At 35.4% G+C, this 72,089-nt stretch overlaps 2 protein-coding genes and 1 non-coding gene across 4 annotated transcripts; 2 read left to right on the forward strand and 1 right to left on the reverse strand.

Annotated features, from left to right (window-relative positions):
• Positions 1-19,241: 19,241 nt before the first annotated feature.
• LOC126972765 (calpain-7-like) lies at positions 19,242-40,367 on the reverse strand. Of its 2 annotated transcripts, XM_050819798.1 has the most exons (13): positions 40,044-40,367; positions 39,588-39,730; positions 38,142-38,268; positions 37,624-37,946; positions 35,777-35,953; positions 33,402-33,548; positions 31,186-31,413; positions 30,569-30,678; positions 28,653-28,787; positions 27,597-27,796; positions 24,834-25,051; positions 23,551-23,783; positions 19,242-21,809 (listed from the first exon to the last, which is right to left on the reverse strand). In XM_050819798.1, exons 1-13 carry the CDS (start codon positions 40,252-40,254, stop codon positions 21,668-21,670), a joined length of 2,394 nt encoding a protein of 797 aa, XP_050675755.1. In that variant the 5' UTR covers positions 40,255-40,367; the 3' UTR covers positions 19,242-21,667. The 2 variants fall into 2 exon arrangements, with proteins under 2 accessions (XP_050675755.1, XP_050675756.1); XM_050819799.1 differs by lacking the exons at positions 19,242-21,809; positions 23,551-23,783; positions 24,834-25,051; ... (3 more) ...; positions 31,186-31,413; positions 33,402-33,548 and having other exon boundaries at positions 35,825-35,953; positions 37,612-37,946.
• Trnas-gga (transfer RNA serine (anticodon GGA)) lies at positions 27,388-27,461 on the forward strand. Its single transcript has one exon. It is a non-coding gene; the product is annotated as a tRNA-Ser (tRNA).
• A 336-nt stretch (positions 40,368-40,703) lies between the features above and the next one.
• LOC126972859 (peroxisomal membrane protein PEX14) lies at positions 40,704-57,576 on the forward strand. Its single transcript, XM_050819964.1, has 5 exons — positions 40,704-41,018; positions 41,608-41,880; positions 52,086-52,300; positions 53,452-53,704; positions 54,964-57,576. Exons 1-4 carry the CDS (start codon positions 40,974-40,976, stop codon positions 53,663-53,665), a joined length of 747 nt encoding a protein of 248 aa, XP_050675921.1. The 5' UTR covers positions 40,704-40,973; the 3' UTR covers positions 53,666-53,704; positions 54,964-57,576.
• Positions 57,577-72,089: the final 14,513 nt, after the last annotated feature.

Here is a 72,089-nt window from a genome sequence, read left to right on the forward strand (position 1 = left end):
TTTATATAGCCGGCCATATTCTGTTATATAGTGTATGTAGTAGCTTACACTTTTATCTGATATAGATTATTGTGAAGTAAGTCTGAAGATAAAATGCTCCCGAACTGCTTTATCCGTATGCTCTGGCGTCTTCTTCTTCTTCGTCGTTACACTCTTGACAGAGCGGTCGTGGTCTTCACGAAGTGGAATCTTTTGGGGCAGATGTGATGCGCCCCACGAGACTTCGCCACTTTTCCCTGCTGGCCGACAGTCTTGTGCACTTATTCAATGGACCGCCCACAGCGGACTTAATTTGGTCGGTCCAACGCATGGGTGACCGTCCCCGCCCTCTTGTACCCTCCACTTTGCCCTGAACGACAAGGCGCTCAATACATTCACTCTCGCGCCGGGAGACATGTCCGAAGAACTTAAGAATGCGACTCTGTATTAACACCGAACGGCGTTGTTTTATGCCAAGTTCTTGGAGAATGGAGACGTTGGTGCGACACTCGGTCTATGAAACTCCTAGCATTCTCCTCCAGCACCACATCTCCAGAGCATCAATTTTCTTTTTCTCGGCTTGTCGCAACGTCCAAGTCTCTGCAGCATACAAAAATATGGAAAAAACAAGTGTTTGGACGCTCTGCGTAATGCATATAAAATACCTTTAAGCTTACTCGTATATCATAACCTTAAAGGCTGGCATCGCATCTTTTGACTACTAGAATCACCGATATCCATGAGCGGTTGCTATTTATTCTCTCATAAAATTGTTAATACAGCGTAGCGCTACATTTGCGCTAAATGAACACATAGAACGGCTGGATCACTTGGCGTTGCGTAGAGACGTCGCTTCATTGTGTGTCTTCTACCGCATTTATCACGGCGAGTGTTCCGAAGAGCTGTTTAACCTGATTCCTGCCGCCGGATTCCACCTTCGCACGACACGCCACAAGTTAGAATATCATCCCCACCATCTGCATGTGTGGCGGTCCTCCACAGTACGGTTTTCAAGAAGCTTTCTTCCTCGTACTACAAAGCTGTGGAATGAGCTTCCTTGTGCAGTGTTTCCCGGACGATACGATATGGGTACTTTCAAAAAAAGAGCGTACACCTTCCTTAAAGGCGGGCAACGCTCTTGTGATTCCTCTGGTGTTGCAAGAGAATGTGGGTGGCGGTGATCACTTAATACCAGGTGACCCTACGCTCGTTTGTCCTTTATTCCATAAAAAAAATTGTGAGCCGTCGCGGGATGTCTGGCAGATGTGAAACATCGAAATTATCATATACAAGTTATTTGCAAAAAATTATAATTTACAACACAGGATCCCTGATAGACAGAGTTTCTGACCAACTAGTTGGTGTCACAATATAGTGATAGAACAGTACTTTAACTTTATACTAGAGAGCTTGAATCGACGCACGCACGCATACACACGATCTACACAGCCCCTAAGCAATCTTGGGGAGACAATACTATTGAGTGCCACGCCGTACGCCGCCGAGACCCCTCGCTGTCCGAGTTAAATTATACCAACCCTAGCGCTCCATCCAGACGTAGGTATAAATATCAAGGGGACCCCTGATTTACGCTTCTGTTCTATTACTTATATTGTGATATAGTTTTTTTGTAAAAATTAGGGATGAGAAGAGCAGGACGTTCAGCTGATGGTTGTTGATAGGCCCTGCCCATCATAATGCAGTGCCGATCAGGATTCTTGAAAAATCCAAAAACTCTGAGCGGCACTACTACTGTCTAGTAATTTCACTTGCTACGGCGCCCTGCAGAATATGATAAAAAGAAATAGGCGCCGTTGTGGTACCCGTAATAAATCCGGCATCAAAGCAGCCTCCCACTGGTGCTGCATAAATGCTTCAAAACCTTATCTTTGATATTTGCCTATACTATATTATATACAGACGCTGCAATAGGTATTTAAATAGAAATCAATATAATATGAATAATAAAATTAAAATAAAATATATCATATACAGGTGAATCCACAGGACACAGCTGGTTAGATAATAAGCACAATACAGTAACTCATAACAAAGTGAAATTGAACTCGGAACATTATTAACTGGAAGCCGCTCATTTGAACAGGCGCGACGTGCAATTTCATTATAAATTGATTAAGTTAATGCGCGAATTGTACTGCTACGGATATTACTACGCTACAAGAATCACTCGCTTAGGTATATTAGCGATGTATTATAACTAAGAGGCTCTACTTCACACAATTAAAACGGCCTAAATCCTTATTGGCTGTGTACGTACAGATGTAGCTACATAAGATAGGTTTATGTAAATGTTTGTACATATTTGGATTGAGCAGGCGTCAGGAACTTTGCTTGATTAGTTTTCGGCTTATTTCAGTTGATTTAACTTTTATGATTTCTGTTTGGAATTAAGCAAATACAGTGCAAATGTAATAATGTTCTAGAGTTATGGTCATATTAATATGCCTTTATTAATTTTAGATTTTTTTATCATTTAAATCTATTTTATTGATAAGTATAAGAAATATTATAAATTCAAATTCAAATATATTTATTCCTCTCACAATTACACGACGATAGACAGTTTACTAATATCGATATTAGTAAACTTAAAGTTAACGTAAACTTAAAGGGCCTTGAAATAGGTAATATACCTATAATACCAGTGCTACAAGTTATGGGACTCCCAAAGCACATAAAATGATATAAAGCATATAGAAAAATTAAAAATATTGAAATGAAACAATGAAATAATTAAACCAAATAAATAAAAAAAACTTAATTAAATAAAGAAGGTATCTAATTGGCGTGTACGATAGCACCGATAGTGTGAGTGATGGCTATAATAATAATATTGACACACTTTACACAAATTATCTTGCCCCAAGTTAAGCATATACAACCTATGAAAACGCGAGTGGTGTGGATCGCAATAAAAGAAAAAGAGAGCCACGAGCGTTTTTCGACCTAGTTATGCAACGTGTCGCAATACTTTTTTCTACGACAAGGTAATTTCAAACGAAACAAAGTAAACTAACATATCAGTAAATCCTTTCAATTTTACTTATATGAAATACACAGCACTAATGTTGCACAATACGTCAGCTGTATAGCTACAGATGTACTGCTTAAAGCTTATCGGTGACGCTAACTCGAGATTTCACACATCGAAAGAGTTTTCAAAAGTGTTGTGTATTTTTTTATGAAAATAAGGGATGAGATGAACAGGACGCCCAGACACAAAAATTCTGAGCGGCACTAAAAAATGCGCTCTTCACCTTGATATATAAGATGCTAAGTATCATTTGCCCAGTAATATCACTAGCTACGGCGCTCTTCAGACCGAAACAGTAATACTTACACATTACATTCACGGCAAAGGTGTGTAAAGAAACTGTGCAAAGGAGCCACCCACTGGTAGATTTGACTTTAAAAAAATTTCGTTAAATTAAGAGTCAAGTTGTTTATAGTGAGTATATATTATTCATCAAATAATCATTGTATCATTGTCCGTATAAAAGTGTAGGTTTGTTTGTAACAAGTTTGCAAGGCGACTACAGGATTGGAGTAAAACGCTGGGGAACAATTTTACAATAGCAATAGTGGTTTACGAGGGCTTTAGCAGAAGGAGAAGTTTTAATAGAATTTGTTGCATTGCCAAATAATTTTTAAGGTAACAAGCTAAGTCCCTCGCTTATATAATACACTATAATAATAATAATAAAAGCCTTTATTAGCAATCTATAAATAAGTGCAGTTACATTACTAATCTTAAGTCTACTGTTTTAATTTGTTTATATAAAATTACCTACTTATGTAATAATTTACTATATAAAACACCGGTTTCTAGATTGTTTTGCTTTTCAGCATAGGCCTCCCCAAGTATTCTCCACAAAGATCTATCCCTTGATGTCCTCATTCAAGTCGCACCTGTCACCTTTTGAAGATCATCTTCCCATCTTCGTTGCTGTCTTCCTTTATTCTGGTATTAGGTATATCTTGGACACCATTCTGTCACTTCTTTGGTCCATTTCTCAGTCTTACTTCGTATCTTGTGTCGAGCCCATTTCAGTTGTTTGATATGATATTTTATATCTATGACATTGGTTCCTTTTCTTATTGTTGCTAGCCTAATTTTATCTTTAAAGTTTATGTTAAGTATACTGCGTTCCATTCTGGGCTGGCAGGTTTCCAGCGCTTTTATATAATACATTATATAAAAGTATATATATAATACATATGAAAATATTATGTATAAACACTAAAACATTCAAAATCAACAGAACAAGACCCGATTATAAAATCTAATCTTATCAAACTGTGTTAAGATTTAATAAAAAAAGACAATTAACAGTTTTTTTGTTATGATAATAAGGTACGAGACGAGCAGGACGTTCAGCTGATGGTAATTGATACGCGCTGCCAATAACAATGCAATGCCGCTCAGGATTCTTGAAAAACCCAAAAATTCTGAACGGAACCACAATTGCGCTCATCACCTTGAGACATAAGATGTTAAGTCTCATTTGCCCAGTAATTTTACTAGCTACGGCGCCCTTCAGACCGAAACATAGTAATGTTTACACATTACTGATTCACGCCAGAAACAGGCGCCGTTGTGGTACCCATAATCTAGTCGGCATCCTGTGCAAAGGAGCCTCCTACTGGTAAGATGAATGGAAATAGGAACGCAAGTTTTGTCGGAGTCTTCATCTTCTTCTTCTTCTCGGGTGATACACTATTGATAGAGAGGTCGTAATTGTCAAGAAGTTTCAATAGAGGCAGATGTAATGCGCCGCGCAATTTCTTGCCATCTCTCTCTGTAAGAGGTCATTCGAGTACACTCATGCAAGAGGTTGCTAAAAGCAGACTTGATCTGATCAATCCATCGCATAAGTGACCTTCCACGCGATCTAATGCCTTCTTGCTTGCGGCGGTCGTTCCTTTCCATCAAATATGAGCGAAGGGAATGATGGCTGGTCCATGCGTCAACTCGTGATGTGATGACAGGTCCACCTATTATAGTTAATGAATTGTATTTGTTGGATGCAATTACTAATTTGTGACAGTAATCACGATCATCATGTTCACGAAGCATCCTTACATAAACAATGAATTCAAGCTCTAAAGGTTGATGTATCCAAGATACGATAATTTATATTTATACATTTAATTCTTTATTACTTTTCATGAAATTATTTATGTTATTTAAACACAACTCATATATTGGATGCAGCACAAGCACAGTTGTCAAATACTCTATTTGATTGAAAACAGTGGCCGTTGAGTCTCTTATGTTCTTCTCAAGAGCTCAACTTCTTTTACGAACATATTGTAAATTCAGTAATTTAAAAGAAATATTTATAGTGACGATTCAGAAGCGTTTAGCTTAAGCCTATTTGAATAAAATTTGTTGACTTTGACTTCTACTTTACCCTGGACGATAAGGTGTTCTATAGACAGGCTGCTCCGTAAGATAAACGTAAGATAAACGCTGTTTAATTTTTAGTTCATGGAGTATTAAAATATTTGTACGAGATTCGGTCCACGATACACGCAGCATTCTTCTCCAGCACCACATTTCCAGAGCGTCTATCTTCTTCTTTTCAACCTCTCACAACGTCCACGTTTCAGCGGCTGTCATAGCTCAGTATAAATAAGAAGATAGATAGAGTAAGAGATGATTATAGATAATGTAATAGGGGTTAAAGTATGAAATTGCCGATTTGTACTTTTATTTAACATATTTATTTAATCAAAATAATTATGTACCATTATCTAATATATAAAATTCTCGTGTCATGGTGTTAAACATTGAACTCCTCCGAAACGGCTTGACCGATTCTCATGAAATTTTGAGTGCATATTGGGTAGGTCTGAGAATCAGACAACATCTATTTTTCATCCCTCTAAATGTTAAGGGTGGTCCACACGAAATTTTATTTTTTATTTTTTTGACATTTTTTTTTAATTTATTTGATTATGAGTCAGCATTAAAAAATACATACAACTTCAAATTTCCACCCATCTACGATCAACAATTACTTTTGTATCACGATTTTAATATCGGCAATACAACGTTTGCTGCGTCAGCTAGTTATCTATACATTGTTGCCGTCTAATGGGAAGGTCATTTATGCCTTAGCGATAGAACTGTGATAATCTAGATTTGACAAACTGCGTGCAAGCATTTTGTACTGCCTCCTGAGAACACAACTTTTTATTATGTAGAAAATTGTCCAAATCACGAAAAAAATGGTAGTCCGTTTGAGCAAGACCTGGCGAATATGGAGGGTGACGAATGGTTTCTCATTACAGTTCCTGTAGAGATAAAATGGTTTCTCGTGCTGTATGTAAAACAGCAATTTCATACTTTAACCCCTATTCCACCTTCGCACGACACGCCACAAATTAGGATATCATCCCCACCATCTGGATGTGTGGCGGTCCTCCACAGTGCGGTTTTCAAGGAGCTTTCTTCCTCGTACTACAAAGCTGTGGAATGAGCTTCCTTGTGCGGTGTTTCCGGAACGATACGACATTGGTACCTTCAAAAAAAGCACGTACACCTTCCTTAAAGGCCGGCAACGCTCTTGTGATTCCTCTGGTGTTGCAAGAGAATGTGGGCAGCGGTGATCACTTAACACCAGGTGACCCGTACGCTCGTTTGTCCTGCTATTCCATAAAAATAAAATATTTAGACACATTCTAGAATGCGGATTTAATTTATGTTGGCAAAAGCAATAGTCACAGACAACGATCTCATACACTGATTCATACACAGCGTGCTATCTATATAAATATAGTTCTCTTATATAGATAGCACGCTGTGTATCCTCTATGGTTTTCGACCTATACGTCGAAAACCAAAGAACAAACATAGATATTCAAAGTGAAAAAGGCATCGACTTGAATTCGCATCGTGTTTAAGTATTCCGTTTGTAGCAAACAGTTTCCTATTTAAATTTTCGGCCGTGTTTGTGTAGCAGGACAAAGGCGTTAAACGCACGAAAGAGGCTTTATATCTGTTAGAGCTTTCGCCGCTCGCCGCTCGCGGTTGTATTTACAAAACAAATGTAAAAGTTTTTAACTCTGCGGTTGCTATTTTATCAAGTTTCTTCTACTGAAATATTGTGCTAACTTAAATGTTTATTTTTAAACTTTACCAATATTTGATCAATAATTATTCAAATTAGGTATACAAAACAACCGTGTTATTAACTAACTAAATATATCATAAGCAGAGAAAAATTACTTATTTAATAGTTTCAAACTAATTTTTGTCATCATCCTATCTAAGAGTCTGACTCCTAGTTGCACTATTTAATTTCTATTTTGTAATTTTGTACGACTTGTTACAAGTTAGACTTGCCTGTGTAAATCTTCACCCACTATGCCAAAACATATGCTAACTCGTGCTGTAGAAAAAGTGAGTGTACATTTAAGAGGTGGCTTTAGATATTTTTATAGACTTGTTAATTTTTTTTATGATTTTTTAGTGAATTTCTAGTCTACTAACTAACAATTTGTCTAAATATGTGTAGATATACTAAATTTTTCAATGCAACAATGAACGTAAGTGCTTTGCAATTTGATTACAGACAGTTAGAAATTATGCCACAGATCGCACCCTTACTGTAAGTCGTTAAGGAGTCCCATTGATTATCATATTCGACTACGACAATTATTTGACCATAACTATGTTATGGTAGATGACTTTAATATCCGGATAGCATAAAAATATTCGGCCGAGTATCGTTAATTTGCTCATAAGAATTGAAGACTTCCGTTACTTTGCCATGGAATCCGTAATCAGAACTTAACCAAATTCACACCAAACTATCTTTGAAGTATATCCTTTTAAATAAAAAAATAATTATGAAAATCGGTTCACCCAATCGAAAGTTTTGAGGTAACAAACATTAAAAAAAACATACCGACGTATTGAGAACCTCCTCCTTTTTTGAAGGCAGTTAAAAAATATGCTGAACCCCAAAAACAATCCGCCATCGCAAAACGTATAATGCCACTATTCTTACTAAAGCGATAATGTATTACTATAAGAAATACTTTATACGAGGTATGACTTAAATGTTTATTTTGTACCAAGATGCGAACCCGCTCGTCTCGGGTTACGTCCAAACTAAGGCAACAGTCCGACGAAACCCCAGAGGCGCAGGTTCGGTTACGTGTTCCGGACGGGTATCTTGAAAGTTGCTCGACGATTTTCATGTAGTGCTTGTATTTCGCACGGGCGATTTGCCAATACGGAGGGACGGATGTATTACTTCTTTAGAACTTCAGCTAGCAGTTCGGTTCCTTTGTGCCTAGGACCGCAACTCACGTTCTATAGGCGTGTCTTTCCTACCCAGTTACTGCTTTAACTGACTTATCGAACCAGGGCTGTGATTGACCACTAATTGGTACTACAGAGCTTGGGGTATGAAAATATCCATGCCCTGCAGTAAACATCAGTCACTGCAACGCCACAGGTACAGGGATCATCAAAAGGGAAAAAATCCTCAGGGTTTAAACCCAAATCCAAGAGTACGATACAAACTGGCTTATTGTTTCGCTGTGGGTCGCGTGGGCGAGTCTACCAATTAGGACAAACAATACGCCGCCCTGGGCAGTCTGTGCTGCGTGATCCTAACGTAATTCGGCATTATACCCGTTGGACTACAGGGGAGAGGAATGAATTTCCCATTAACTGCAGCTGATGAGATGATCCGTCTTCGCGTTATCACTACGGGACTCGTAAATGTTGAACGGTCCAGAAAATCTACGGGCAGCCATAGAATAAATAGACCCTCAAAATTGCTGAGATGGCGCCAGTAAATATTCTGCCATGAGGTAAAAAATCATGCTCAATTTTATATCCGGGGTATGCTAAGCACGCTATCTTTCGATTGAGATATAACGCTCCAGATTTACTTATTCTGAGCCGGTACCCTTCTGGGATAAAATTCCTCTGAGGACCACTGAATACAAAATATAGATCCACTCTTACTAATATACCCCTACTACTTATGTTACAATTACGATAACACAGATTTTCTGTGCGATTCTGTACTAATCCGGTCCAGTCAGGGTCGTCGTAGGACGTAGTGACTCCCAAATCCAAAATCCCTGAGTCACCTCTTACGACACACATAAGCCTGAAAAGTCCCTATTGTTTTTACGTTCCGGGGAAACTCACGGCAATAAATCATAAAACGAATAAAGAACACATTAGAGATATATTTTAATGTATCTTTACTGCTAGCATATTAATGTACTTATAAGTAATGAGTGACGCACTTTCAGTCCAGTTGTCCTACCAATACGAAGGGATATTTAGAGAAAGTGAAATATATAATATACTAGTTCAGTCGTTATCGGTGCGCCGCTAGGTTTGCACGTGCGCGTATTAAATCGTTTACGTGTTTATTTAGTGAAGTATCTTTCCGAGTGAACTGCGCCCGCGCTCGCGCGAGGCCATTTAGTGTCGTTTCTGACTACAGGGACGATGGAATCTCAACCTAGTTACTCGTCTGTTACCCAAACTGTCGCGTTCCCCAGCAAAGAACAAGCCGTTATCATAGATACAGTTGACGACTCCCCTATTAAAGAATACGCGTATGCGTTTGCAAAAATAATCGATTCCACCCAAATAAGATTCCTAAGTCGAATGTCGAATAATAGAATCTGCGTTTATGTATCTTCTAAAGATATCGCTGATGAGCTAGTAGATAAACACCAGTGCATTTTAATAAATAACAAAAAATTACCTATTCGACCCCTAATTACCAAAAATAAACGTATAATATTCTCCAACGTTTGTCCAATTATTCCACACGCCATACTGGAGAACAAATTGACAGAATTCGATATAAAATTAGTATCTCCAGTGACTTTTATTAAGGCTGGCTTGAATGATCCTGGTTTTAGCCACATTTTAAGTTTTCGGCGTCAAACATACATTTCTCCAGAGGACCTACCAAAGATACCTGACCGTATTCAAATAGACTTCGATGGCAGCACATACTGGATCTACACCTCTTCTGACTCCATGACATGCTTCATTTGTAAAAAAGTGGGACATGTCGCCAGCAAATGTCCTGAAAATGTAAACACGGCAAATAAAATTATACCTACTGAAATAAAGGATACAACAAGTATCGTTACTTCAGATTTTCTACCATTAGACTCGTTCAAAAGGCCACACCCACCCACAACTGAGTCGTCCCACACTATTGATAGTCCGCAACCCCAATTTACTGAAACTTTAAATTCGGAACAAATTTCAATGAGCGATACAGATTCAGAGAATATGTCTGAGGACACAACTTACTTAAGTGACACACTGTCATCAAAAGATTTGGCCAAGAATTCACGCAAAAAGAAGAGAACCTCCTCATCAACTAGTGACTTGGTGGTAGCTGATTGGGAGAAGATAAGTACAATCATCACTTCGTCGCCTCAAAACTACCCGATGGATCAACTACAGTTTAAGAATTTTCTAGAAAACACTCATGGAGTTCAAGATATAAGTATTATTTGTGATCAGTATTCTAAGGACCCTTCCACTATATTAAGAATGTTAACGGACCTATATCCTCATTTTAATAATAGAAGTATTAAAAGTCGCATAACTCGCTTACAACGAAAACTTAAATTATTATATAAAAACAAAAATGTGTAGGTTAGATATACTTCAATGGAATGTCAACGGCTTTTATCGGCGTAAGCAAAGACTAAAAATTTTATTACATTAATGGAACCCTAGTTGTATTTGTCTACAAGAATCTAACTTTAAAAATAATTATTGTCATCAAATCTCAGGATATAATGCTATATTTAAAAATAGGAATAATATTTCCCATGCAAGTGGGGGAGTAGTGTCTTATATTAGGTCCAATATTTTTATATCAGAAGTCAATCTTAATACGAATTTAGAAGCCGTTGCATGTATTATAAATTTTCCTACCAAAATGACTGTATGTAATATTTATTTACCAAATAGTGTTGCTTTAATCGAGCAAGATTTGATAGATTTAATCAATCAACTACCGAAGCCATTTCTTTTAATCGGTGATTTTAATAGCCATAGTTTATCATGGGGGAGTTATAAAACGGACTCTCGTGGTAAAATTATCCTTAATATTCTAGATTCATACAATGACATAACTGTATTAAATGAAAAGCGTCCCACTCATTTAAATGTCGCCAATGCTACAACTAGCGCGATTGATTTAGCGTTATCATCGTGCGCTATTGCTCCATTGTTTCAGTGGAATGTGTTAGATAACCCCCATGATAGTGACCACTATCCTATTATATTAAGTCATTCATCTTCTTCGGAAGAAAATAGTTCTCACGTTCCTAAATGGATTTTTCTAAAAGCAAATTGGGATATATATAAATCGCTTATAGATAAAGGGATTGGAGAATTATGTGACATTCATTTAGTTAATGAAACTACGATTGATTTATGTTTATCTAAATTTAATAATTTAATAATTGATTCCGCAAACCAAGCCATTCCAAAGTCGCGTGGTAATAAAAATAATCGAAAAAAATTGCCTTGGATTACAAATGATTGTATTACTGCTATAAAAGATTACAAAAGGGCACATAGAAAATATCTAAAATTTAAGTCAATCGAATATTTGATTAATTATAAAAAAACAAGATCTTTTGCTAGAAGACTCTTGAAAGAAACTGAGCTTAAATCCTGGCATGATTACACTTCTTCAATAACTCCTCAAACTCCGTCTTCAGAAATCTGGAATAAAATAAACAGGTTAAGATATCGTAATATAAATACACTTTCCCCTTTCTTACTTGATGATGATTCAAATAAAATTACAAACAATCTTGATAAATGTAATGCTTTAGCAAAAAACTTTGCCAAAAATTCGTCAAATTCTAATTATAGTAATGAATTTATCTCATATACATCAAATATCCACGTTGATTTAGCTAGCAATATAGATAATAGCACTATTTTAGAAGAGGAAAACACAATAAACAGCTTACTTACCATTGAGGAGCTTCATTTTGTTTTAAGGAACTGTAAAAATTCTTCTCCTGGCCCTGATGGTATTCCTAATTGCCTTATTAAGAATCTGCCAAAAACTGGTATATCATATCTCTTAAAGTTATACAATAAAATTTGGCAAAATAATTTATTTCCTGAGATATGGCGTACATCGATTATTATCCCTATTCCAAAACCAGGCAAGGATCATACCCGTCCACAAAATTACAGGCCCATTGCTTTGACTTGTAATCTTTGCAAAATATTGGATAAAGTTATTGCAAATCGCATTCGTTGGAAATTAGAACACGAAAAACCTATATCACCATTTCAAAGTGGCTTTCGTAAATTTCGTTCGACTAATGACCATTTAGTGTTACTAGATTCAGCTATTTGTGACGCTTTAGCTATAAAGGGTCACCTATTAGCAGTATCAATGGACATTGAGAAGGCTTACGAAATGGTTTCAAAAAAGGTAGTACTTCGTACCTTAAGACGTCTTAAATTTACAAGAAATGTAACAATGTTTATAAATAATTTTCTATCCAATAGAAAAATTAAAGTTAAAATTAACAACAAATATTCTGATCCTGTTGAAATCGATAATGGACTTCTTCAAGGTTCTGTAGTCAGTGTAATTATATTTATTTTAACTATTAATGATGTCCTTACTGTCATAAAGTCTCCAGTCAAAGGTTTGCTTTTCGCTGATGATTTAACTTTGTATTGTATTGGTAAAAATATTTATACATCTATACAGATGGTTCAAAATGCTCTCAGTTCAATACAGAAATGGTCTCACGAAAATGGCTTCAAGTTTTCTAAATCTAAGACAGAGTTCATAATATTTTCTAGACAAAATAATCCCTTCGATAATGTAACACTACATCTTGATGGCCATCCGCTTACTAGAACTTACTGTATTAAGATACTCGGTATGCTATTTGATAGTAAACATACGTGGAAAGCCCACATTAAAAAGTTAAAAGCCGACTGTTTAAAACATTTAAATATTATTAAAGTTTTGTCGTCTATCACGTGGGGTTCTAATAAAAATTGTTTGATAAATGTTTATCGTGCTGTAATAAGATCTAAGCTTGATTATGGATCAATAATTTATGATTCATCCAATAAAAATTCACTAAATAGTTTAAATTCAATTCAAAATACGGCCTTAAGGTTATGTTTAGGGGCATTCAGAACTAGTCCCTCTCACAGCCTAATTGTAGAATCAGGTGAACTTCCTCTGTGGCTTAGGAGAATCAAGCTTTGTCTTTCTTATGCGTATAATGTTACTTCAACTCCGTTAAATCCTGTTAACCATATTATTTCGGTCGAACTACCTACTGCAGACAGAAGTAAGACTGCCAGTTCCACTAAGATTACGCTTAAAAAAATACTTGGATACTCTAAATATTTCCCTACCTAAATTATTTGCTCGACATATTCATCCTATTCCCCCATGGACAAAAAACAATGTTAGAGTGGATTTATCCCTCAGCAATTTTAGTAAAGAATCCACTGATGCTTTAGTTTATCGTAAAAAATATTTTGATCTACTTGAAAATTACCGTGACTATAAATTAATATACACAGACGGATCTGTAACTGATAACGGAACCGGCTGCTCCATTATTATTGAATCAGATTCCACCGCAATTAGTTTACCTAAACAATTTTCTATATTTCTCTGTGAAGCCTATGCAATTTACTGTGCCATCAAAATGATTTTAACAAATCCCGTAAGCCCAAAATATGCGATTTTCACTGACTCGAGGTCGTCCCTTTTGGCTATTCAAAACTGCTTTTCTGAAAACCCTCTAATACAATTGATACACTCTGTCGTTTTACAGTTGAAAGAACTATCAGTTGATGTAATAATGATATGGGTACCCTCTCACCAGGGAATAGACGGTAATGAAGAAGCCGATAAAGTGGCCAGGGAAGCTAGTTTGATGCCCTACAATAGTAATGAAATACCTATCATACTTCTTGACGCCAAACGCGAATTATACAATGTAATAAATCTTACGTGGCACCAAAATTGGAATACTGAAACTTCTAAATTGCACTATTTCAGGCGAGATGTTTTTGAAGGTGAAACCAAATATATTTTAAAACTTAATAGAAAAGAACAATGTATATTAACACGTCTGAGAATAGGCCATACCAATGCATCTCATGTACATTATATCACAAAAAGCACTCCTAAGTCTTGCCTTAGATGTAGCTCACCATTTACAGTCAAACATGTTTTGTTCGAATGTGCTAGTTATATTTCTGAAAGACAAATGTTTAACCTAAGTAGTGATAGATACCTAATATTAAGTGATCCTGATATGTATTGTAATGTTCTACGATTCCTCAAATTTTGTAATCTTTTTAGTTTGATATAATTATTGTATTTGTGTTCGTGGTCGCTGATAACCTTGTTGTTCTAAGCGACCTTAAATAAAGGAGAAAAAAAAAATATACTAGTTGACCCAACAGATGTTCTTCTGTAGATAATAAAAAAAAAACTGTTTTATAGGAATTTGCCAATAATATTCAAGACATCAAGAATTATTTCGAAACATATTATACTCCTTGTATACATTATTATACTTTGAAACATATAATGAAATTGTTTCACAGCAGAACTGTCAAACCGTGCGTCACTAAATTTTTTCACAGAAAATATGTTCATAAAAAACAAATATTGAAAATAAAATAATTATGGGTCCCAAATCAAAATAAAAACTATCCTATCTCTCACGTTGGATTAAACTGCACTCCATGAAGTAATCCCCATTAAAATCCGTTCATTAGTTTAGGAGTCCATCGCGGACAAACAACGTGTCACGTAATTTATATATATTAAGATATTGTTATAATATATTGTATTGTAGACATTATATCATTCTGATTTCTCAAAGCTTTCCAAATACAAACGTTTGTTGGAAAACAATCGAAAGAATAATATTATTGAAAAAGAAATTGACCAACAAGATTATGATAGAAATAAACAATATTCCATTAAAATTACATCATAATCCATTTGAAACAAAATCCTTAATTTATTCAAGAGCTTGTAAATCTTAAAATTTCATTAGATAAACTGAATTGATTATGTTTTCAACAACTTGGAAGTATTTGTATTGAATAAGCTGAAAATTAAATATTTGATCGCGTGAATCAAAGGCAAAAAGATTTTAATTTCTGAGTTTACATTTATATTGATGTAGCCTTGTTTACAACTAAAAGATTTATAATAACTGATCTAAACGTAGTTTAAATATTAACAATTGTTTGCTAATTGTACTTTAAGTAGATTTCTAATACAGCACCGTAGTACACAAAAACTTTGTGTTTAAAATATCATACAAGGTTTTAAACGTGACTTCGACAATAATTTATATCGTATCGCGGTCCCTAACTTCTTTCCACTCCACCCTAACTTGTTTCCGTAATTCTATATTCAAAATGTTTTTTCTAAAGCGAGCACAAAATCCATAAATTATATTTTACTTCACTGTGCGATGTTTGAGGTTCGGGTATTGAATGATAAGCCTGACTGCGATTATAAGCCCGTTTATTATAAAGTGTGTGCATTTGTGTATAATATACGTAACACGCACACTACACCAGCTAGTCATTATTGTACAAATATATTTATTTCTTGCAAAAAGATTAATAATAATGTCTTCTATCTACATAAGAAGGAAAATTTTGTATTCAACAAAGTTTCTATCGCATTTCAAATATTGATTTCCATAACAAAAACAATCTAATGTTCTTTCCAGAGCATCAAACTACCAAATTTCGTCAGAATCCAATTCAGTTAGATAAGCATGAAAAGGTAACAAACTTACTTTTTTTTACGATAAAAAGGTATGAGACGAGCAGGACGTTCAGCTGCTGGTAGTTGATGCGCCCTGACCATTACAATGCAGTGCCGCTCAGGATTATTGAATACTCAAAAATTCTGAGCGGCACTACAGTTGCGCTCGTCACCTTGAGACATAAGATGTCAAGTCTCATTTGCCCAGTAATTTCACTAGCTACGGTGCCCTTCATACCGAAACACAGTAATGGTTACACATTACTGCTTCACGACAGAAATAGGCACCGTTGTGGTACCCAAATCTAGCCGAGATCCTGTGCAAAGGAGCCTCCCAATGGTACTTTCAGAGTTACTTCCGCATTCATAATATTAGTATCTACGGTTATAACTTCTTTTATGATAATTCTCTATATAAACAGCACGAGTAGTAAAAGGTTTTAAAATATTGTTCTTACAATATTCGACGCTCACAAAAATGTACACTGCATTAAACAATATGTTCAGCTCCTCTTTATGCTTCGCAGCATAATGATACTTTAAAACGACAGCGATCTACGAATTTCATGATAAAATCATGATTTATGCCGAGCTCACAGGAAAATTTACGAGGTATCGCTAACAACCGCAAACATTTACGTAATTACTAAATATTCAATGTCTTCTAATACCGTGTGCGGAATTGATGTCTTTGTTGCTTTAACAAACTCAACCCTTACTCCTAGTTAGCTGAGGCTACTTAAGTAATATTAATTTATTTCGGAGAGAGTGCGTCTTTATCTAAAGAGTTGTTCAATTAAAATATTATTGTTGTCCAATTTTTGCGAGTCATAAAATTCTATAGGTAAGCCTACCAGCGTAAGGGAATCTCGACCTTATAAACACACATTAAGGTCGAGTATGCCATAACATGCAGTTACAAAATCAGCGTGTACACAAGGTTTTTGCGCTAGCCCTACACGCTATTCGCTAACAAGAATAATAGCCATAACATATGGTCGGATTTCGTAAGGCCAGACTTTCCGGTGGACAAGGGTTGCCGCCTTGCACATACTGGTCCGCCGTCGTAGTACGGTCTGGATGGTAATAATAATCATCATTCATCAGTCCATCATGTGTATACTAATAGCATAAATCGACAACCAGCATATGATTCATACGACGTTAGCGAATACTCACGTTCTGGCGACGACTTCTAATACCAACCGGCACTTTGGTTGAAAAATTAAAAGTTGTGAAATGTGATTTTCTTATTATAATTTCTATTTTAAGACGCTTTGTGACACCCTTTCACTGCACAATTTAAAAAGTTGCACATAAAATTCGCGCACTGATTGTCCTGGAAAGTTGACAGAGTGACACTGACGAGGCGGGAAACGTATGACATAAACGATCACATTGTAACTACTTTACTTCGCTTGGGCCTACTCACGTTCTAAGCGTTATTATTCTAAGCTTAAAGGTATCAACTTGCAACCACCTAGCTTAGTACCTATTGCGACATACAAATACTGTGCGTCTGCTACGTCGAAGGCGAAGGAACTCTGGCAGCAATCAGCTTTAGGATGCCGTTCTACCAATTGCACCACCCACGCGACGATTTGAACGCCACGTTTGAAGATGAAATACTTAGGTTTCCTTTTAGCTAAGCGTCGTTGGTTTTTTAATTATCATTATCATCATCATATCAGTCGGAAAACGTCCCTTACTGGGCAAAGGCCCCTCCATCGGTCCTGCGCTACCCTCATCTAACGTATTCCGGCGATCTTAACCAGATCTTCGGTCAATCTTATGGCGGCCTACCAACACTCGTATTCCGGTACGTGGTCGCCATTCGTGTTAGTCAAATGCCCCAACGGCCACTTGTCCATCGAACTCTGTACCCTGCCACTTCAGTATCATAATAATTTGGGCTATGTTGGTGACTTTACAGATCTCCTCATTTCTGATTCGATCTCGCAGTCTCGCAATATTTAAATTTCTCTAATTATTTAATTATCTTATTAATTTGCCATATTATTTAATTTAAGCAGCCAACGAATGTTTAGAACTGTGTTTAGATGTTAGATGATAATGTACCGTGAAGTAAAGCAGGCATCTCAGTCGACGTAACTTTTTGAAACTCTGAAGAACTCAAATTTTAAATAAATTATTACTCCTTCATCTGCATATTTTTTCTCGCCTGACCAGAATCTATTTTGTTATCATTTTCCTGCACAGCTGCTCTTCTTTGGTGGCTATTGCGCAGGATGACATACCTACAGTACGAATGGTCTATAAGTTGCTTTATTAATTCGAATCTAGCATTCCTGGTCAGTAATTTTGAAACTAACAATCTCTAGATGAAGGGCATTTTTAATCCGGATTTTATGCCTCGTTCCACTCCCCATTGGTCTTCGTCAACAATTTTCCAGATACATTCTTTACTATCGTCAATAACCATGGTGACTGAAAGAATTCTAAACACCGCGTCGCATAGTTTTGTTGTTAAACAACGCGTTACCATTTTAATTTCTGAAGTGTGACATCACAATCGGCCACCATTACACATAATGTGTGAATTATGCGCAATTTTTTTTTATGAAAATAAGGGACAAGACGAGTATTACGTTCAGCTGATGGTAATTGATACGCCCTGCCCATTATAATGCCGTGCCGCTCAGGATTCTTGAAAACCCAAACCTTCTGAGTGGCACTACAACTGCGCTCGTTACCTTGAGACATAGGATGTTAAGTCTCATTTGCCCAGTAACTTCACTAGCTTCGGCGCCCTTCAGACCGAAACACAGTAATGCTTACAAATTATTGCTTCACGGCTTCTGCCGTATGCGCCTATTTCTATAGGCGCCGTTGTGGTACCCATAATCTAGCCGGCATCCTGTGCAAAGGAGCATTTTACCTTTACCATTTTACTGGTAAAATGCTTTTATTATAAGCGCGTAATTCAAACTAGGTTGATAACAATACAGTAAGTTACATTACAGCTTATTTTATTGTTGAAGAAAATGTTTTCTAAAATTGAAGACGTATCTACCTATATGGACATAATAGAAGAATTCAAAATGTACCGGTAATAAGCACAAAGTACACAAATTTGAATATAATTTATTTGCAGTTTTTAAGAATATTCCCACTCTTTTCCTCTTCCAATATAATTGTCCTGATTTCAACTTAAATAACGTCTTTAAATTTGCTTCACTAGTGAGGGGCAATCCATAATGTCGATAAAGAACACAGCATTCTAGCAGCAGATTTTTAGATCAGTTCGAAGTACTTGGTCTCTAACTAATGTTGGAATTAGTTAGTTAATGGATTTTATTGTCAGACTGTAAGTCTTGTCAAAACCTATATTTTAATAATTTTAGTTGAAGCACTCGTACAAAAGATGGTTAGGATTATTTAAAATAAAACATGATTAGGTACTATAAAAATATTTAATTTATGTGATAATAATTTTAAGCCATAACATTATTTCAGATAACATTCCAAAAAAACGCAGATTAAAATATACAAAGAAAGATAAAATCACATTTAATACATAATATATTCTCTTTTTTATTTTATATAACTTGATAACAAATATATTATATATACAGGAAAACATAACCTTTTACATCATAACATACTGATATATATATAAATTCGGCTTCGTTAAATTTAATTTTAAAAGTTAAAAATTTGCCTAGTTAATTACGTAATAATAAGCAAAATGTAAATATTGTCGATATTTTAAATATTATGACGAAAAGCGACACTTTGGGTGCCCTGATGGTAATTTTGACCGTAACATTGGAGAAGTCAGGCATTTCCAAAATGTAAGGCTTTAAAAATCAACCGTCAAAAAATTCGTCACTTTACACCTACCCTCGTTAACTATTTACAATAAAATCAAAAATTTAATTTAAGATAAATGAGAATAGAGTCAATTAAACTATCACAGTGCGAGCCTCGCAAATTATCATATCGAGTTACAAGAAGAAAGAATATAACAATGCTTTCAACACTTTATTAATATTACAAAATTCAAGTTTTGTGCATATGTTACGAAATTTGTATCGAAAACAAAAAGCGAAACTCTATAAGAAAAAAGAGATTCACTCAATTGTATGAAACGTGCAGTCATTGATAGATTGACAGATGACGGCTATAATCATGTAAGAAACAGAGATAGCCGATATCCACTACGTTTTAAGGAACTGTTCGCTTTCAAACTTAGCCTCGTCGCCAATCGCCATACTGTTATTGCTACTATTTCAAACTGCAATGATTGCAAGTTTCATGCTAAACTAAATTTCAATATTTACTTAGGCAGTCCCACCTCATATTAGTATTTACATCCTCTTTGATTTAAAATATAATGAAACACAAAATCAGTAAAGCTTCTTTAATACATGCCACCGGAGTTACACGGGCATCGGACCGGATTTGCGCTGAGTTTAAAACGCTCCGCAGTCATCGCAACGGAACCGCGTGAAAGTATTCATGCCGAGTTAGATAGTAAAGCAATGATCACAGTTAAGCGACCCTAATTGAAAAATGTTTCTAAATTAACAACTCATAAACAAGCACTTCCATATTTTTTATGTTATACACGTTTATATACACTAACGCAAACGCAAAACATGTGTTACACAAAATGGCGGATCAAAACCGGTGCCTTCGCTCGTATACATAAATATTATACGGTCCGGACGCGCCCCGGTTACACTCTGGAGTCAAGTTAGAATGTCTATGTGCATTTTATAGGAACAACTAACGTAAGACCCACACGATACTAAGCGGCAACATCTTCTCATAACAATGTCATATCGTATCATAAAATGATGTAAAACACCCAGAAAGATAGAAACGCCTCCACATGATAAAGATGATAACATTTACTTTACGTTAGTGCTGTCTTGACCCATTTCACCTGATGCAGGAAAATACGATATCAGTTTTAGTTTAAATCAAATATATTTATGGAAGAGTACACACTCTGTTTGTATTACAGCTGGTCTGAAGTAAAATTTGCCCGTAACTCAAATCATAGAACAATTCAAAATCAATCGCCATAATAAAAATTACTAACGCATGTATAAATTAATAACTATGATTACATACACATAAAGCATCAATAAAATATCTAAAATAATATAAGGTGAGGAGATTCATTATAATCTTGCAACAAAAAAATATTTGGTTAAATGATAACTTTAAAGTGAACTTAAATCTATTAGCTTAATTAAAATCTTTTTGATACAAACTTGATGAAATTGATACTTAAGTAATATGATATTGTAAATATTTTTATTTTTCAAAATTCACACCTAACTCTTAAATTATAACAAAAAATTTAAAAAAGAATTTGATTTTGTCATTTTCAAAATATTCCAATAAATAACCTTTAATTTTCAATGGCCAATAAATACTATAAAAAAATGCTATATGAATTTTTCCTAATTACAATGTAGTAAAGTTGTGTTATATTATTCGTTCTATTATAAACAAATATAATCAAAGGCAGTATTTGATTATAATGGAACGAAAAGTGGGGTAAGAGGATCTATGGGGCAAATTCGGTTTGCATAACCATTGATTACCCCACCCTGCATAAATTTCAAACATAAAGGGTTTAAGAAAATAATAATTGTGAGGAATGAGCGAAGTATTTTTAAATAAGAGCGCCCAAATACAACTGTCGTCCTTAAAATGTGTCTGTTGCTGTTAAGTAAAAAAAAGTTCATACAAAAGATTAAAATTAAGACTGAATATATTCACAGATTCAAAAAGCTCTACAAGTGTTTTAATAATTATAGAGATCATTTATAAAGAAGCGCTTCTTCCTTTCTCCCGCACCTCGGTACCTAGCGAGGCTCGCACGTCACATTACAGTTAGACTTCAGTTCCAGTATGAAGGGGCCCTCCTCCCCAGGGTAGAAAGTGGAGGGGGTGAGAATATACCTCCCCGCTGGGAGGTTCCGCAGTATTAGAAACACGAATCCTGACCTGTGGAACATTGTATTGTTAAGAAATTGTTTTATGTTACGAAAACTGCCTTACGCTGCGTACAGACTGATGCAAGGTAACATGGAATTTACTATAAGGAGAACCATAGATTTTATGTCTACATAGACTATGACAGCAAAGTCAAAAATGTTTAGAACTAATCTCTATTAAGAGCAATTCACGCACACTAACACATAGTTTCAACAAATCGCGAGTGTAAGACGTGGTTTGTCACGTACCCTAAACTAATATTCCTGGTCTGTACTTTTTTGGTTGTCTATCAACATGAGACTCTATTTAGACCTATAAATTATGTAAGAACAGAACATGTAGGTACTCGTATCTGTATCCGATGACCTCACGAATAAAATGGAATGTACAATAGTGTATTACATTATATGATAGATAAAAAGCAGAAATAACGAGGGCAAATAATTTTATTCACGTTGTTTCATGTTACATTGAGTAACTCTGTATGCGGCATAAGTAATGCATTACTGCTTGATATTTTATTAAAATTACTCGAACTCGCGACCTGTCGCGTTCTGTGCGAGGGCTCTTTCACTCAGCCAACCGTTCGAGTGACGTATCCTTGATAGATCTTGTATGTCTTGTTCAACTCTCAGGTTGTGGCTTCATCTACAGGATCTACTTTACAGTTGATAACCTGGTCAAGCCCAATATTTGCATATTAGGAAATTGACTTATCATGTCACTCTTTCAAATCTAAGCAAATTGTTATTTGACTGGATTGGTTGGAATAGGCTAGCATGTTTTATTCTCATTTTGTGCATTATTTTAATGAACAAATCCGGAAAAGTGCGGATACTAAAAATTTGTAAGAAACTTATTTTACACAGTCGGATCTCTTCCCTAAAAACACCAAGACATGGTGGAAATTGTCTTTAGAACCAGTGGGAGTCTTGTTAGCACAGGATGCCAGGTAGACCACAGTGGTGGCTTTTTCAGCGGCTAAGCAGTAATGTGCAAACACAATTTGTGCAACGGTTTGAAGGGCACTATAGGTCATGAAATTACTGGGCAATTAAGACTTAACATCCTGTCGCAATTACGATGCCACTCAAAATTTAAGGTTTTCAAGAGTGCTGATCAACACTCCATTGAAATGAACAGGGCGTATCACTTACCAACAGATAAACGTCTCGTCACTTTATCTCATAAAAGAGACCGCATGGAACTGAGGTCTGGTTCTTTTATTAGGGTGACCAGGACTAGGAGCTCGCAAGGAATACCTTACCTCATGTATAAGTCTAAATAAGACTGTGACAGCTGTGAAAATGTGCAAAAAAATTTAGCTTGACAGTTAACCACTATTACTCTCATACAAATCGTCAGTGTAAGACGTAGCTTGTTACTAAGCACGCACACTAAAGTAATAAACCTTGGCCTGTTTTCTCTAGACGTTTCACACCTTGACGTAATATAGTGGTTATAAAATACGTCAATTCATTTGAAAGAGATATGAGTGGCATTGGGCAAGGGCAAACAGCCCAAAGAACGAATGACCGAAAATACTGGAAGGATGGAGGAGTTATCAGGTTTCTCTCACCTGAAGCCTATCTTTTCCGGGGGGAGGAAATTCTGATTTTCGAAGGACTCGGCTTGATGATGAAGCAAGAACCGTTATTGTAACGAACTTTCAGGAAGGTATATATCCAACATTGTACGGTAAGCTGAACAAGGAAAAAATAAAAACTTAAGATCTTCCGAAATAAAGTACCTGTAAGCGCCCGAAGACTCCTTCAAGAAAGGCGCAGTGACGGAGGGATCGTCCAGAGATTCAACCCTGGCATCTATCCCTATCTGATACTGCTTGGGCCCTTTAAGTTCTGCCACAAGCTCGCAGCCGGAGACAGCATCTGGCACCCGCACTATGAAACGAGGATTGTACGGGTACGTAGCAGGGTGGTTCTCGCATCCGCCCGCAGATCGACCCGACCATTCACCACGTAACTGAAAAATTCAATTATTCACTCAGCTGGTTGGAACTGCGCAGGCGCATTGCCCGAGCTTGGAACGAGAGGCTATCTCGTTCTTTTGAAGGAAAGCCCAAGAATATTTAATGAAATATGGATTCTACATAAAATTATCTTGAAAATGGTATACTAAAAGTTGTCTTGACAGTAAAAATGTCATTGCACTACTTTAGGAGCACTGAGCAATATTGAATTTCTTTGGATGGATCAGAAACCCATTGGAGAGCCAACCAGCTATTTCCGTTAGTTTTGATAGTTATGTATTTTTAAATTAATGATGTTATAAAATAAAAACCTCATATTATATGAATTGATGAAAAAGAAATAAAAATGCTTATAAAAAATATTTAATATAAGGCCAACGAGGCGAGATAAACAATGTAAACAAAGTTTCAGGGGTTCAAAACATTTAAGCGATATGTTTCAATATTGAAAAGAATTGCTATCTTCCAAAGGTTGTCTAGAGCTGCAAGGCTGTGATTTTATAATTAAAGCTACTCACAATAACAGATTCATAATAAAAAAACTAAGTAAATACGGATCGAAAATACGCATTACTTCCAACGTAATCCAAACAGGAATGCACAAAATGGCCGATCAATTGATGACAACTGTAGTACTGACTGGTTTCCTGTAGCACGATGTTTCGACAGCTGTCATAGACCAATTGACGCCATTACTGACCGGCACAGAGATAATAAAGGCATTTATTTTCTCAAAATTGTTTCCTTTAGAATTCTTTTCGATGTCATTTCTAACACTACCACCGCTTCGGAAACAAATGTCGCTCTGAGAGAAAAGAAGCAGCGCAAGTAACTCTCCCAGTACAATATTGTGCTGTCGTTTTTTTTGCCATAAAATAACCAAAAATCAATAAAATAACAGTCACTTGCTAACGCAATGTAACTCAGTAACGGTCCGTTTGTTTTCATTCTTTATCTCATCTCGTTGGCCTTGGTATAGTTTATATAATTTTTCATTCGAGGATTTTCTCACCGCCAATCGGACTATACTTACAAATACTTACCGTAACAACATGGGGATAGGGTTCAATTTTGTCCATCTGGAAAGGGCAGGTCGCATACGCCCTTAGTGTATAATGTATGGAGCGGGTCTTCTCATATTGCGACACCACAAGAGTAAAACTATCTTTTTCACTTTTCGCAGTTGTCTCGTTCACTATTATTTTACACAAATAATGAGGACTGTTGATTCGAACGCCGTCTATATAAGGTGGCGGGTCATCTGCAAGAGCATAAAAAAATCTATGACATTATACAGAATAATTTTACCATCTAAAATATATTTAGGTTTCATTTTTAATCTATTGTTTTTATAAATAAGTATATAGGGTGTCCCAAAGTTATAGGACATGAAGGGGAAGTTCCTTAAATATCGTAGATAGGGTATTATACTGAAAGAAGACTTCATGTTATTTTTAAAAGTTATTCTGCATTCAAAGATTTTCTTAAAATTACTTGCTTCGTCTGGGACTCGAACCGACTTAAATGAAAAAGAAATAAACATCCCTACTTTTATGATGCCAATCGAAAGAATGGCCATAAACTAATAACTCTTCTTAAGTAACATAGTATTTTAAAAGAAAGGAGCAACGTAAAATGTTTGAGTCAAATTTCAAGAAAGTTATTTATTGCCGAAGACGATGTTCGAAAAGTAGAGATATTATCATTCCATACATAGCATTGATTATTCGTAAATAAGTACCCACTTCATAATCAAAATACTTTATAGCATAGTTTTTTTTTTGTTTAAAAGCGATTCGAGTATGTGGGCAAGTTACAAACAGAATTGTGCCATATCATATCGAGTAGTCACCATAAAATTATAAGAAAATCAAAAGGCAGCGGACTCATTGCTTCGATTTGCGTAAGACAGGAGGGACCACATTTTGAGCATTTAATTAATTAATTTACAAAAAAAAATACCCACTTAATCGACTACTTTCTCATATCTTCATATCATAAAAGTAGGGGTGTTTTTTTACATTTAAGTCGGTTCGATTCCCAGACGAGGTAAGTAATTTATAGAAAATCTTTGAATGCAGAATTACTAACTTTTAAAAATAACATAGTCTTCTTTCAGTAAAATACCCTATCTACGATATTTAAGTACTTTTCCTTCATGTCTTATAACTTGGGGTCATCCTGTATACTTTCAATTCAATTTTTTAATATCTATAAGGAGCGTACATGTCATGCCGATGACAGGCATATGACGCCAAGCTACATACAGGATGGAAAAAACGAATAGTTGGTTTTCATGACTATCTCTTCATTTGATTATGCGTGTTATTTAGAGATGATGAGAAGAGAGAATGCTTCGCTAGTGGCCAAAGTCACTTTTATGTTAGTTATAATCAAACGTTGATAGACTATCTGTTCGCTACGTTTTTTGAAACATCCTGTGTGAATTATATGAATATGACGAAACGGGCATGAAATGTACGCTCCCTGATTATTTGCAACTATTGTCTACAACATTGTTCCAGTCATTACGCTCTGACAAATAGCGTCACTTTTCAAATATTTGAAGGAAACCAGAATCTTTTCCACTATTTAAAAATTAATTACATGCTTAAAATAAAACTACGAGTATTGTATAAAAGTAAGTTAAAAACTTATTAAATCATAATATTATTCATATTAATATAATTATAAAGAAAATTATTTTCATAATATAAACTTTGTATACTAGCGTAATGGACAAATACTCTCCTCATTACGGCGAGAATAAATTTAAAATGTTCATGTGTGCTAGTTTTACAGATGTGTTACTGAAGTGTTGTAGAATTTTACTTGGTCAATACCTATGCCAAATATTGATAAACGGCGTCATATTCATGTATACTATATTATACTTTCTAACACATATTTTTTTTAATTGATATAATCTCTCGAAAATAAACTCTACTGCGTATATAAAATGTAATATTTAGTATTTTAGTGCATATGTTCTACGAAAATATACATTACGAAAGTAGTATTGAAGAATCAGAATTTACTTGTGAAATGTTTCTAGTTGCAATGTTGCTACATGTAACAACACAATCTAATACAAAACACGACACCATTATGTATTCTAATTAATATCCGTTAAAACACAGAACAGTAATGATAAAAACACTAAAATTAAAACGCGGTCAAGTTTGACAGGAGACTAATAGACACTAAATTGATTCAAAACGGTTTCATGGTCTTCATCTATTCCGTCTCTTTCTAACACCTACGGTTTTATGTAAGGATAGTTATCACATTATACAAAGGGTTCCTCTATTACGCTAGTACTTATAAAAAGTTTATGCAGCAAAAGTGTTTATGTTAGATTAGGCCTAAAAGGCATTTATTTTCTCAAAATTTATCCGTTTAGAAATCTTTTTGATGTCATTTCTAATATACTAGATACTCAAATAAAATTTGAAAAACAAAATTTTATGAACGATGCGGGAGTCGAACCCACGACCTCCGGCGTTCCGTGCCGGTGCTCAAAAGTAGATCCTGTAGATAAAGCCACAACCTGAGAGTTGAACAAACCAAACAGAATTTTATAACGAGGCGGTACTCGAACGGTTAGCTCAGTTGGTTAGAGTACCGGCTCGGAACGCCGGAGGTCGTGGGTTCGAATCCCGCATCGTTCATAAAATTTTGTTTTTCAAATTTTATTTGTGCATTAATTCTAGAAGTGAGGGTTATCACTTTAAAAACATAACATATTTTACTAGATTCTACTACCGCTTCGGAAACAAATGAATGATTAACATAAATGAGCTCACACGGATAATAGACTCTTTTGCCACTCCGGTATACAAGCAGCGTGATATACTCCTTGTTGTCTCTGAAGTCGTCTATATTAGTTATGTGTCGGGTCAGAAGAAGCCACACCGCCCCCTGGCCTCGTACTTTAAGAGAGAATTGCGGGTTCTCGCCTACGTTATACGCATCGCGTACTGGGCCGTTGCCAGCATCCCATTTTCTGAAAAGCAAATATCAATTAAATACTTTTATTTGTTGAATTTATATCTACAATAACATTATGGTTGTATTGTCTATGTACTTCCTTGCTACTAGTGTCATTGTAAAATGGTTTACTTTTAAATAAACTAGTCTGTTAGTTGACAACCTCACAACTTGTTTTATTATATTATTACATTTTATTTAAATTTGTTTTAGGTACAAAAGGTAGGAATAGTATTGATTGATTCATTTAAAAAAAAGTAAATTAATTTTAGTAAAAAATTGCCTTCAGTAATTTTGAACATTCCTTCAAAATAACCCAAAACAACCTTCCCCGAGAGTTCAAGGCAAATTAGCTTCCCGCCATTCGAAGTAATCATTGTATCATTTTATATTTGTAGTTTAGAAAATGATTTTTTTTAGCTACTTACAGACTAAACAAATGTGCGTGTACTTATGTACACACACAAGAAGTAATTCTTCTTTGGCGTAACAAAACAAAAATCTTTAAAAAAATTCTACCTTGTGCTATATTACGTTTGTACAAAAATTTAAATCGTTAAGGTATTAAATACAACCAATTTAACCACCAACCAAGTAGTAAATATCAATTATTTTTATACAATTGGAGATTTTATTTTTATTTTGAAACTTGTGTATAAACTCTCGTATATTGGTTGTGGTGCAGTAGACATGTGAGTTACAAGAGCCTTGGTAGATGAAGTTTGATACATATGGTCTAGTTGGCCAGATAGAGTCAGGGTGTCGAATTTGCGTGACGGTGTGCGCGCGCATCGTAAAAATTCACTCTGATATTTTAACCTAACGCGCCAAAACAATTTCAACTTCGTAATTAATATGGGGTGAATACTTACTGGTGTATACAGTAGGTGTACTGAAATAACTCCGGGTTCCAGTTCAAGTAGAACACATCGAAGAAGTTCAGTATGCTCGGGTAGTCGATCCAGAAGACCCCGTTGTCATACTGCGCTGCGCTGTCGGGGTCGTACCTTCATCGTATGGAAAAAACCTGTTTATTTTAGTAGAATTTACAATGACTTTGACACACCTTCTACAGATACCGCGCGAGTTGAATGCAGTAATGCGATAGTGATGTGACCTTACTATAATTGATGAACATGATCATGAGTGTGTCGATTAAACAACCACTGGGAGGCTCCTGAGCACAGGATGCAGGCTAGATTATGGGTACCACAAGGGCGCCTATTTCAGCCGTGCAGCAGTAATGTGTAAGCATAGGCTTAGGCGCCGTAGCTAGTGAAATTACTGTGCAAATGAGACTGACGAGCGCAGCAGCCGCTCACAATTTTTCGGTTTCTCAAGAATCCTGAGTGGCGTTGCATTGTAATGGGAAGCGCGAATAAATTTCCATCAGCTGAACGTCCTGCTCGTCTCGTCCCTAGTTTTCATAGAAAAAATAATATTGTTTAACGAGGGTAACTGTAAAGAGACGCTGTATTTGACCGTTGGCTTAAAACCCTAACATACCGGAAGTACCCTTGTGACTTCTTCGGTGTTGCAGGTGAGGCGTGCGGACAGCGGGGGGAAATGCTCCCACACTTTACCCCAGGCCCCGACTGCATTCAACTTACGCGCTAACTGTATTAGGCTAAGTATTAAATTAGCAAGTCTTTCGATTAGAGAAAGTATATGCTCCTACAAGAGACATGTTCCGAAAATATTCAGCGGTTAAAAAGGTATTTGTGGTAAAATATCCTATATATGTATATGTATCTTCATAAATGAAATCAAATCTTGGGATTAGAACGATCACCACCAGATTAATATTACCTAATGAATAAATTTAATTTGAATACAATGTATTTTTTTTTAAATCAACTCTTTTCTTCTGGGTTGCATATATTTTAGTACTAAAATACTTGTAAAATCTGAGTTACAAGAATTCAATTTTAAAAACCTACTTTGTATATTTGAAATTAGAGAAAGCATTCCCCGCCAGGTCGTCATTCGAAACGTACATCCGCACATCAAGTTATTTGTAAACGTATTGATATTTTTTAAGTGATAATCCCTAAATTCTGGGATGAAATATACAAATTTAATTTGTGCCAAAATTAATGGACGACGCGAGACTCGAACCTGGCATCTAGGGTTCCGTCCGAGCGCTCTGACCAACTGAGCCTGGAGCCACAACCTGCGAATTAAACAAGACATAACAAGATTTACGATCGATACCTCACTTGGACCGTTGGCTCAGTTCGTAAGAGCATCCGGGAGGAACGCGAGAAGTCGCGGGTTCGTGTCCCGCATCGTTTATCCGCAATTTTGTACACAAATTTTAGTTTTATAATTTATCCCGAAAGTGAGTGATGTCACTTTAAAAATAACAAATTGTTTAAGTCTGAGAATTTCATCTTATAAATTTTTTATCGTCCATAAATTTTGGTATAAATTGAATTGCATCAATAGTTGCATACAAGACTTTATCTACACCCATAATATGAATAAAAAATAAAAATATAATATAATATAAAAAATTCTGAAATAGTTATCTTACTGCTAACATTAAAAAAGCCAGTCCTAGTAACCATTACATCATCCAAACGAGTGTTGTAATGTTGTACTGAATTTCATTACAACACTCGTTTGGATGATGTAATGGTTATTTGGACGTTGGGTGTTTTACCGTTGGCAATAAGCTAAATGTTTTAGATTCTTAAATAGAGAATTTAAAGCATGGGTGTACATAAACGTTGTTTACTTGCGAAGCGGAATGACATATTCAACATTTTTATTCCAGTAACCGTACCCCAGTTCAGCACGTAGAGCTGGCGTCCAACTTGTAGTATCCAATTCGCTGTACCTTCCACGCCAGCGGAGGTGAGACCATGGATTCTTGAGCTTCAACAACTTTACACCCTGCACACAAAATAAATATAACATATACTTGTACTTTATCATCAGAATTTCTAAAACTAGCGCAAATAAATACTTAGTGTTTGAAGCAATATTTGTAGGCAAGATCATTATCATATATATTCATAATATAAAGATTAGTCAAGAGCACTACATCATTTTTATATAGACCTTTCTATCTTCACTAGTATAAGGTTCTAGGTATTAGATTTTTCACTTATTTATGGACCAACGCATTATTTGTTAACTAGACTAGGTCGTGACGGTTGAGTTTATTTTTCTACATCACATTGCATAGATTTTCATTAAAATAATTTGTTAAATGATGAAGCTCTGGAAATTTTTGTCACTTCTTATTATTAAATACAACTTTTACCAAAATTTTTTGCTAGATTCATCCCCGCGCTATCGGAGAACAAATCTTGGTGTAGTACCACTCTTCAGTTGCCTGATCCACCACACACCACATTGGCAGGAGTAAATGAGTGCAAGTGAGGTAATGAGACTTACATTTACGAGTCGCACGTCGAGCAGTGCGTACGCATGCGCGGCAACGAGCCCGGTACGTTCCGCGTCGCTGTCGCTGAGCGAGCCGGTCGCTACCGTCGCCAATACGTCCCCGCGCGGCAGACGCGAGTACAGGCGGGTGAACAAAGCTGCCGAGTTGAACTCCGCGTCGCCCGGACGGATCGCGCAACGCTCCGGTATCCAGCCGGTCAACGCGTGAAGATCTATGTTCTGAAAATTTATAAAAATTACTAGCTGACCCAGCAAACGTTGTATTGCCGATATTAAAATCGCGATACAAAAGTAACTGTTGGTCGTATATGGGTGAAAATTTGAAGTTGTATGTATTTTTTAATGCTGACTCACATAATCAAACAAATTTTTAAAAAAATAAAAAAAAAATCGTGTGGACCACCCTTAACATTTAGGGGGATGAAAAATAGACGTTGTCCGATTCTCAGACCTACCCAATATGTACTCAAAATTTCATGAGAATCGGTCAAGCCGTTTCGGAGGAGTTCAAAGTTAAACACCGTGACACGAGAATTTTATATATTAGATAAATATTATAGACGTTCATTAAAACAGCTTGTCTTTGGACACTATTTTTTACTTGTTCTTCCCAACGTTTTATTTGTCGCCCTTCTCGACGTTTTACTTTGAAATAGGTAAGTCAAATATCAGATTTATTTTTAATTGTTATTGTTTTCTGTTGATCTTAGAATATTGACACTATAGAAGTAATCAATTTGTTATGTTTCATAAAGTGATAACCATCAATCCTAGACGGACACAAAAACAAAATTAGACAAAAAAAAATATGAACGATGCGAACGATAAATTTCCTGTAGATGAAGTCACAACCTGAAAGTGGAACAAAGCATACAAGATTTTATAACGATACGTCACTCGAACGGTTAGCTCAGTTGGTAAGAGCACTGGCACGGAACGCCGGAGGTCGTGGGTTCGAGTCCCGCATCGTTCATAAAATTTTGTTTATCAAATTTTATTTGACTATAGAAGTAGTCCCGCGTGCCTCTTTTAGATAGCAATAGTTTTGACAGGACTTGTTAAGACACCTAAGGGTGTTGCCATATTATTATTAAGACTAAAATTACCCCTCACGGAATGAAACCAATATCATAATGTCACATACTCAACAGGCGATTGGGAATGCAAATGACTTAAACATAATTATCATTATAACTTCATAAAATCACTTAGCCTAGTAAAATATATTACAGTCAAATTACTTATTATTATTATTACTCTAATAATGGTTAGGAAATATATTGTGTTATTTGTTACTTCTATTCACATATATTTTTTTATGGAAGTCATGGACAAACGAGTGCACGGACAACTCTGTCGCAGATCACCGTGGACGCTTTCATGCAACATCAGAGAAACAATAGCGTTGCCGGCCTATGCCTATGTTTTTTAAAATTCTGTAGCCAAATGGCAAACAACAGAACCCTGTCATGTCTGTCTGTCTGTCTGTCTGTCCGTCCGTGTATGTGCCACATTTTTTTTTTCAATATAAGAACTATACTGTTGAAACTTGGTAAGTACCTAGATGTATTCTGAGAACCGCATTAACATTTTCACACAAAAATAGAAAAAAAAAACAATACATTTTGGGGGTTCCCATACTTAGAACTGAAACTCAAAATTTTTTTTTATTTTGAACAAAGATTTTTTGCCTTTTCTATTTAAACAATTTTTAATATCATTTTCCTTTCTATATAACTTTTATATTATGTTACTTGCTGCTACGGAACCCGTAATGGGCGAGTCCGACTCGCACTTGGCCGCTTTTTTTATGGTTAAGGTATTATCCTAAAAACACCGGGCAAAGAAGCTCGTTCCACAGTTTGGTTGTACGTATCAAAGGGTTTCCTGAAAACGGCACTTTTTGGATCGCCACACATCCAGAGGGCCAGGATGAAAATGTTTGTGGCGTGTCGTACGAAGGTACCCACCAGGAATCAGGTAAAACATGATGACCTACTAGCCTGATGGATACGCTGACCTCTGACCTTGAGGTCCGGTCTTAATCCCGGTACGGGCAGACAGTTGTATGATGAATGAATGTGAATATTTGTTTTCAACTCATGGATATTTATACATATTTAAGTATATTTATTCAATTAAATATATATGCAAAATTCTAGATGATTAGTGTGAATGTGTCAAATATTTATTTATACAATACATACACTATTCGAGCCAGGGAAATCGTATCCTCCCATTACTTTCATGTACGCCTTCTCCAGCATCGAGACCCAGAATTCATTCTTATTGCTGGAGTAGGAACAGAGCAGCCGGTCATGTCTACTGTACGGAAGACGATCATCTATAATCACCTACAAAATAAGACATTAGAATCAATACTCTTTAAGGTACGGACAGACGTACGTACGTTTGCTTTGAGCATGCTTATTTATGAGTATGCTTAAGCAAGCATGCTTATTGCTGGCAAATGTGAACAGTTGCATGAGCATGCTAACTTTAAGCATACTTAAAAGCACGCTTTTTACCTTAAAGGTACGAACAGACATGCTCATTACTAGCACGAAAGCATGCTTTTATTGAGCATGTGCTCATTAGTAGCACGTGTGTACTATAATGAGCATACTTATTTAGAGCGTGCTTAAAAATCAACCGACGTTTGATTTTCGAGCATGCTACCTGAGGCGCGGGTAGAAGGGGGCGTGCTCCGAGCGCATCTGAACAGGTTTGCTTATTAGCATGCTATTATCGATTTGATCTCGATCCGCGGCGGGCGACTATGATTATTTTATTGATATACATCCATTTTGTCCAAGAGCCTGGTGCCAAATAGCAGCACGTCTATCCGGTACGTTTGCTTTGAGCATGCTTATTTATGAGTATGCTTAAGCAAGCATGCTTATTGCTGGCAAATGTGAACAGTTGCATGAGCATGCTAACTTTAAGCATACTTAAAAGCACGCTTCTTACCTTAAAGGTACGAGCAGACATGCTCATTACTAGCACGAAAGCATGCTTTTATTGAGCATGTGCTCATTAGTAGCACGTGTGTACTGTAATGAGCATACTTATTTAGAGCGTGCTTAAAAATCAACCGACGTTTGATTTTCGAGCATGCTACCTGAGGCGCGGGTAGAAGAGGGCGTGCTCCGAGCGCATCTGAACAGGTTTGCATATTAGCATGCTATTATCGATTTGATCTCGATCCGCGGCGGGCGACTATGATTATTTTATTGATATACATCCATTTTGTCCAAGAGCCTGGTGCCAAATAGCAGCACGTCTGTCCGGTACGTTTGCTTTGAGCATGCTTATTTATGAGTATGCTTAAGCAAGCATGCTTATTGCTGGCAAATGTGAACAGTTGCATGAGCATGCTAAATTTAAGCATACTTATAAGCACGCTTTTTTTGAGCACGTCTGTCCGTACCTTTAGCATTTTTAAACTGCATCCAACTTATTATTAATTATTACTGGGTATTGCCGTTCCGCCATTTTAATTTCGATATACCTACACGCTTTTTTTAAGTTTCCGTATCAAATCGACCTGAATAAAGTTCATTCCTCAGTTAAGTTGACTCACGAAACCTCCAGCACCCCACTCGATAGACGCCAGACAAACAAGATTTTTTTAAGGACAATTTCTATCCTCCATACTTTCTACGCTTCTATTAGGCACATATTCCCACTTACATTCACACTTAAACTTAGATTAGATACTAACAAGGTAGTTAATATTATGGGTGTTTATTACTAACCGTACTAACTCTTGTTGCCTATTCTTCAGTTCACAAAAAAAAACACAGCTATATCAACCGATCATTTCCTTTTAAATCAGCTCTTTATATACTTCAATCAGCTAAATTAAAATAAAAAATCTCTCCACCTTGACGTTGGCCGAATCGTCGACATTCAGTCGACGGAGCCAGTTAATATAAAAAAAAGTTGGGGGGTGGAGTTGATTTTCCATGTGAATGTGGTACGAATCCAGTCGAGTCTAAACGTTCGCTGTCGTCGTAATTGTTAAATAAATTAATGAACACCAATATTTATTAGTCAGAGGATCACTCATCGCTCCTTAGCATTCTTCAAACTGCCCATCGCAATCTGAATACTCTTGGCAATGGCAATGCTCCACTGATTCCTGTGCAAGAGAACATGATCTCCAGAAATTACTTATGATCAGTTGATCTACATGATGTCTGTCCTTTCATTCCTTAAAAAATACATAGCGCTCTTCAAGTTAGACCTTGTATCACATACAAATAAAATCATCGAATGAAAGCCTGCGATACTTTCACTTCTATTCATAACTTTTTATGAAATATATTTAAACTTTAAACGCGATTCATAATTATATTGGAGACAGCAACTTACAAACTAATTTCTAATGTATATAACATTATTATTATATTGTAAAATAGTCATTGATTTAAAAGAGTGGCCGTACTTCCGAACATAATATGGTAAATTTGGTAATTTAAAAGAAATATTTATAGTGACAATTCAAAAGCGCTTAGTTTAAGCCTATTTGAAAAAAGAATATATATATATTTGACTTTGAAATAAAAAAAATACTCACCTTTCTCCTGACACCGTTCAGATGCAGCTTTACCATATATTTTCCAAACGGGTTGTACACAGGCACTTTGTGTTTATTCTTCGGGTATATTATGGACGTGATAATCTTTTTATTAAACCTCTTCTCGTATAAGGCACTGACCGCTAACGATGCGACGAATGAGCAATCCGATACTATCTGAAAAAATAACAATTTTTCAAACTGAGATTTCAAGTATATTTTAAAACATCAGGATTTACATTTAGGATTGAAAACCAGACTGATTAATTTATGGTTATGTGCTTACTGCGTGATGTATAAAGCTAATTATCTGTATATATCTTAATTGTAAATTAAATGTAATGTAAGTGTTAAATTCAGAAGTTTGACGTGAATTACAGGAAATTCTGGGACTTCTCTCAGTATGGGGGTAACACAAGGGGCTATTCTTGGACCCCTCCCCTTCCTTATATAAATCATCTTCCTAATCTTATAGGGAAAAAAATATAAGGTAGTATTGTTCACTGATATTTAAAGTGAGAAGAAACCAGGTTCTGTATGATGAAGTAAACGATATCGTGTATTGGTTTACTAATAATAACCCAATGTTAAATAGCAAGAAAACGAAATATATAAAATTTACCGTACCAAATGTCAAAATTGTAATGAGAGGTGATAAAACCGGTGGAATCTGCTATAATTCTTGGCATTACTCTGGATTCCAAATTACAATGGAGCCCCCATATCGAAGGATTGGCTAATAGACTTAGTTCTGCAGCATACGCGGTTAAAAAGATTACACATTTAACCAACGGAGATACGGCGCGACTGGTTTACTTAAGTTATTTTCATATTATTATGTCCAATGGTATATTGCTATGGGGCAATGCTACCGATGTCAATACCATCTTTGTACTGCAGAAGAGGGCTATTCGCGATATTTAATGTTAACACCAGGAACTAATATACGCTTCTATATGCTTGTATAGGTATGCTTTTACAACAAGATCCCAGATAATGTTCAAAACAAATGTATTACGAAATTCAAAAGAATTGTTTAAAAACGTTTGTGTGGTAAAGGTTACTATAACATAAATGACTTTCTTAATGATACCACTGAATGGGAATAGAGTGACCGACCACAGGCTATTAAATATTAAATTTATATTGTATGATTTTACATTATAACCATACTTTTATATAAAAAAAAGAAGCCCACTGAGTTTGTTGCGCCCGTTCTTCTCAGGTCTGAAAGGCATACCTACCTTTTGGAATGGGTGGAAGTTTTTGACTTTTAATTAAATTAAAGTGATGGAGGATATAAAATATATCCTATTTTGAATAAAAATATTTGAATTTGCTAAAGTTTTCAAACATCTTAGAGATAGGAACCCGTGAAGTTGAGTTGCCGGCCTTTTTGTTGGGACTATGGTCTAAGATTGAAGCTCCCTAATTCATATCGGTTCAGGAAAAACGAGAGTCAGTGATTGATTCCACAATGAGTTTCACAAGAAGTTTCTCCTAAAAAGAGCGGTTGCAGAATTCTACATTTTGACATTATGTCCAGTTGCTGATACAGACCCGAACTTTTGAGTGTGATGTTTTTGAGCTTATAGAATAATATACAGTTCGACCTTATCACGATGATGTTTTTGTGCAAATTAATTTATGAGCATGAGTTGAGAAAAACAATCTGGCATTGGTCACTTTCCACATCAAGGTAGATGTGTGTAGCGTCATAGAATACATAATCTAAAAATAAGTACCAAAGAAATAAAATAGTTTCTATTTGTTTGTTAGTTTTTGAGGTTATAACATTATTTTTCACACAAATATAATAGCTTTTATATAGGTACCTAAACACTCACAGTTTGCTTGATACTAAAGCAATCCACATGATCGCCCACAATCAATCTCGGATCACTTGAAACTTCATGTGGCCGCACCCATCTACTAAACTCCTTCTCTTGTTTACTTGACAACTTCAACTCACTAGCTCGGTCCTCAAATGGTATGGCATATTGAAATTTTTCCGATAAATCAATATCCATGAACGGCAGAAAGCAGTTGTTATTAATCTTAGATGTTTGGCAAAGAACTTCTTTTTCTTCTTCTGTATATATTTGTTTGCCAGTCACTTTAAGATGTACACTCTGTTCTCTTTGCAATTGCACTCTAGTAGGAGATACAGCTGAAATTTAAATGTAATTTAAAAATAGTACTCCCATCAACCTGGTAAACTTGTTGCACAGCAGAAATTGCTTGAAAATAGTATGTTGTGTCTGCCAAATGCCAAGCTGCTAGCCCATTATATTTCAAAGGCCTCAAATAACAGGACATAGACTTAATTTACTCAAAAAGTAACAAAAAATAATTATGAACCTACCTGGCTGTTTTGTTTCATTTATAGACAAAGCTGAAAGTTTTTTGATACCCTTTATTTCTTCTGCTCTATCTAAGGCTTGTTCAGCAACTGATTTAATTTTATTATTGATGTCTCCATCACTGCATTTCTATAATAAAATCAGGTATAATTTTAGAAGAGTAAAGAAAATTGTTATAAGTTAGGATACCATCCTCACCATCTGGATGTGTGGCGGTCCTCCACAGTGCGGTTCTCAAGGAGCTTTCTTCCACATACTACTAAGCTGTGGAATGAACAACAACAACAAAAAAAGCGCGTACACATTCCTTAAACGCTCCTGTGATTCCTCTGGTGTTTCAAGATATTGTGGGTAGCGGTGATCACTTAACAACATGTGACCCGTACGCTCGTTTTTCCTCCTATTCCATAAAAAAAAAGTGTGTCTGTGTGTGGTGTCAAGTTCAATAGCAATTGATTACCATTAAACATATTCCCATGCAATACCGGGGAAATCATAAGAATGTCACGGGTCTTTTAGGCAGGTATATTTCAGTATTAACTTTAGGTAGTAAGAAGTATATATCTTTCATCCATAATTTCAAATGTCTTACGAATTTTGATCTGATTTTGTCCTGATGAGAGTTTAACATTTTATACCCATCCCAAGAAAAGTGCTCAATGCCAATAAAGAAGTTCCACACTTCAAAAACCGAACAACAAATAAACTTTAGACATGTCTGTCTCTTGTATGTAGACTTGATATTCTCTGCACTTCGGCTAAAGCATGATCATCATGAGGTTTCTGTAATACCTTATTTGGCTCTAGATAAAGCAATACCCTCAAGTGTTTTAACTCTACTCAGTGCGACTAACTAGCCATTTTAAAAGTAATAAAAAAAAGCCAAAAAAAATATACACCAAAAACTTTTTAATCTGTTAAAGGTTTTATTTCCTCAAAATTTTTGTTTAATTTTATTTTATTTAAGATAAAAATATATCATAGAGTCATCAAGCATCATATTTGAGAAGCTAGCTCATACTTACAACAGATTAAAATTCAAAATAGATAGACAGGTTGTATGCATAGCCATGGTTGTGGGTCATTTGACTGTCTAAATAAAAAACCACTCTAGCTGTTGTTGAGTGGTCAAGGGCAATTGCAACATTTTTAAGCAGCATTAATACAATACTTGTGCGGTGTTTCCGGGACGATATGACATGGGTACCTTCAAAAAAAGTGTGTACACCTTCCTTAAAGGCCGGCAACGCTCCTGTGATTCCTCTGGTGTTGCAAGGTATTGTGGGTGGCGGTGATCACTTAACAACAGGTGACCTGTACGCTCGTTTGTCCTCCTATTCCATATATAAAAAAGCATTAATACAAATCAGTGGCAGCATTAAAGATACATAATAACTACTTAAATAAAATTATTTGACTTTGACTTTATATGTAAAGCAAGTACTTACAACAGACACAGCATATTCTACTGCCTGAGTGTACAGCTGCAGTGCCAGGTCTTTAAGTTGTGCTTCATCAGCATCAAGAGCTTGTTGCATCAGGAAATAGCATTTCTGCATAATTCTCTCACTCTCGGCTTGCTGCGAAATATCTGTATACATTTCATATTATTCAATCAATATAACATAATAATATAACATCAATTTATAAAAATCATCCTATATTAATAATAAGTAATCCACAGGTCATTAAAATTTAAGTAAAACTTAGCCATTTGAATACAAAACTCAAATGGTGTAGATTAATGGTTAATTATATTGAGGCCATAGCAGCCTATATTTACTGAAATTGCCATATTGTATAATTATTATAATAATAATAGAATATAATATAATATTAGACTATAGAAAGATATGGTGATGACTCATCTTTATTATTTGGTATAGAAAATGATGAGTTCTCACCTTTTTGTTCTTGCAGGAATGTAGCTCTTTTTAAATATTCCTTTACTTTACTTCGAATTTCTGTTTGCTTTTCTGGAGAAATTTGGTCACATATTCTATCTAACAATCTTGCTGCTGTTCTGTAGCATTCTACTGCTTTGTTAGTCTGCCCCGTTTGATCAAATTGTACCGCTAATGATGCCGCTTCAGTTGCATTTTGGAAATCACTCATAATAAATTTTTAATTGTAAACAGAAATGAAAAAAATACCTATTTATAGTAGGTAAACAGAATTACAACAAAAACAAAATTTTAAATTTTAGTGTGTAGGTGATTATTTGTCAAATATCATTTTTTTTCGACCAATATTAGGACAGGCAAAGGGTTTAAGCCCATACAGCCATATGGCAAACATCAAATGACAATTGAATAATGATGACTATTTGGTGTTTATGGATCGGCCGCTTCAGCTACTGGGACCTTGTAACAAAAGCGTCCCAGTACCAGTAGCCCAGCAGTAAACACGAAAAAAAGATTTATTTATTAGCAGATTTTGACATTTATGAAAAACTAAGCTAAAAAAACGACTAGCCTGCCCATGACGGGCGAATTAAAAAAATTAAGATTTTGACAATGACATTTTGTGCACATCCTCGGTATTCACATCATTTGCATTTTGCAATATCAATAAAGACTCTATAGATAATTATTCATACTTCATAATTTTTAGTTTTCGAGGCTACTAATTTCGTCGTCTTCCTATAGAAAATAAAAGTAATTAGTTGTATTACACAATAATAATGTAATTAATTTAAAATTAATTCTTGATGGACCAAAGATTGTGTGTTTACTTTTCATTATTAATTTACTAGATTGGATCCTTTGTGAATTGTGGAAAGTATTATATTATCAGCATTCCAATTTGCAACAAGTCTAACCAAAACTATAAATATGACAGCCGAAGTATCGTCTCAGCACACAATCCGGGATAATCTGGTGAATATTCATGTTTTAATAATATTTTACCTATTAATTTTTTTTTCTCCGACTGCATAACAGTAGGTAGGTAGCAGCTAACCTACAGACTTATTGTTATTCTATACTTTGTTTTTATTTACGCGACTTCCGAATGACCTTCGGACTAACTAGTTTATAATATTTTTTGTTTGGTATGCTACAATTTGACGTTCTCTTCTGTATATTACAGATTGGTTCTATTTATATTTCCTTGTTCCAAATCTCACTTTTATTAATTAATTTAAAATAGCTTTGTTCAAATTTTGTCATATTTCCTTGTGAATTTTTATATCTAGAAAACCATACTCTAGTAATAACATGCCCCAAAAGTTAGAATTAAACAGCCCTACTGATTTTGTTAAATCACACCTATCAAGACAAATCTGCACCTCACCAGGGGCTAACATAGATCATAATACTATGTCTATTTGTAATGTACAGGTAGAATAAGTAAAAAAATGATTAGCATGAACCAATTTTCATATTGAACATTAGTTTTACATACCTATTGACCATTAATAAAGTAATCTAAATATAATATTTGTAAAAGATACAACAAACATATCAGTTACAGGTAACGACGGCTGTGCAGTTCTTATCAAATCCAAAAGTGCAGCGCTGCACAATTGAAAGCAAAGAAAGGTTCCTGAGAGGCAAGGGACTTACAGATCTAGAGATCCAGAAGGCTATTGAGAGATGTGGAGATCTTGATATGTCTAGTCTCACTTCGGAGCTGATAATGTTTCAGAATTCACGGGGTTTTAATTTGTGGTTTAAGGAAAAGTTGTTACCATTGATTGTATATGGTGGATTTGCATATGGATGCTACTGGTTATATAAGGTATATTATATAGATTATTATTATTATATAGATATATTGCTTATGTTTTACTATACATATTAAGATTGATTGATTGATATAACATTGTGACTTATTTAGTGTTAACAACACATACAGTAGAGTTTCAATTATCCTAACTAATTGGGGGACATGGGTGTTCCGAAAACCTATATTTTCAGATAATCAAAATTCCTATATGTATTATGTTTTCCTATATTCAGGCATACATATTTGTGTACGGGTAAATGGTAACTATATTTAATGTATATCTTCTATGACAAATAGGAATTAAACTAAAAAAAGAGCATTCATTAAAGTAGGTGTTACTTTGTGGAAATCCATTATTATACAAATGATTTAAGTTTTCTTTAGTGTTAATTCCGCCAATATTTGTTTTTAAACAATTTGACACATGTTTCGCCTCTACATGAGGCATCCTCAGGATGTGTTGTCTCGGATGCAATACAGGATGCCTCGTGTAGAGGCGAAACATGTGTCAAATTGTTTAAAAACAAATATTGGCGGAATTAACACTAAAGAAAACTAAAATCATTGGTATCAAAAAAGAGCAGACAATTTTGTAGTAAAACATGTTTGTAGGTACTAGGTACAATAAGCTTTAGAGTGTATTTCTAACCAACACAAGGCAATAACTAAACACTTCAGAAGCACAAATTATGTTTTCAACTACAAGTTCAGATTATTTGAATGAAGATGAAAACGAAAAAGGTGCTTGTGTTGGTATTAGCCTAATTATTCATGTGGTCTAAAATTTCGCCATTCTGCATAATTTTGTATCTAAAATGCCAAAATGATCTTCATTGTTCATTTATCAAGTGGTCGTTCGGCTGACCGACAATTGGATTATCAATTTTCCACCGTATTAAACTTTGAGTAGTCACTGCAGGTAGAACTCCAGTGGATTGAGTTATTATAGTTTACAAGTAATTAACTGATTGGACTTAAATTTAATTATTTCTGGTTAATTTTTTATGTAGCTAGGCTCAGATATTTTTTGTGTCTATTTATAACAGCAAATTATTTGTAGTTTTCTATAGGAATTCCTAAACCTGCTTCAGTCTATACATTTAAAGATCGCAAGGTTCACATTATGGCATGTAAATGCACAACAAGGGGCTATATTGTACAAATTTTAATTATGATAGAGATCAAAAAGGTCATGTACATCAAGTATACAAACTACAAAGGTTTCAAGATTTTTTAATGAATGCGACCTTCATAGATTAATTATGCTAAAAATAATACTTGTACAAGTTCCCAATTTTAGCATTTCTTTTATGGAAAAGGAGGACAAATGAGCATACGGCTCACTTGGTGTTAAGTGATCACGCTTATTTTAAGGCACCCATGTCAAATTGTCCCGAAACACCGTACAAGGAAGCTCATACCACATCTTTGTTCAATATTTTTATGTTACAGAGTAAATTTATAATTTACTATGAATTTGATCTTTACCCTGTTGCCATATCTAACAAAAACTGATGTCATATCTTTTGTTGAATTTATGGCTGGAATAATATCAGATCATTGATGTCTATTACCCATATAGTGCATCAGGGTGAGTCCGGATAAGTAATTCATTTATCTGCGTATCACACAACACACAACAAATGCAATACAGATAGACACGGAAATCAACAGCAATGGGTAGAATAAATGCCGTTTCATGCTATGTTGCTAGCTAAAAAAGTTAAGAAGTTTGAGTTATTCAGACTTACCATGTACCCCAACTTATCCTGATGCACCTTACAGATACAAAAGATGTATTCTATTTTAATTTCACAAAAAAAAAATTGAAATAGGCGTTACTTTTCGGAAATCCAAATTAACACTAAAGAAAACTCAAATCATTTGTTTAATTTTACAGTTTACCTTAAAATAATAGGTTATGCTTTCCCTTTGCAGTATTACTCCATTGAGTTTTTGTTTCTTTATTTTAATCCTTAAATGTTCAGCCATCCAGTGTGTATCTTCTTAGCTTTATACATGGATTCACACCAGTTCTGGAAACAAAAATAATATATAATGGTTATGGAATATCATAGGTATGGGCTTTGTGTTTTTTATAGAATCAAAATTTTATGACTTTTTGTTCACCAAAGTATTTTTACAGCAGATGGATGAGTCTATGTGCTCAATCATTTTTCTTTAAATATGTTCAATAAACTTCCTGACTAATATGGATACCGTGCCCATGGAGCCCAGTTAGATATGAGTTTTTCAGAACACTTTTTTTTTTATTTTAATCTGTTTGAGCATGCTAATATCAGAAACGAATAAACCACGTCAAGCATTACAGTTTACGTTTTTTTTAATGAAAATAAGGGACGAGACGAGCAGGACGATCAGCTGATGGTAATTGATACGCCCTACCCATTACAATTCAGTGCCGCTCAGGATTCTTGAAAAACCCAACAATTCTGAGCGGCACTACTATTGCACTCGTCACCTTGAGACATAAGATGTTAAGTCTCATTTGCCCAGTAATTTCACTAGCTACGGCGCCCTTCAGACCGAAACACAGTAATGTTTACACATTACTGCTTCACGGCAGAAATAGGAGCCGTTGTGGTACCCATAATCTAGCCGGCTTCCTGTGCAAAGTAGCCTCCCACTGGTAAGGTAACGTTCGCTTCTTTCTATACGGTCTCTCGGCGGGCGCTTGCCAGTACCAGATTCACCCTTAAAGACAAAAATATTCTGCTGGCAACGGCAAGCTATTAGCCTAAACACATGATTGTATTTGGTGCGGCCGAACCATCGGTCTGGTAGCGGACCATATTCGTTGGAATAATATAAAGAAACAGTTGCTGCCCGGGGTCAAAAACAGGTCGGTGCGATCACATCTGCCGAAAGAGGCACTTAATACTCTTGCATGTGCCATAAATGCTGCTGGGAATTCAGTTCCGCCGATGTTCGTGTTTCCCAGAATGAGATACACGGATCTTTTTCTTTTTTAAACCATACCTGTGTCGCTAAATACGACCCGCATCACGTTGACGTCTGGTATTATACAACCGAGCGTTTTGCAAGAAATTTTTTGCCTTGCACAGCCACTTTGTGGAATCAATTACCGGCTGCTGTATTCCTGAACCGATACGACTTAGGGACCTTCAAGAAAAACGCATTCTTGCCGGCAACGCATCTCTTGACCACTGTTGTTGCGGATGTCCATGGGCGGTTTCCTTACCATTCCCCATCGCGTGAGTCTCTTGCCCGCTTGGCCCCTCATTTAAAAAAAAAATACGGTTCACTAACTAAAAATATAAGTTAATTTGAAATAATATTATAAAGTTGTACGCGTACAAATTCACGGTCGTAATATAAGTATCAATTAAGTTCATTTCAATGATGTAGGTACTGACTTTTTGCATTTAATCACACTTTATCTGAATTGTTTAAAAACTGCGCTCGCGATGATCTGTTCACCTTTGTTGATATTGATCAACAGCCATAATAAAATATGATTAACTTTATTACTTTATGATTAAAGTGCTCGGTTCGACCCTTATTTGACCTGATCTAAACTAATATACGTTTATCTAAGTATATTATGAGTCGACCTAATTTCAGGCACACGACTCATTCCAGATAAGTTTATTATCCTTTTTTTTGCTCGTTATTACATTGGTACCCGGAATCTCTGGTACTACTGGTCCGATTTGAATGATTCTTTCAGTGTTGGGTAGTCCATTTATCGAGGAAGGCCGAATGCCGAGGCTATGTTTTCTTTTTCAAAATTAGGGATCCGTAATAAAATTGCTATTTTGTAACACGAGGTGTAAAATCGAAAACCTATTTTTGCGTGCGCTGCAAAAACTATTGACAATAGAACAAAATGATGTACAGGCTATAATATAGGCAATATTTTATTACTTATAAAACTATCGCGTGAATTATACTTTACATGGCAAAACAACGTTTGCCGGGTCAGCTAGTGTTAGTATAAAACATTGAGTAAGCAAATTTATTGAATTAGACGTCACTTTACGGAAATCCATAAGTGATAAGTTGGCTGGATATTCGGCTAATATTTGAGTTTCACCAATTCGACACGTGTTTCGAGATTGAGGTCTTGAGTCTCGTGTCAGATTTCGGCGAGTCAATATATTGTGTAGAAACGAAACTCGTGCCGAATTGTTAAAAGACAAATCTTAACGGATTAATATTCAATAAAATCTCACATAACGATTGGACAACAGAGTAGGTAAGCATGCTAATAAGGCTATCTATTATTTGTCTATGGTATACAAACTTTATTTCAGAACTATGTTTGTTAACTTGTGCAAGAAGCTCCAAAATATACTAAGATGGAATATTGGCGTTATATAAATATTTATCCTTAAATTTCCATCATGAATATCAAATACGCTAACTAACGGGTAACCTAAAAAACATTTCTTTTAAAACTTTCGTATTTTTATACTTTAGTGTAAATTTAAATGAAAATTAGATAGCATTAATGTCGATCCGAACATTCACTCTGATTGACTAACGGCCGTTTTCAATAACCTATCTATCCTTAGTTTAACTTCCGGATACATTGCTGTCACCGTTTAATGGCAAGATCTTTTTCATTTCTCATACTTGGAAAGTAATGTTGTTTTGATCTGATTATTGGGTGGAAAATGCTGCTTCCCTCCACAGGGAGGGAAAAACTCATACAAATTACTTTCCACCTAAGGGCCGGAATTAACTTTAAACATAGAACTGCTGTCAGCTGTGAAGTTTTATGTAAAAAAATGCTGCGGCCATTTGACTTTTTAAACAGCCAATGTGAACTTGGCGCAAACTTCTTTGAGCGGAATAAGCCACAACAATTACGCGGTGAGTTCCAAATTTATTTAAAAAGTCGACTTAAATTGTCCTAATTTGACAATTTATTTAAAATAGGTACTACTAGTATTATTATTTATTATCAATGAATAGTTTAGATAAACAACTACTTTTATTTTCCTCATATTCGAAATGAAAAGTAGAATGTTTAACACGGGTAAAAGAATCAAATACCTCGGGAATTGATTATTTCTACCCTCGGTTAACAATCTACTATTCTCTTCATAGTAATCTCCAATATAGTTATAGCCCAATGCTATCTGTCAATAGGTCATTGAAATGTGAGTAAGTGTAAAAGGACATATTTGTCTTCATCTAGTAAGTTAAACTAAGGATAGATAGGTGTTTGAAAACGGCTGTAAATTGTACTTCAATCCGCACACATAACTTAAGCGTAGCTTCGATATTAAGAAGTATTGGTGTGAATTTTATTTAGTTTGACTTTCAATAAGTGATAAGTATCATATCCTTTTTTGAATAAAAATATTTAAATTTGAATTAAAATGCGAACCTGGAACTTAGAGGACTCTATAGAACATTAAATGCAAATTGTTATATATGTTTTTAAAACTCCAGACAAATAAATAGATAACATGAGAAAAAAATTTTTTTTTCGAAACCAGATAATTTGACTAAACACTGACTAAGCACATTTTAAATGCAGGTACTTTATTTTTACATGAAAGGTAATGGTATAAAAAAATTCTGAATGTGACTGCTTTTTTATATATTAAGTGGAGTTAGCTCCATAATTGATAATTATTTTGAAATACATACATATACATGACTGTATCTGGAATGTTATTTTCTAGACACTTGGCAGCATTATTCGAAAAAAGAACTTCTAATAATCGCCATATAAATGCGCTGGTTTGCTCAATTCCGCGCGCTCATCTATATGAAACGGAATTGCATTTTTGTGTTGCCATATGAATCAAATACATAACAAATAAAAATATTTTAATTCAACATAGGATATAATATCACTTATCGAAAGTCAAAAACTATTACTCATTCCAAAAGGTATGCCTCAGACCTGAGAAGAACGGGCGCAACAATCCCAGCGGGATTCTTTTTTTTTATAAAAACATGGTTACAATGTACAATCGTACAATTTATTATTTAATGCCTGTTGGCGGTTGCTCCATTCCCAATCTGTGGTATCGTTATGAAAGTCATTTATGTTATAGTAACCTTTACCGCACAAATGTTTTTTTAAAATTTCTATTGAATTTCGAAATACATTTGTTTTGAACATTTTCTGGGATCTTGTTGTAAAAGCATATGCAACAATCAAATGAACAAATAGGTATATTAATAGTATTTTAATACTACAGTATAAATATAAATTGTTTATACGAGGTCATCTTTTGGTTCGAATATTTTATTTTAATACTAGCTGACCCGACAGTCGTTGTTCTGTATTTAACAAAAAAATACTGTTTTATAGGAATTTGTCAATAAGATTTCATAACATGAAGAATTATTTCGTAACATATGCTCCTTGTTGTTATAATGAAATTGTCTCACAACAGAACTGTCAAACCGTGCGTCAATAAATTCTCTCACAGAAAATATATCCATACAAAACAAATATTGGAAATAAAAATAATTATGGGTCCCAGATCGAAATAAAAGGTATCCTATCTCTCAAGTTGGACTTAACTGCACTCCATGAAGTAATCCCCATTTAAATCCGTGAGTCCATCGCGGACAAATAATGTGTCACGTAATTTATATATTATATTAAGATAAAAATTTGAATACGCTAAGCCGTCTATACCGTAGTGTTTATACTGTGTCAACCAAATGAGACGACGCCATATTACTCTACAGCGGTGAAGATAATTTTAATTTAAAAGGCATAAAAGGCATTTATTTTCTCAAAATTGATTCCTTTAGAATTCTTTTTGATGTCATTTCTTATACTACTAGATACTACTACCGCTTCGGAAACAAATGGCGCTCTGAGAGAGAAGAAGCGGCGCAAGAAACTCTCCCAGCATTCTTTTTTTTGCGCTCTTTTCAATAAAAATATACAATGTTGTACAGTCGCTATAAAATAATCACAATCTAGTCCCAGACTGTCCGATCATTTAGATATTCAGCAGTGGAGTAATAGGATTTACGACAGAGCCATTTTTTTTATAAAACATTTAAATTTATTTATAGATAATGCCTGAACAGTGGCTGGGACTTTATTGTAGAAGTGTATACATTTACCCTTAAAGCTATTATGTATCTTATGAAGCCTACTAGAATTAGTTACAAGCAATCCCTTATTTCTAGTGTTATAATAATGAAAATTACTATTAAGAGCAAAAAGGTGACGATTTTTGTGAACATATATTAAATTTTCATAAATGTACTGACAATAAACAGTCATAATATTTATTTCTTTAAATTTTTCTTTGAGAGACTGTCTATAACCAAGCTGATATATAGCACGAACAGCTCTCTTTTGCAGTGCAAACACTATATCAATGTCAGCAGCATGACCCCATAGTAATATACCGTACGCCATGATGCTGTGAAAATAACTAAAGTACACTAATCTAGCGGTCGCAACATTCGTGTACTCTCTAATCTTTCTAACTGCATATGCCGCAGAGCTGAGTCTATCTGCTAGATGGGTAATATGTGGACCCCACTGAAGCTTTTTAAACTTAAGAATACGGAAAATGGCATTTCTTTGGTTAGCTTCTCTATACAGTGCCTAATTATAGCTCTTTAACTATAACCATGATTCTTCTTCATTGAGGCTTTAATTAAAATTCTCATATATTTTATTCAAAATGGGATTCCATATCACCTACTTACCATTCTTAGATAATACATGCCTCAAACCTGGATTGAACGGTAGCAAGAAACTAAGCAGTTTGAGGCTCCTTTGCACAGGATGCTAGATTATGGGTACGACAACGGCGCCTATTTCTGCCGTGTAGTAGTAATGTCTAACTCGGTTTCGGTCTGAAGGGCGCCGTAGCTAATGTAATTACTGGGCGAATGAGACTTAACATCATGCGTCTCACGGCGACGAACGCAGTTGTAGTGCAGCTCAGAATTTTTGGGGTTTGTCAAGAATCCTAAGCGGCACTGATTTGTAATGGGCAGGGCGTATCAATTACCATCAGCTTCAGCTCAGACGTTTACGTTCTGCTCGTCTCGTCCCTTATTTTCATAAAAAAGGCCCCTCTTTTAGAATTAAATGGCGTTATAATAAAATTTAATAAATAAAAAACTTGAGAGCTGTCGCTCCATTCCCAAGATACAATTTTGTATAATATTTTCTGGCATAATTTTTACTAACTGGAATTAACCAAGTAGGTAGTACGCCAATCAAGTTTGTTTGTTCCTAGTGTTAACATCAATATTATCACAGTTCACAGCGAAAGAAACTTCGCTTATGTGCATACAATAATTACATTATCAAGAATATAATTGTTAAAAAATGTTAATATATTAACTTTAACTTCTTTGATAAATGTTAACTTTGCTTGCACGAATAATTTGCATAACCATGTATCACGAACTTTATTTTTGCCGTGAGTTTCTACTAAGCTGAATAGAATGCATAATTTGTTTCTTATTGAACCTTGTAAATTCAAATTCAAATATTTTTATTCAAAATAGGATGTGAAATCACTTATTGAAAGTCAAAAAATCTACCACCCATTCCAAAATGAATGCCTCAGGCCTGAGAAGAATGGGCGCAACAAACTCAGCGGGCTTTATTTTTTCCATCAAAAATATGTTTTACATATTTGTAAAACATACTTTTACTTTATTAAGTAACATTTACAAAGTAACATTGTACAATTAAACTTATTATTTAATAGCCTGAGGGCGGTCGCTCCATTCCCAATCTGTGGTATCATTAAGAAAGTCATTTATGTTATAGTAACCTTTACCACACAAACGTTTTTTAACAATTCTTTTAAATATCGTAATACTTTTGTTTTGAACATTTTCTGGGATCTTGTTGTAAAAACATATACATCACCCCACAAAAGACTTACTTACTCGACTTAGCCGAGTAGTAGGCATCATCAGTTTATGTCTGTTCCTGGTGTTAATATTATGGTTATGACAGTTTCTGGCAAATTCACTTATGTGCCTATGAACGTACATTACATTATCAAGAATATATTGAGAAGCAACAGTCAAGATGTTAATTTCTTTGAATTTTGCTCTCAATGATTCTCTAGGACCTAGGTTATAAGAACCACTAAGATCCACGATCGTATTTAATAAATCCTCTGTGTTTTATACCTTATAAATATTCAAGGTGTGTCTTGAAGATTCCGTATTACATGCGCTGATCCGTCACGAACGCAATAATCTTTTTTCCATTAGTGATTGTATCACGACATGTAAGTCTTAATTAGATATAGGTATCTACTTAAGGTTCCATACCGACTTATTTTCCTTTCTATAACATAGAGCCACAGCGTATTATGCTTTTATCTACACCCATGCTTTAAATCCTCTATTAAAGATTCTAAAACAGTTAGCTTATTGCCAACATTAAAACACCCAATGTCCTAATATCCATTACATCATCCAAACGAGTGTTGTAATGAAATTCAGTACAACATTACAACACTCGTTTAGGAGATGTAATTGTTTCACAGGACTGGCCTTTTTAATGTTAGCAGTAAGCTGTTTCAGAATCTTTTATAGAGGATTCATATTATGGGTATAAAGTCTTGTATGAAACTGTTGATAATTAAGTATTAATACACTTGTGTGAATGTAAAACCTTCTTTCGTGTTTAATACCCCATATTACACAACAGTTGCATAAATAACTATTGTAACATAGTATTATGCTAATACCAGATATATATACCAGATATCATAAAAGATATTCTTCATTGAATAATTTAAGATCGTAGCATAATGACACGTGCTTGCTGTTTTATTATTATTATATTATTGTGTCTATTTATATCACTTAAATCACGCCGCGGAATGGCCCTGTTCAAAGGTATTAATACAGATTTTAATATTCAGGCGTCTCTTATTGTAACGTCTTCTATATTCTCATTTTTTTATGAAAATAAGGGACGAGATGAGCAGGACGTTCAGCTGATGGCAATTGATACGCCTTGCCCTTTGTTAAGTAGTTTGGCAAATAATTGTAATGTAATAATAATTCAGACCGAAACACAGTAATGCTTACACATTACTGCTTCACGGCAGAAATAGGCGCCGTTGTGATACACATAATATAGCCGGCACCCTGTACAACGGAGCCTCTGACTCTCTTTTCTAGTTACAATTTACTCTGCAAATGAAAAAAATTCAAAATACGATTTTGACCAGGAAATTCTATTTATTTTCCAGAATTGCATCAGGCAGTTACTATTCGTGGAGCAACCAAAACGAAAAACGACAGCGGAATGTATAGAGGAGCTCAGGAAGTCCCTGGATGTGGTCAACGCCAGTATCAGTTCATTGAGGAGTGAACTGCAAGCCGGATCCCAGCAGAGCGCGCTGCGATCACAGATCGATGCCCTAAAGCAGGAAGTGTCAACTGTCAAGGGTATCTTGTTGAACAGGTAAGATAGTCCAAATGATTTATGTTTTCTTTAGTGTTCATTCCGCCAATAACTTCGCCAATATCTTAAAACAATTCGACACGTATTTCGCCTCTAGGCGAAGTAGACACGAGGCATCCAGGACATGTTGACTCGCCAAACTCTGGCACAAGACTGAATTAAATGAGCCGGAAACCGCTCGTTTATACCCTCGTCCCATGAAATGATGCACTATGATTGGTCGGCTGTTGTCACGTGTTACCTCCGGAATAGATACGTAACAATGGTGAAGGGACCAAATTTGTTTATTCATTCAACATTATTCAATTATGGATTTCCGCAGTTTCCTTGCAATATTTCACGCAGGCCTTCCTCGCTCGCCGAAAAGCCTCATTATTCATCTCTGGTGTACTGCAATGTACAAAACAAAACTGCTTGATTTGTCGGGTGTTCAGTACTCAGTGAACGACTCGAACCAATGTCGTAGAGACGTGTCATCTATCACTAGGAAGTGTTCTAGCATTGCACTTGCACATATCACTTGGATTGTGTATTATCCACAGTGCGGCTCTCAAGAATCTTTCGTCCACATACAATCAATCCATAGAAAGAACGTTCGCCACCGATGTATCCAGATTGGTAAATAAAATAATAAAAAAAACTTATATTCACTTTTGTCAGAAAATGTAATCAAGAGAGTATATTCTCTTGAATGAACAGAAAGCGATCCGACCCTTTATAGCGTCGACTAAAAGTACATACAACCGAATACACAAAGGTATACAGTGACGGTTGAAGATCGACCCCGTGATTGTTGATTCTCATAGATCCATCCGACAACAACTCCGACACGGATTTGGGTCCATTTTCTGTTATATCGTTTGATGTTATATTCTTCAACATGTAAAAATAAATACTCTTATTTACTAAAAGGCATATAGGCATAAAAGGCATTTATTTTCTCAAAATTGTTTCATTAGAATTCCTTTTGATGTCATTTCTAATATACTAGAAACTACTACCGCATCGGAAACAAATAGCGCTCTGAGAGAGAAGAAGCGGCGCAAGAAAGTCTCCCAGCATTTTTTTTTGCGCTGTTTTTAATCAAATATACGTAGGTACTGACTAACTAAAATAGACCAAATGTCTCACCACAAATCGTATGATTACAGAAATCAATTCCCATCTCTGAAAACTCGATCAGACCCACCATCGATACCAGACTGGCAGCGTCAATCCGAAGCAGCAACACCTACAGAGGCTGTCCAGGAGAAGAAGCCACACCGGACCAGGAGCCAGCGCACCGGATCCGAGTCTGCCGGATCCAACTCGAGCGAGGGAGAACAGGCCACCAAGAACAGTGATAGCAGTCTAGAGATCATGTGAGTACTGTAGTCGAGTACTCTCTGGCGTCAGATAAATGGGGTAAGTCTTTTAAGGTTAAGTTGGTACAAAACTTTTGTCAAAGAACAACACAAACTTTTGAACTAAGATGCGAGCCAATTCGATTCACCTGTCCCCTATATCAACGCGTTCAGTTCGTTCGTTTCATATTTAAGTTAATATAAAAGAAATAGTATAAATCACACGATTCAATTAAAATCGATTCAACATTAGTAGACGAGATGACGAAAAAAAAACGCAATAGTAATTTTATTTCGGTATCGAATAAAAATGCGAAAGGCACGGGGCAGCATGGTGTCTGACATGCCAGTTTATATTTTACTACTTTTCAATGGCCATATATAAAATCATTAAAGAAACAATTACTATCCTCAGATATTTTTATTTATATCATTTCTTTTACAATAGAATTCCGCAAATCATATATGAGACATAGTCTAGTATATACAAAAAAAGTCGATCATTTTTTTACCTACGTTTCTGGCCTGCCTCACTTTTGTTGGCCTGTTCTCATTTTCAAAGACCCATTCACAAGATTGCTGTTTTTTTTCGGGTTCAAAACAATAAATCCACGTTTCGTCTCCTGTGACAATGTCATAAACAGCATTAGAATGTCCGTGGTAATTCATAGGCATCTAAGTAAGCACCATTTCACGCGAGCCCGCTTCTGCTCCGCTGTCAGTTCATGCGGGATCCAATGACAACAAAGTTTCCGAACTTTCAATTCTTCGTGTAAAATTTTCTGAATTGAATTTCACACCAATCCCTAATAGTCCCCAAATTTTCTCATAGGTAATCCGCGGGTTTTCTTCAATTAGCCGCTTAACAGTAGCCAGATCATTTTCGTTGACGGCATTTAAAGGCCGCCCTTCACGAATTTCGTCATGTAAAGAAACCCGACTAATCTCAAATTCAGCAAACTATCGCCTCACGGTGCTCAAGCAAGGTGCTTCTGTCCCAAAAGCATTTTGAAGACGAGCGACACAGTATAGCGGAGAGAGAGAACTTTTAAAATCATAAAAAATCATCGCTCTAAAGTCTTTTCGACTTAATTCCATTTTGTTGCGTACGTACAACTTTGATGTGTGATAATAAACAATTGAAAATGATTTCCCGCCATTTTTTTTTTATTATTAAGAAGGTTGCAACGTTTCAAAAAATATATCATTCGAAATTCAAATGGATCCGATTAGCAAGAAGTGCAAAACTTTTAGTGTGCCCCATGTATTTTATTTTATTTACTGTACTTTTACTAACTATATTTTTTTCATCTTTTCCAGAACATGAAATTGATTGACATATCACGCGAGCTCTCAACTTCAGAAGCTTTTTAATTAACTCCAGAGTGTGTGCCCCATTGTCTATTTTTGATAAATTAATTTACGGGTCCGTTTCTATTTTTTAAAATGCTTTTAATTGAACGATGCAATTAAAAAAACTGTAGTAGTGAATATTTTTAGGGTCTTTGTGTTTTTATATCTTGTATGTATTATATTGGTTGTTTGTTATTTGGGAACGGTTTTGAGTGAGAGGAGAGGCATTTCTTTCAATTATTCATTTTTGCTATTATGTCGCTCGAACGCTGTTTAAGATGTTTCGTGTGCTATTATTTTTATAGTGGGCTTTTGCGGATGGCCCATTACAACTTTGCCATTTGACAAGCCATTGTCAGGTTGATGTAGGCCATCAAGTATAGAATAGATATTTGTATTGTGATTAAATATAGAATATCATAAAACTACCTGTAATCGCGGTTTACTAATATAATGTACGTATACCATATATCGCATGCTATTTGAAACTGACAGCTGTCAAATTGTATAAAAGTTATTTGAGGGTATTTGTAAATACTGATAATTGCCAGTCATGATGCTTCGTGAATGTGAAGATTGTGGCTCAGTATGTAGGTATGGTGTACACTAAATATTATGTATATCACAAAATATTATAGATAATGTATTTTCCGAATTTGTAAGCTTATTTCACAAGCTCCGACCAAAGTTGAAACCTTTCCCCACCAAGTTTCCTTATAAAATAAATATTTATTGAAATTAAATGTATTATGAAACTAAAAGTACCAGGGCTGTCACCCCAATTCCAAGACTTTTCCTGCGTGACTATTTTTTTTTTTTTTTATTTCTTTAAAGTTTATTTTATTAGGAAACTTCCGTTATTATTTATTCTAAAATGATAGATCCAAGAATATTTTGTTATGAGGAATTTTATTATTAAATTATTTTTTTTTAAAGATTCCTTTCAATGTTTGCATGAGATGAGCTCCAACTTCAACGGACTCATGCCCATAATATGAACGCTATTGCGTGTTAGTTATAACGCTAGCCTTAACTGGATAACTTTAATAGAAAATAACTTTATTTTTCAAATTAAAATATTTTTATTCGAAATAGGATTTAAAATCACGTATTGAACGTCAAGAAAGTACCACCCATTCGAAATAGTATGCCTCACACCTGAGAAGAACGGGCGATAGTAACTCAGCGGACTTTTTTTTAAATACTATACTGTGAAAATAACTAAAGTTAGTTTCGTACAATTGAAAGATTTAGTTTGCATCACGATAAATTCTCTTTCTTGCCATCATTTGTAAGTAATCTGTAAGTTTATCAAATTTTCACAATTATCAAATACATTTGGATTCATAATCATATCGTATTTTTTTTACTATTAGTACAAATAGTTGTTGACTATCTTTGATGAAATGCTGATTATAAACTTCCTGCTTATGGTGTCTCCAGGGCGTAATGATATTTCAGGAAATTTTTTAAATTAAACCTAAGCGTATCGGCGCTCTCTAATCCGGAGTAATTGATACGCCCGGCCCATTAGAATATAGTGCCCCTCAGGATTATTGAAAAAACCCAAAATTCTGGGCGGCACTACAGTTGCGCTGGGTCTCATTTGCTCAGTAATTTCACTAGCTACGTCTAGCCCTTCAGACCGAAACAGTAATGCTTACACATTACTGCTTTACAGCAGAAATAGGCGCTGTTGTGGTACCCATAATCTAGCCGGCTTCCCGTGTTTTTTTAGCAATAGATTGCTTATAATTAAGATGATTTGAGTGATTGTATCTGAAAGTTATTGAAACGAGCTATAAGACCACGCAAAATAAACTATCTTATAAACAAAATAAGTGTCTGAACTTGGCGAGGGAATAGGGTGCCGTACGGCACACCCGGTTTTGGTGTATCTAAAAATCTAGTGCCCTGGGGCACTGCTGATTTTGGTAAGGTTAAAATGAGGAGAAACGAGCGTATGGTTTTTATCATGGATCCATCAGCTAAGAGTTTTCACCGCTTCCCACACTCTCCAGAGGAATCACAGTTGCCTTCTAAGTAGTTGTATGAGCTTTCTTTAAAGTTATCCATGTAAAGTCCTGTCAACAGCGCGCTTGGAAAACCTTTCCATAGTACCTACGTGGAAGAAAGTTCCTCGATATATTTTTTAGATTAATTAATACTCACTGTAAATTTTAGCTATAATCACCATCAAACTGACTTACCTGACTACTCAATACTATAAACGCTGTTATTGACAAATTCTTCGGCCCGAGTGTAAATGGTTATTGTAAGTATTCGAAAAAAGTAAATGTAATATATTGTAACAATTAAAGGTAAATAAATTTAACACTTAAACCATGTATGTAAAAGATAAATAAATTTTAATATAACTTGTCATGCTTATTCCTAAAAACAAATTCATGCAAGGTTATCGAAAATTGGCATTGTATAATGTTTATGAGTATCAATAATGTAAATATGACTGCCTCATAATAATATTTATGCATATTGATTGTAAGTGGCATTCAAATTGTAGCTAGATATATAGTATCGACAACTATTTGGGTGATAAATAAACCAATGATATATTTATTTTTGTTTTTATTTTATACAATCCCAAAGATTAAACAAATACCAATAACAAAGAACGTCATAGGTCATAACGTTAATCAGTGTCGTAAGATACGACGAAGGGCTTTCATATTGATTGGGTCACGCCGCCGCCTCGCGTCCTTCAGGATAGTGAACCTATAGTCTTCCTTGTGAACAAGGCGAAATAGACCCGATACGTACGACTTAGAGAAAACTGTTGTGAGGTGGACCCAGAACCGCTATGATTCGCATAGCTGGCGAGTGTCGAGTAACGGCTCGCAACCATAAATCTGTTCAAATGTGACATCGGTCGTTACAAACTCATCATGAACCGTTAAGCGTAGAGTATTGCAGGCAGTTTGCTTGACTATAGGGAAAGATGGTAATTGGCACAGCTTTTCTCGAAACTTGCACCCGAGAGTTCGGCAAGTGAATCAAGAGCTTTTTCATGAGAATAAGCATACAGTGGGAGGCTCCTTTGTACAGGAAGCCAGCTACATTATGGGTGCCACAACGGCGCCTATTTCTGCCGTGAAGCAGTTGTGTAAACATTACTGTGTTGCGGTCTGAAAAGCGCTGTAGCTAGTGAAATGACTGGTCAAATGAGACTTAACATCTTATGTCTCAAGGTGACGAGCGCAATTGTAGCGCCGCTCAGAATTCTTGGGTTTTTCATCCTCATGAATGAATTAATCCTGAGCGGCACTGAATTGTAATGGGTAGGGCGTATCAATTACCATCAGCTGAACGTTCTGCACGTCTCGTCCCTTATTTTCATAAAAAAAATACAGGTCTTTATCGACGATTACTGCTCGAACCGTAATCAAGTAAGCGCTGAAATTCTACAAGGCTGTCACTTCTTTCATTATTTCTTCTACATATCAGCGATATGTTGAATGTCTCCAACATGCATAGCGACCAAAATAGAATACTAAAAACCGGCCTTGCTGGGATCTCTTGAAATCATCGACTATGTACCTAGTATCTTATGATGAAATACCTGTTGGGAAGGTTGCTGAAGGGTGTAAAATAAAATTTGTTTAATGCAAAGCCCCAGAACATTCAAGTTTGCACGCTTACGACTAAGAAACCCCTTATTTCTATCATCGTAGCACCGGTCTTTGACAATACTTCTTATAGTTTCTCGCCTAGAATCAGAATACTATCTCGATCGCAAAGTATGCGCCTGTCTAGGAAGCTAAATAGAATTCGAAGAAGTGAGGTCTTCAATATGAGACTACTTCATGCCTCAAGTTAGCGGTCTGATAGGCGAATGTCCGACCCTGATATCCGGTTCAAACAATGATATCCGGTCTGGTGCACCCAGTGTTTCGAGGAGTTTTTTGATCTGATTGTTACCCAGAAATTCCACAGCGTAGTTTTCAAAGTCTTTTTTCATTCTTTCTTCTTTGTACCTACAACCAAATTGTGGAAAGAATCGAGCCCGACCCGTCGAGCTTTCACATTGATATGACATGGGTTACTCAAAAACAAAAACATTTATACCTATGTTATAGACCAGCACCGCTCCAGGGATTCCTCTTATGTATGCAAAAGAGTATGTAGGGGTCGTGATGATCCCTCACCATCAGTTTACCTTTACGTGTTCTAGCATTTCTTTTGACTCTATGTATTCTCTGCATAAAGGACTTTCTGTCACAGCTATAGAAAATAGATGCTTGTATAAGGGCCAGTTGCCATAGCATATATTATCACTTCTAAATGACGGTAGTGTTGCATTTCCAATGAACATTTCTCTTCTCTTTATTGAAACATCTTTTACTTACAATAAACCACACCTTAGGCTGGTCGTTCCTCACTATCGCTTGTTCTGCGCGCTCGCTTACACGCTCGGCTCAGGAGGAACGTGACAGTGAGTCATGCTTTTTCGTGCATGCAGCCGGCGTTTATCGATCTATAAGACGTTATTACGTCAGTAACATTAATTTGTCATCCTACATGAGGTTTTTAACAAGTATTTTTATGATCGGTCCCAATGTATGCTACCAAATTCTGTCGTAGTAATGCTGGAAAACAATCACCCATTAATCAACTGGCTACTATAATAACAATTTTACTCATATTGATATTTTTACTTCTCGTGATCATTTAAAATAATTGTTAGTATCTGCCTTGAAAACACTAACAGTATTACTGTTTAGCTGCTTAATTATTTTATATTAGAATTTTTAATTAACTTTCTTTAACTATTATATACTCGTATCACCATTTTTCAACATTCTATGATAATGTAATGTAACACGTGGTTAACGGTGCTGGTGACACAATTACTTTTAACTTATATTAACACTATAAAAAATAAATAAAAGGTATTTCTTTCAGGCATAATAAAACCCATAGTTACAAAAAATTTTGGACACTGTGAAGGGGTGCCAAGTTAAAAGTAAAATTAGACTAACTTAAACTATATAAATATTGCACAAATTTGTGCAGTCATTTTTTGTTCTTGTCCATGTAAACAGAGATCCAGCGCTTAAACACTGGATTCCCGATGTCGTCAGAGACAGCCACGAGTATTTTGTTGTCGGAACGTTGTAGTCTCCGCCAGAAATAGGCAACGCGAGACCGAATTATGGCGAAAAAGTCGGGGACCCCAGCGTCTGCGAACATGCCCGACGCGCTGCAGCACCGCGGGAGCCGCATAAGAGCCCGGAACGCATCATTGTACTGGACTCTTATTCTGCTCATAGCTTTCTGAGAAAACGTTACCCACAGCTGGCAGGTGTACATGCCTAAACAGTATGCCTTGAACAATGTGGTTTTTACATCTTTGCTGCATTTTGTAAATCGTCGAGCGAGCATGTTGCCTCTGACTGCAAGGGCCCTCCGCTCGCGCTCAATGTCATCATCGTCGTACTCTGAACATATTATGAGAACTCTTTGTTGACCGTAATAGATAAATAAATGAGTATTCCTCATTTTTATTAAATTTTACTTCAAGAAATCCAATTTGGACGCAATGCGATTATTTAACGGTCGCGAATATTCCTGTTAGTACTGGTGACAGTGCTGCAATAGGAATACTTTAGAACATGCGAGGCGCTCCCAAAGTGCTGAATAAATGATTGTAACTTAATGCTGCGAGGATTGTTTAAATATTTATGTCTAGTAAAAGCTTCCACTTTGTATCATTAGGCGTCGCCCACATATATCACATTAGACTGATAGGTATTTTCTTTAAATATATTATACTTAATGTTTAAAGTTTACAATCGGAAAAATTAGTAGAGCACGCGAGATAAAAACGCCAAGAATCTCGTCGATCACTCTTATATCAAATTGTATCTTACAATAATTGTATTTAAATAATAATAATATTAATATAAATCTTTTGCAAGGTACTGCATCCAAATAGAGTTATACTACGCCTGCCAGGTAAATAAAAAACAGATAATTGTACCAAATAAATTGCAAATAGGTGTCAATTTATAAGTCTCCGCTGCGCTCCAACTAGATACCGCAGGCGTAGTCGCAAAGTGCGGCATCGAAATTGAATTGCCGGTATGCGTAGTCAAACTTTGTAAGTTAGTGTTTATCACTACAAAAAAATTTAAAGTTTTTGTTTTTTGTATTTCATCCAATGACGATCTATGTAAATGTTATTGATTTCAACGTAAAATAAAGCGAAGCGTATGTTACAAAATTTGAAAGATGCCATTGAGTGTCAAGATGCGACGCACACAAGCATCTAAAAGTTGCCGTTATAAAAAAAGCTATTGTTCTTAGGTAGTGCGGTATCTAGTTAGAGCGCAGCGGAGACCAATCCTTAATCTAAGTGAAAACTGAGCGCAAGAAATTTACTTTGAATTTCGCTTTTCTCTTTACGCGTTTTCCTTTTTAAGCTAAAACTTAACATTATTCAGGATAATCCCTGCATAAAATATTATTTCTGTTTTAGTACAATTAAATTTTTTAATAAAAGCATGCCTTAAATTCTTTTGATGAACTCTGTTTTTTAGTTGTATATTGTTTATTAGATTTATATAACTAAAAACTTTCTTGTAAAGTCGTGATGATTATTTAAAATACATTCTATTTATTGAATGGAAACTGCAATTGGAAAATGAGGCCAGTTAGTGACTACCCAATTACCTATCAGCTTTTGATATATGGGAGAATAAGATTCACTTTAATTTTTTTTTGTGAAATATTTTAATTTATTTTTATACAGCTACAGACTGTAGAACTTTCATCCCCCTATTTCATCCCTACATAGCTGTAAATTTTACAACGCTCGAACAAATATTTATTTATTTTTTATGAAATGCCTAAAAACAAACTTTCATGGTGTTATCTTCGATAATGACAAACTTTCATCCAAAGTTCCACCCCCTATTTCAACGCTGCCAAGCCTTTTGTTTGCGATAAAAGTTATCCTATGTCCTTTCCCAAGCTCCTGTCTATCTCTGTACTAAATTTCATCAAAACCGATTCAATGATTTAGGCGTGAAAGCGTAACAAACAAACTTATATTCACATTTATAATATTAGTAGGGATTTGCGGCATTTGTATTTCTATGTGCAGCAAAATCTGTATAAGACCTCGTTTTAAAACAAGTTAACAACTTAAAAGTTAAAATATTGAAATAAGGTAAATTCAATTATGAAATAGCTGAAAAACATAACTATCCTAAGAACGACTGACTGACTTAGTCGACTGACTGACTTAATTATAAGTAACGAAATTATGTAAAATATTGACATTTTTTTATATTAAGTACTTCAATATTATGAAAGTTGATTTGTCGCTTCTGTCACGCATGATCCTGAGCGCTAAGTTTTGAGTAAAGTAAAGTCGAATCGATGAAAATTTACCAAATATCCAAAATCGTCAAAAAACAAAAAGCGAGTGTGTTTTAAACAAAACCTCTTTACATTGCATATTTAAAATGTTTCTAATTCATGAAGTAAAATTTACAGATTATTATTTGATTCGATTAGACATAGTTTTAACATAATTTCATCTAAGACACAGATAATAATTGGTGGTGTGCTAGCAATTGGGTGATCACCCAAAGGATGGTTTTTATTGCAGAAAAGGTTTCTGTACATGCTTTACATACATACATTAAATACTCGGTCCGTGGGGCCCTGAGGTGTGGAGAATATACAAAGCACTATACTAAAGCCAAAAGTAGGTACTATCTTCTCGCCTCAATAGAGGCTTTTGGCTACTGGCAACCCAAGCACTGGCAGCTATTTCGGTCAACGGATCAGCCTAGCTATCCAATGTGGAAATGCTGCTTGTATTTTTAGTACGCTTCCCCGTAATGATAGTTTTAAAATAATGTAATCAGTGTACATATAATCATAACATTAGTTTTGTTTGAATAAATTATAATATTCATATAAACATAATAATAATCCAGGACTTGGAAACAAACAAATCAACACCATCCCAAATCATCAAATATTTGCACCTACCAGAATTCATACCCGAGACTATTAGCTCAGGCAGAGTTAGTAATTCAATTATTTCGTGGGCTTTATATTATGTACGCAATACTATATAGGCCATCTAATAAAGGCTACCCTTTGCATAATTTTTACATCATTTAAACAGTAAGTAATCCTCCAATAATGATATTGTAAGTGAATTCACAAGTAAGTTTTTCAATCCGCGGAAGCCTTTGAAGAAACAATAAAAGGAAATAGCGAACGTAATAAAACGTATTCTCTAAGAAGCGAGGCTGTTTTACCGAGTCGAGAAAGTAATACGCTATATTGACAACGATTTAACAACATTTACATTTTCATTTATTGAAACAACGATCAAGCTTACGATGTTTAATACTGTTTGTTATTTCTTAACGTTTTATTTGCACCGCTAGTTCCCGTTATCGTAAGCATTACGTATTTTAAAATAATCTTTTAACAAAATACCTATTTCAACTTTCAACATATACCGTACGATAAGGTAAGTGAAAATTAAAAAAAAACTACCTACGTTTAGAAAAACGACATCAATTTAAACTAAAAAGTATAAAATAGCTTAATAAAGATTAAATTAATAACACCTCTTTTGCAAACCTAATAATGAAATACAATTTTTGTATGTGCTAGGTTTTAAGTGGGTTCCTAAACAAAATAAAATTCGATATGAATACGAATGCCCGCGCGTGTCTGCCCGCTTGGATTGTTTTGTTCTAGACGAAGCTATCGCACTCAAAGTTACTCGTGGCAACTGTGTAACCAGTCATATGATATACCATACAACACACCAATTTTATCAAGATCATGCAAGCCTTCTTGAGTTATAAAAGGATATAGTGGCAGACAGACAGACAAAAAATGTTAGAGTAGTTCTCAGTCAGGTGTAAAACGATATTTTCACTTAATAAATTTAATTTAACATTCTAATAACAAATAGACTAAAAATTATATTATAGTATATTATATTAAAGTCCTCGAATGGCGACCACGTACCGGAAGACGCAGTGTTGGTAGATGGACCGACGATCTGGTCAAAATCGCCGGAATACGTTGGATGAAGGCAGCGCAGGACCGATCGCCGTGGAAATCTTTGAATGAGGCCTTTGTTCAGCAGTGGACGTCTTCCCGCTGATGATGATGATGATATCATAGATACAAAATCTTACAGTAATAATCTTGCAGCAAAATGCTATTATAAAAATTACGTAGGTCCACTCTGTTACCCTATAGCTAATATAAAGGATCGCATTTGTTTTCTTTTCACTTAGATGATGACAAATGATAGCTTGCTTATTCGCTAAAAGTGGTTCTTTGTTGGAGTATTTACCTCATATCTCACACGAGAAATATCGCTTTCCTAGTCGTCTTCCGATCCAAGTGTTGTTAGACTAAAATGAATGATATTATGTAATGGAAGACCTCTTAACGCTATCGTGAATCTATCACTCAAATACTCAGTGAATATAAAGACGGAGGGCTTAAATCTATAATACGTATGTAAAGAAAATCACAATAGGTACAGACATAGTGAAGCAGTTATGCGTAAGCTGTTTGAAGGGCGCCGTAGCTAGTGAAATCGCTGGGCAAATGAGACTTAGCATCTTATGTCTCAAGGTGACGAGCACAGTTGTAGTGCCGCTCAGAATTTTTGGGGTTTTTCAAGAATACTAAGCGGCACTGCATTGTAATGGGCAGGGCGTATCAATTACCATCAACTGAATGTCCTGATCGTCTCATCCCGTATTGTCATAAAAAAATATATGTCCCAATACGTCATAATTACGATACATTTTTGTATGGATCATATTTTTAGGAACTTTATCATAAATTATCACGTTTTTGAACTTTTTGACTACTCTCTCGCCTTTTTGGATATCCGTCGATAACAACAATAAAAGTATTTACACTTGAAAACAAGTGTAAATACTTTTTTTAATGCACAAATGTTAGGATATATTAAATGCCTCCAGTTCAAAAACATATCGTGCTCTGAGAGAGAAGAAATGTTGCAAGAAAACACTCTAATGATAATGCCACTTTACATTAGTGAATCATTTGTGCGTTCTTCCGCTTCCTATGATAAAAAATATAAGAAGACACGTTGTATGCGATGGTGAAATATTTTAAACCGTGTATTTTATTTTCTTTATCTTCAAACGACATCCCTCATTTTTCCGCGCACCATCGATCTTACGAGGATGGATGTGTAAACCTCATTAACTTTATGATAAATTTTCATGAGTTTAATGCGCCTGTATATTATCTGGGACGTTTTGCTGTAACACTTCCCATATTTTATGAATTATATAAACAGTAGACCATAATATTATCGTATTAGTATCTTCTTCAAAAAATATTTATTCTTTAGTAATTGTGCTGAAAAAGCACAAATGTTTGACAAATTTCCAAGAGTAACAGTCCTTGATAGAAAAGAAAGACATCTCTCTCCTGAAGATTCTTCGCAAGTGGTTGAGTTGAAGGGGGCCTTGGCGATAAGTTGATTAATTAGATAATGAAGGCCTTCGATCGGGTGTGGCATAAAGCGCTTATAGCGAAACAGCCATCCTATGGGCTTCCCAAGAGGTTGTGCAAATGGGTCACTAGCTTTTTGGCCGATCGGAGCATCAAGGTTGTTATCAACGGTGCATGCTCCGACTTAAAACCCATAAGCGCTGGTGTCCCGCAAGGCTGCGTGCTATCCCTATACTGTATCTTCTGCATAATAGTGTTATGCTGTAAATCAGCAGTATTCATTGCTATGCAGTCTGTGGAATCAATTACCGGCTGCTGTGTCCCTAACCAATACGACTTAGGGACCTTCAAGAAAAAGAGCATATTCCCATCTTAAAGGCCGGCAACGCATTTCTTGACACACCTGTTGTTGCTGATGTCCATGGGCGGTTGCCTCATCTCTCCCCATGCCGTGAGCCTCTAGCCCGTTTGCCCCCTCTTATGTATAAAAAATTAGAGGTGTCACAATGATTTTGTGAAACTTAGTGGAGTAATACTACATATGATAATTAATTATTTTTTAAATAGCGATGGATTTCTAAGAAATAAGTTATAATTATTATGATTAGTAACACTATCAAGCGAGTCGTATTCTTACTAATTCATGGTTAAAATAAGATAAATATGAAAAAAGTAAGTGGGATCATGACTATTCTTAGACTGTATTTAGACTAATAAAAGAGAACAAGACGGATCATTAGTCGATGTTGTCAAACAATTCAGCTGAGGCAAATGAAAATAAATCTGTAAGTCACGGGTAATTTATTGGCACTTTACCAGTGGGGGGCTCCTTTGCACAGGAAGCCGGCTAGATTATGGGCACCACAACGGCGCCTATTTCTGCCGTGAAGCAGTAATGTGTAAACATGACTGTGAAATTACTAGACAAATGAGATTTAACATCTAATGTCTCAAGGTGACGAGCGCAAATGTAGTGCCGCATAGAATTTTTGGGTTTTTCAAGAATCCTGAGCGGCACTGCATTGTGATGGGTAGGGCGTATCGATTACCATTAGCTGAACGTCCTGCTCATCCTTTATTTCCATAATAAAAAACTAAAGAGGATGTAAATACTACGTAATAAGAGGCTACCTAAATAAAAATTGAAATTTAGTTTAGTATGAAACATGCAGTCATTTGACATAAGTTTGAAATAATTGTAAATACAGTACCTATGGGATTGGCGACGAAGTATAATTCGGCTAAATTTGAAAGCGAACAGTTGCTTAAAACGTAGTGGATTTCGGCTATCTCCGTTTTTTACAAGATTATAGCCGTCATCTATCAATCACTGAACGTTTTATATAATCGAGTGATTACCTTTTTTCTTAGAGAGTTTCGTTACCCTGCCTTAACTTAATATACTTGTATTTCATTTATGTTGTCTTTTTCTCAATCCGCATGCAAAATGCCACCCTAGCCGAAGTCGAGGTAGCCAAGCACTACGTCCAAATATCCTACCTTCCTCCCTAGTTATGTAATAAACTATTACATTACAGCGTCTTGAATTTTCTCGTGCAATGAGTGATAATATCAAATCACCTTAAAAAATATAACCTGTTCAGCTTGTAAATATTTATTAACCTACTTCAAAAAGGAAGAGGTTCTCAATTCGACTGTATTTTTTTCTTATTTATAAAAAAACCAACAAAAACAAGAGATATTATATGCACCAAGAAGTATAAAAATAACCTAATTCTAGTTACAATTATTGTTAGTTTGGTAGTCGGTGTCAGCCAAGGTAGGTTTTTAACTACGAACATAGTTATAGGTGAGATGTGCGTGTGTCGCACGCAAGGTATGACGAGGCGAGGGGCGAAAGCGGAGCTGCGGCGGGAGGACACCGGTTAACAATAATTGTAACTAGATTGAGATTAATTAATTAGATAGATTAGAAGGTATGTAATATACTTTTTCGTTACAGGGTCTTGGATGCTTTGTCAGGCGATGAGTTTATATCAAATCTGACTATCAAATATGACTTGTTCAGCTTGTTTACCATTTATTTTAACGCACAAACAATTCCAAAATACCATTTCATATTATCAAATAAGTCTCCTTTATGCAGTTTGCAAAAGTTTTCACCTAAACATGTATCTTTAATACATTCTTGTACTAGAATATTCTTCCGTGCTAGATTTCCTTTGTGTCAAAACACATTTATATCTACGGACAACTTTTGTATAACTTTTATAAAGAATAAACACTTTCTTTATATAAATGTAGGAAGCTGTGGAATTTCTAATATAAGATAAAGTTAAAAGTCAGAAAGCCGTTTACATTAATTAAAATTTTAAATGAATGAAATAAAAAAAATATATTACGTATTAATAAGTATTTTATTGTAACTGTATTCTGAATAAAGATTTTTTTATTAAAATAAGCCACGAAACGAGCAAGGGCGTTCAGCTGATGGTAATTGATACTCCCTACCAATTACAATGCAGTGCCGCTCAGGATTTTTGAAAATCCCAAAAACTCTGAGCGGCAATACAATGGCGCTTGTCACCTTGAGACATAAGATGTTAAGTCTTATTTGTCCAGTAATTTCACTAGCTACGGCGCCGTTCAGACCGAAACACAATAATGTTTACACATTACTGCTTCACGGCGGAAATCGTCGCCGTTGTGGTTACCATAATCTAGCCGGCTTCCTGTGCAAAGGAGCCTACCACTGGAAAAAGTACAATTCATGTTGCAATAAATGTATTGTTTTGAACCCAATCAAATACTCAAGCTAATCAAGCTGAAGGGGTGGAACTGTTAGATCGCTTAGAAGTAGTAACCTGGAACTGAGCCTCAAGAGGAACTGCCCCAAGATCACGGTCGAATACAGAGCTAACGATCTCAAGGAAATCCTAAACTTACTTATGTCAAATTATGGTGAATTTTACGTATCTCAGTTGAGCCAAATCCAACTCGACTCGGAACTCGAGGCGTGTCAAAACCGGAAATACAGCTGGAAAAGTTAGAAAAATCTGAAAATCTCAAGAAGACAAATAATTGTATGTGATTCAGATTCTACTCTCTCTGATCTTCCTGTATGGCGCAGAGTAGTTGAGAAAGAACAAGACGGATTTCTGCCGTGAAGCAGTAATGTGTAAACATTATTGTGTTTCGGTCTGAAGGGCGCCGTAGCTCTTGAAATTACTGGGCAATTGAGACTTAACATCTTATGTCTGAAGGTGACGAGCGCAGTTGTAGTTCCGCTGAGAATTTTTGGGTTCAGCGGCGCTGCATTGTAACGGGCAGGGCGTATCAATCACCATCCGCTAATCCATATAAGAAATATTTTGGTTTCAAGTAATAATTACTATCAACTACAACAAAAGGTTATAGAGAATATTAATTTTTACAGTTTATTTATTGAATAATTTTTAGTTACTATATTATGAATAGTGCATTATTATTGGATCAAAAGCCCGATAAAAACAATCATAAGCTAAATAAACTCTTATATTCGAGTTTTGTTGTGGAATTTCGGAATAAAATCAGATTATTTGTATGTTTCATAACAAGTTAAGTCTCCAAAAAGGTTAGACAGAATTTTAAAGAGCACTGAAAGTTTTACTGCAGCCAGCTTTTGAATAAATCTTTTGGAAGGCAATACGCAATTTATTTTTATGTGTTTTACGACCGTTTCAATGATACTTGTAGGTGTTATATATACGGCTTAGTTGTTTATGTTTTTGGCTGCATTCTATAAGTTCTATAATATATTAGCTGACCCGACAGCCGCTGTTCTGTCAATAGAAAAAAAATATTAAGTATTCGTGAATAATGGTAGTCTAACGCCATCAGAAACGTGTAATAAAAATTATTGAGTTAAATATGAAAGAAAAACGTATTTCTGAATGATTTTAGTAGCTTATTTTATGATGTAGCAGTAAAATGATAAGGATTAATATCGTATTTGTGATTACATAACTGCTTTATAATTGCAAATATTTTAAAGTATTGACACTAGAGTGGGCCAGGGATTGGAAATCATACTCCGCTTATAGGAATGAGTCTTTATTTGTGTTCACTTTTCTGAACTTGCAACTTCAACAGATCGCACCGCACTGAACACTAGTTTTCTTTTATCTTCTTCTTCTCCTGGATGACTTTTCACTATTTCTTCTTTTCTTCTTTCTTTTCCTTTACACCTTCGAGTCTGAACTAGAACTGCCCTAGGCCACTCTTAGTACGGCTTAAATACCCCCGGATCTGTCCTATTTTCCAAATGACTCTCTTCCATTCCATCTTTAAATTTAAATTGCACTAGAAATTAACTATTATTATTATCATCATCCTACTTACACTTTTTCCATCCTATTTCTCTGTTATGTATCCTGATCTTACTAGAAAATTTCATTAATTTACAAAACCCAGAGAATTCCATACACTGGTAGGTGTATCGAACCCGGGTCTCCAGCGTCTGAAGAAAACGCTAGGACTATTGTTGATGCTTAGACATGCTTATAATCTTAGTGTTGACGGAGCTGTCGAAATTATATATGCCTTGAAGTTTGACAACTCTCGTCATATACGTCGAAGCGTTGCTACGCGACAGTATTAAAATGGATAAAGTATGTTATCCTCAAGAGATAGGCATATGCCATCGTGGATTTTCTGTAGACCTATATAAGATACACAATTCCAGTATACATTATTTATTTTATTATATCTCAAAGGGCTTAATCAGCGTTTTTGTTGAAAGCTTCCAGACTCCTTTTATAATGTGTCGTACAAAAAACTAAATATGTGTCACGAATGCTACTTCCGAATTATTAACCAGTTATCACTGTTGACAATAATTATAATTTACAGCTGACCTGACAGACGTTGTTCTGTCAATAAACGGTTCGAGAGATATGGTAAATGCGTGAGTGAGTGCGTGGGGGACACGACAAACTATATATGTAAACCTTCCTTGAGCTTCAACAAATCTATTACAAAAGATTTCATTGAGATCGGTCGAATAGTTTAGGAGTTGTTAGGGAATATACAAACATAATTCTCTTTTATATATATAGACTAGTGGAACCGACAGACGTGGTCCTGTACACACGTCTTAAATTTGAAAAATCAGTCCAGCCGTTAGGAGGAGTTCACTAACATACACATGAGCAGAATGAATCTAAACCATTCTCGAATCCACCTGAAGACACCAATCTCAAATTCACTGGAACAACCAACAATTTCATCAAAATCGGTCCAGCCGTTTAGGAGGTAGTTCAATTGTGAATCTAAACCATCCTCGAATCCCCTTGAACTCACACAAAAAATTTCATCAAAATCGGTCCAGCCGTCTAGGAGGAGTTCAGTGAGATACACACGCACACAAGAAATATATATATATAAAGATTTACATAATGAGAGTAAGAAAGAAAGAAAAACATTTATTTTACAAAACACTCACAGGATACACTTAATATAAAAAGTTAAAAGTACAGAACAAACCAAAAAAGAACATTTAAATAGTAATATATTTAATATTGGAGAGTTCCTATGCAGTGCAGGAAATGGGTCACTGACTCAGGATTATCTGTGACACGGCCGTGGCTATGACACAGCACTGATTTTCAGCGGTGCCCGTTTAACTTTGGAGAGACAGTGCGCTCGACATATAGTAAATAATTCCTAATAATAATCTATATATATAAAAATGAATTGCTGTTCGTTAGTCTCGCGAAAACTCGAGAAGGGCTGGACCGATTTGGCTAATTTTGATCTTGAATTATTTGTGGAAATCCAGAGAAGGTTTAAAAGGTGAATAAATAGGACAATGCTGCAAAATTAAATTAAAACAACAAATTTGTTTTTCTTTGATGCGTCCATACATAATTTCTATGAGAGAATTTATTGACGCACGGTTTGACAGTTCTGCTGTGAAACAATTTCATTACGACAGCAGGGTGCATTTTACGAAGTAATTGTTGATGTTATGATATATTATTGACAAATTCATATAAAAACATTATTTTATTTATTATATACATAACGTCTGTCGGGTCAGCTAGTATATACATAAAACTCAAAACAAAATAGTCGATCATAAAATATTTTGATGTTTTAAAATAAAAAGTAGTATTAAAATAAACCTATAACAACAAACATAACATATCTATAATACTGGAGCACACCTATATTTGCAACACTTCTTCAATCTTGTTTTTGTCGTTCCAAGAATCGTAACTTACATATTTTCCGATGAAAATTTTTGACGGTTCGTAATTCACGAAGAGGAGGTGGAAGATTATTTGGTTGCATTGTAGCGAAAACTTCCTCTAAATGCAGCACTATGGTGTTTTAAGACAGCCAGTCCATGTTGCGAGGCTCTTGTTAAATAAGTGGCGTTGAGATCTTTTTATGATTGTTTTAATGTAAATTTTATTAACAGTGACTTATATTAAACGTTATCATTATAGTTTTCATACAGAAAACAGAAATTCCAATCTTATGTTCTTTTACTGTAAAAATAAATTCAAATACTCAACTTTTAACTTCACTATCTTTTAAATGACAAACTCCAGTAATTTTCAACGAAGGTTTATATTTCATCT

Source organism: Leptidea sinapis, chromosome 27 (assembly GCF_905404315.1).
Source record: "Leptidea sinapis chromosome 27, ilLepSina1.1, whole genome shotgun sequence".
NCBI classification, from domain to species: Eukaryota; Metazoa; Arthropoda; class Insecta; order Lepidoptera; family Pieridae; genus Leptidea; species Leptidea sinapis.

Coding starts and splice junctions, on each gene's coding strand:
- LOC126972859 (XM_050819964.1), top strand. CDS start 40,974: ATGACAGCCGAAGTATCGTCTCAGCACACAATCCGGGATAATCTG. Junction 41,019..41,607: donor ACACAATCCGGGATAATCTG/GTGAATATTCAT, acceptor CAAACATATCAG/TTACAGGTAACGACGGCTGT. Junction 52,301..53,451: donor AAGGGTATCTTGTTGAACAG/GTAAGATAGTCC, acceptor GTATGATTACAG/AAATCAATTCCCATCTCTGA.
- LOC126972765 (XM_050819798.1), bottom strand. CDS start 40,254: ATGAGTGATTTCCAAAATGCAACTGAAGCGGCATCATTAGCGGTACAA. Junction 35,954..37,623: donor GCTTTAGTATCAAGCAAACT/GTGAGTGTTTAG, acceptor TTATTTTTTCAG/ATAGTATCGGATTGCTCATT. Junction 25,052..27,596: donor CAAAAGAGTCTATTATCCGT/GTGAGCTCATTT, acceptor ATGCTCTTGCAG/ATGACCCGCCACCTTATATA.